The sequence below is a fragment of the Vombatus ursinus genome, unplaced genomic scaffold, assembly GCF_900497805.2.
Source record: "Vombatus ursinus unplaced genomic scaffold, bare-nosed wombat genome assembly UNPS02001287.1, whole genome shotgun sequence".
Classification (NCBI taxonomy): Eukaryota; Metazoa; Chordata; class Mammalia; order Diprotodontia; family Vombatidae; genus Vombatus; species Vombatus ursinus.
In genome coordinates, this window is record NW_020941065.1 from 11716483 (window position 1) to 11788571 (window position 72089).

Below are 72089 nucleotides of genomic sequence, written 5' to 3' on the forward strand. Positions count from 1 at the left end.
TGAAGGATGGACAGAATTTAGACTGAAATATGTGATCCATGCTAGGATTTACTGCCATTTTTAGACTTCCCATCAAGCTCTCTAAGTGACAGTGTTACATGTGAATATTACACACACACACATGTGCACACACATAGATGTGTACATGTGCACCTATACATGCGCACACAGATGCACACATATACATGCACACAGAGGCACATGCAGTCATACTCACACACTCAATACACATGTGTACATTCATGCACATGCACACATACACACATAGAGGCACACATACACATGTGCACAGGCACAACACTTATGCACACACATGCACACATGTACATGCATGCACATGCACATGCACATGCACAGAGGCACACACATAGAGGCACACATCCACATGTACACCAAGGCACAATACTTATGCACACACATATACACATGTACATGTATGCACACTCACATACACAGAGACACACATAGAGATACACATACACGTGCACACAGAGGTACATGCACATACATACACACGTGTACGTACATGTTCATTGCCCTTGCACGCACGCACACGCACACACACACACACACACACACTCAAATGGAAACAGTGAACTCTGGCGATGTTTTCCATTAACCAAATGTTGCCTTTTAAAATGACATGATGTGGAAATGACACATGAGCCTGACTGATGGATCACCCCACTCCCAGGCACTTTTCCATTGGCATCAGAAAATGCATTTGTTTTCCAAAAGCCCGTCTCCTGGGATCGCTGGCTCAGGGAGAGGAACTTCCTCCACAAACTGAAACCACTTTGACTCAATCAACAGAGAATGCAGAATTTCCTTGGAGCTTTGGTGATTTGGATCAGATGGGAAGAAGTCTGACCTGGGAGATGGGGCAGCCCAGCCTCTATCCTGAGCTCTGCCTCTGACTGGCTGCATGACAGTGGCCAAGTCATTTCCCTTTCCTAGGTCTTATTTCCCACATCTGTAAATTGTAGGGGCTGGACTAAATAATCCCTAAGGTCTCTCGTGGCTCTGCTTTTTTGTGTTCCGTTTTGTAAGAACCCTTCCAGCTGTATATGTATTCCATGTTCTAATTCCTTCCCATCCTTATGCCCCAGCTCTGACATTCTACGTGCTAAGATCATGACTAACTCTCTGCCAGGCACATAGCAGGTACTTAATAAATGCTGATTGATAGATGAATTCCACGTTCAAAGGCCCTTCCCAGCTCGGGCTATATTCACAGAATCATAGACATCGATATACACCCATAGATCATCTAGTCCAGTTCCTTCATTTTACAGATGGGGAAACTGAGACCCTCAGGGAACCTTCTATCCACTCAACTTGAGTATGCTAGGGATGGAAAGAGTTAGACGGAGGGTCAGAGACCTGGGTTCAAATTCCAGCTTTACATTTGTGGTCTGTGTGACATTCTGTGCTCTACGGTCTTGGGATTACAGAAATTGAGAGTTAGCCGTGCAGTCCAATCTATACATGAATGGAATCCCCAAGCTAACACCCCCCCCCCACAGTGGATGTAAAGAAACCCATCCCTCCTCTGAGGGAGCCCCATTTGACTTTGGGACACATCTCATCATCAGTAAGTTTTTCTTGGTGTCAAACCTGTACCTTTCTCTTCGTAACTTCCACCCACTATACCGAGTACCGTCCACCAGGGTCTAGAAGGACAAGGCCAATCTGTCTTGGACATGGTAATGTCCAAGAGAATGAGTACGACTGGGTTTTAAGCCTGCCTGGATCACATAAGTTGGAGATGCCAATGTGGGAGATGGCAGCCCTGTTCGTGGGTGGGAGCAACCTCTTTCCATCGGCCGCAAAGCCAGACGGAGTGACATCTTTAAAACTACTAGACCAGGGACATCTCACCCTATGTCCTCTGCTTCCAGGGGGCGAAGGTCCTGTTTGCCGAAAGCATGGGCGCCATGCAGTAACCTGGTGTGCAGGAATGGCTACCTCTCCCCTGTTCTTGTAGGGCTCTATGGCCCCGAGAAACAGGTTTGGGGTTTGGTGTGTTTTGTTTGTCTTTTTCAATTCTAGGCACAGGCAGTGGGGACCCTGCACCTGGAGCTCGAGCTATGGTGACCTTGGACACTAGATCACAGGTCAGATGTGACTGCCAGCCCATCAGGGAAGCCCTAAAAAGTCAGAGTGCCAAGACCATGCACAGGGGACTTTGTACTTGGAACTTGGTGAGACGAGGCTGCGGAGGAACGGGGTCAGGCTATGGGCTGCATCCTTTTCCCCTTCCAGTGGAGAGAGCTCTGGGCATGGAGTTGGTAAGACCTCTGTCCAAATCTGAGCTCAGAAACTTACTAGCTGTGTGACCCTGGGCTAGTCACTTAATCTTTCTCTGCCTCTGTTTCCTCAACTGTAAAATGGGGATAATAGTAGCACCTAACAGTTGCTGTGAGGATCAAATGAGATAATATTTATAAATATTTTTGTTGTTGCTAAGTCATTTCAGTCGTGTCTGACTCATCGTGATCCCATTTGGAGTTTTCTCAGCAAAGATGCTGGAGTGGTTTGCTATTTCCTTCTCCAGCTCATTTGACAGATGAGAAAACTGAGGCAAACAGGGTTAAGTGACTTGCCTAGGGTCACACAGCTAGTAAGTGTCTGAGGTTAGATTTGAACTCAGGAAAAAGTCTTCTTGACTCCAGGTCTGGCACTCTATCCACGGCACCATCTAGCTGCCCACATTTGTAAATGTTACAAATTCAATTATTTTAACTTATTTAAATAATATGAAATAAAAAATTTAATTTATTTAAATAAATATTATTGAATATTAGTTTGGTACATAGTAGGTATTTAATAAATGCTTGTTTCCTTCCTTCCTCAGAGACTGACAGGGTATTGAGGGGGTTATGTCCGAGCCCCAGGTTTTGAGGAGAATGTTTATAGTTTTGTGCTTGCTATATCTTTGCTTTTTAAAAATAATATTTATCCCCCCGGTTATATGTAAAAACAATTTAACATTTGGGTTCTTTAAAGTTTTTAGTTCTAAATTTTATCCCTCCCTTCCTCCTATCCACCCTCCCTAAGACAGTAATTTGCTACATCTTTTAAGTAAGTTTCCTTTTCTAAAGCTTATCTAAGTGGGTAAAGTGGAGGTAAATGGAGCTGCGGTGCTGGGAATCCCATAAATTTAGGATAACATAATTGGTTGAGGATTGAACCAGTGCCAGACACTAATCACCATTTCCCTTTAAGAAAATCCTGAGGGAAGGGTAGAATGTAACCTATCCGGCCTCCAGGCAGTGGGGGCCAGATAGCCACTGTTACATATGGGGACACAGTGCTCTGCATCATGATTATGTCTGCTGGGGTTTTTGTTTGTTTTTGTTTTTGTTTTGTTTTGTTTTGGTCGTTGTTGTTTTTGCTGTATATAGTGTTCTGAGGTGACTTTCTCAAATGCTGGTTAATAACCTTTATTCTGGCATTCAGTCACACATTGCACAAGTGTAGGTACTAGGCCTATTGCAGCTGATTTTACAAGGGACTGCAAATTTTCAAACCCCAAGGAGGAATGTAACAAACTCTGGCAAGGTGTTTGCTGGCCACAAACTCCTCTGGGAATTATAGTTTTTCCCAGTTTGGGAAGAGGGGAGACTAACTAAAGATCAGGTGTGGAGGTTTTTTACCCTTGTTGGATAGTGGGAGTTTGGGGACTCACCAGGAGGAGAATGAGAAGGAAAAAGGGACAGTTGTTCCATGGCAGCAGCACAATTAGGGTAGCAGCAGGGATATGCCCCATCTGCATTTCCACCCTTTTAGACTCCACAAAAGATGACCTGAATCTAAATGGATTAGCTGGGAGAGTCTTGTGATTGTGTTAAGGTTTTTCTTCACCTCTGTAGTGGGAACAATGAGGCTGAGAGGAAGGATTAGATCCTACCCTGCCCCTGCCTTACTTCTGTTTGGGTTTTTCTTAAATTAATTCTGTTAAAGAATATATTTGGTGGATTTAACATTATTTCTCATAAACACCTGTGGTTGACATCGTCCTTATGTTGCTAGATGTCCCTTTATCTGTAGCATGAAGGCACAGTGGGAGCACACAGGAGAGAGGGGTCTTTATTAGCACAGGGCTGGGAGTCCAGCCCCGAGACAGACTTAGAGAGTTGTGCTGTCTAACTGCGGCCATAACCAAGGACCATTTCCTAACTCCCTTTGTTAGGGTAGAATTATTGTGAACGCAGGCCCTAGTTTATGAAACTGCTGCAAAGATTCAAGACAAAGTTAGACTTAAAGACAGTTGTATCTCCAAAGAGTCTGCTTTTCTCAGTACCAAACTTACCCAATTCCTTTAAAGGACCCTTACATGTAAGGCCCACACCACCACTCCCAGCTCTGACATTCCCTGTTCTAAAGCTGTCCCAACCAGAACTGGGAATGTCAGGGCTGGGAGGAACCTTAGAACAGGGAACATCAGGACTGGGAGGGGCTTTACAACAGGGAATGTCAGAGCTGGGAGGGGGCCTTAGGACACAAAACAAAGAGTATCACAATGAGAAGGGATCTTAGACCAGGGGACATCAGATCTAGAAGGAATCTTAGAATAAATCATTAGATATTAGAGCTGGAAGGGATCTTGGAACATATTTATCAATTAACAAGCATTTACTAAGTACCTACTATGTAGTAGGTACTGTGTTAGGTGCTGAGAATGTAAAGACAACATTAAAATAATCCCTGACCTCAAAGATTTACATTTTAAGGAGGAATCAGCATACAGATATGTAGGTATAGACAAAGCACACCACCAAGCAGATATAAGGTAACCTCGGGGAGAAGGCATGTCAGAGCTAGGAAGGACCACAGAACCTGGAATGTTAGAGCTGGGAGGGACGTTAGACATGGTCTAAACCCAACTATCTGATTTAGCTGATTGGAAAACCAAAGTTAAAGAAAGGAAATTATTTGCCCTGGTCTCACCAGTTAACATGAATATGAATGTTCCTTGCTACCGGACACTCTCCTTAGCTTTTGGCCTCGGATACTTATTAGCTGGGTGACCCTGGGCAAGCCACTTAACCCCGTTTGCCTTAGTTTCCTCATCTGTAAACTGAGTTGGAGAAGGAAATGGCAAACCACTCTAGCATCTCTGCCAAGAAAACCCCAAATGGGTCCACAGAGAGTTGGACACAACTGAAAAAAAAAAAAAAAGCACCTACTATGTGCCAGGCATAAAGAGTTCCCTGTATCAGTGAAAAAGCTTTTAGGCTGATTGATACTTGAACATGAGAGATGCAGGAGAAGCTGCTAGGACTGAAAGAAAGTGTTGAAGAGAAGATGGGGTCTGTAATCAATCAATCAGCCAATCAATTACCCTACCAGTAGACTCTTTGAGGCATGTTAGGGATGCAATACAGAGAATGAAACAATCTCTACTCACAAAGGACTTATGTTCTAACAGGAGAGGTGACGATGACATATCTAAATATGTAGAGAATAACCAAGAAACAGTTAAACACAAAGGAGTTCAGAGGGAAGGGCAAGAGACAAAAGCCTCATGCACTAGATGGTGCTTGAGGGCCATCTTGAAGGGAGTGAGGAGATCATCCATGCCATAGAGTCCAGATGAGGAGGGAGCTTGTTCCAAGCCTGTGCAAGGGCTGGTACAAAAGCATGGACATGGGAGAGGGAGGGTGGTATGTGAGGAGCAGAGTGAAAGACAGTGGCATGATGTAGTTGAAAGAACCTGGATTTGGAATTGGGGGACTTGGGTTCAAATCTCACCTCTGATTTTTACTACTTGTGTGGCCTTGGGTGAATCACAACCTCTCCGAGGCTAGGTTGGACTAATGACCTCAGAGGTCCTTCCTCTCTCTCGACCTATGATCCTGTGACCTCACTTTGAATGCCTATCTCTGCCACTTAATACTTGGGTAATTTAGACTTCAGTTTCCTCCTTTGTAAAAGTGTGGGAGGGAGGGATGGACTTCTAAAGTCTCTTCCAGCTCTAAAACGACAGAACCAGGATTGGAACTCAGGCCTCTTGCTTTCATGCCCAGAACTCTTCCCCTGAACACCACCCTGCTCCCCCCACATCCCACTGCAGTGAGGTTGGTTGGCAGATGTTTGCTCCTCTGATTCTAAAGCTAATTAAGCCTGGCCCAGGGGAGGCCACTTGGCTCCAGGCCTCATTAGCACTCTCCTCGGCAGGCGCCATCCCTGCTGGCACCTTGCTGGCATCATCTCTGGAATCTGCTTCCTCAGCTTGTTCTGCAGAGGCCGGCTACCATCACGCCCAGGGTGTTCTTTGAGTAAGAGGGTGTTGGAGGGGAGCTGGGTTTGAGTGGTCAGAGGACTAGAGCTAACCAGGTCAAAGAGGTCCATCCAGAGAGCCCAGACATTGGAAGATCTCAGGCAAGGACCAGGAGAAATCAGGCAGCAGAACCAAAGGCATCGATAGCAATGACAACAAGCATTTATTAAGTACCTCCTATGTGATCAGCACTCCATTAGGTGCTGGAGGAAATACAGAATTTAAATAGCATTTTATTTTTTCTAATCACATATAAAGACATTTGTAAAAATTTCTAAATAGTTTTTTCCAATTAAATGTAAAACAGTTTTTTTAACATTTATTTTAAATAAAATTTTAAGTTCCAAATTTTCTCCCTCCCTTCCTTCCCTCTATCCTCCCAAAGATGATAAGCAATTTGATATAGATTATATATGTGCAATCATATAAAACATGTTTCCATATTAGTCATGTTGTGAAGGAAGAAACAGAAAAAAGGGAAAAAACCTACAAAAAATAAAGAAAAAGTAGTATGTTTCAATTAAAACAATTTTTAACATTCATTTTAATAGAACTTTGAGTTCCAAATTTTCTCCCTCCTCCCTATGACCATAAGCAATTTGATATAGGTTATAAATGTGCAATCATGTAAAACACATAGAGATACAGAGCTTCGCTCCACTGGCCCTACACACAGGCAGAGAAGATGTCCACCTAAGAGATGTGACTTGAAAGGCTCACCTGCTCAATCTCTGCCCTCCAGAAAGTTGCAGTCTTGTAGACCAATTATTCAGGCAGTTGACAAGTATTTTTCAAGTATATTTTAATAATGCAGTTTGTTTTTACCCCAGTTACATTTTCCAATGCATCTCTTCCCCTCCTGGAAACTCATACCTTATAACAAAGAATAAAAAAGATTTTTTTAAAAGTTCAGCAAAATAACCAACATATTGAAAGCCTCTGACATTATATGTAGTGTTTCCTACCCATAATCACCCACTGCAATCAATCAATCAACACTTAATAGAGCATACTATATGCCAGACACAGCACTAGATGTTGAGAATAAAATATAAAGAATGAAACAATCCCTAGTCCCAAGAAGCTTATATATAATGAGGGAGACAATAAGAACATATATGTGTGTGGCTATATACATATATACATACATACATATACACACACATACACACATATGTATATGTGGGTGAAAAGAGAAGTCTCTTCTCATGTCTCTTCTTTGGGGTTGTTGCACTTTCATAGAATTCAATTTCAATTGTTTTGTTATTTTTTTCCATTTGCTTCATTGCAAGCATCATGAATATCTTCCTGGTTTTGCTTGATTATTTCTCTTTGCATCAGTTCATTTGTCTTCCTAAGCTTCCCTTCATTCATCATATACATTGTTTCTTTTTTAAATTTTTTTTGTTTTTGTATTTTTTTACATACATTGTTTCTTACAGCACAGTAATATTCCAAGCATATATTAAACTACCACGTGCCAGACACTATGTCAGGTGCTTAAGATACGAAGACCAAAATTAAATGATCCCTGCCCTCAAGGAATTTAGATTCTATCAGGGGACACAATACATACAAAATATTTATGAAGAGACTTTTAAATGACAGTCACAATATGCAACGTACAGAAGTACATTAGATATAACCACAGAAAACTGATGGTAAAGGATGTCTCAGCAGAGAGATGGTGCACACTATGGGTGCAGAATGAGGCATACGTTTTCAGGCATTGCCAGTGCAATGACTTGTTTTGCTTGACTGTGCTTATTTATTATAAGAGAAGGTTCTATTAGGGCCAGGGACGAGGATGATCACTGGGACATGTTGGTAGTATAAAAAGAAAAGAGCTTCAAGAAAACACCTGAAAGGGGAGCGGAGGAGTGTGCAACCAACATGGTGCTTCTAGGTGTACTCCATGGCTCACTACTTCACCTTCAAAATTAACTACCATTTTTCTACTTTTTCAGAGGTACAAAGCCCTTTCGTTAAAACAGTTCTGGGAAGGCAATGATGTGAATGTTATTATCTCTGTTTTACAAATAGAGAGACTGAAGGTCAGAAAGGTGAAGTGACCTGCCCCATGTTTACACAGCTACTGAGAATTCTATGAGAACCAGAAAAAGCCTTAAAAATATTCTGGCTCAACCACCTCATTTTACAGATAAGAAGGAAAAAGAGAAGGACAAATAACTTGCTTGAGGTCATGAAGTTGGCTAGAACCAGAACCAAGGTCTCCTGACTCCCTAAGCTGTTCTTTCAAAAATATTTTTGTTGTTGACTGATTTTAGTTTTACATCATGTTCATTTCCAAATATGTCCTTCACCCTTCTTCACCCAGAGAGTCGTCTTTTCAAAAAAAGAATAAGAAAAAAGGAGGAAAAAAACTTAATAAAATTAACCATCATGTAACAAAATTTAAGTATATTTGATGTTCCACAGCCGTAGTCCTTCACCTCTGCAAAAAATGAAGGAGATTACTTTTTTTCCTCTCTTCTTCAGGGTCAGGCTTTATTATTCTGATTACGATGCTCATTTTAACTTGGGAGGGATCATAGTGAGTGCTGGGTTCCATTTTGGAGGCCTGATTCCAATGGGTCATTCTCTCTTCCCTTGGCTCATTGCCACCACCTGGATCAATCCAAGAAAATCTCTAAGATAAAATTTAGGTATAGCTCATATCTAGAATATCCTGAATATGGATAAAAGGGTTCCCAAACCTGCACAGGCACTTAGTATGCCATATGCTTATTAGATATCAGCCAGCCTTTATTTCACCCTGCAGAAAACGCATGACATTAAGAACTCATAAGATCCTGTGAACAAATACAGAAACATAAAGCATTGAAACCGATCCATGCCCCTCCCCCAGAAGGGAAATGAACTTAGGGTTACTGTTGGGGCAACCTTCCATAATTCTGGTGACTTCCACTTTCCCACAGCCTCCTCATTCCTGTGGTAATTCCATGTGGTTTAGACTCCCTTGGAAGAGAAATATATTTGTTTTGGAACTTATTGAACAAGAAGACTCCTTTTCTCATTAGCCTTATAATGTCTGAATTGCTCCAAGAATATCTCCCTTCTCTGCTAGAAGGCTAGATTCTGAGATCTCATTAACTAAGGAATTCAAAATATTCCCTCCTCTACAAGGCATTGCTCAGGAGCGTTGTTCAGGAACAATATCTTTGAGTTTCGTCTTAGGCGAAGGGCAAGCACACATCTCTAATGCCTTGTGCTCCGGCTCTATGCTGCCATTGTTAGTCCTGGTGACAAACTGGGGGAAGGGAGAGAAACCCTTTTCACCAATGGGGAAGAAAGTATAAAGGAAAAAGGTCACAAGCAATTCCTAAAGAACTGAATTTCCACCCAATGTCCTTTTCCTGTAGGACAGTTTGCTTTTAGGCCATGAGTAATGTCAGCCATCCAACCACTGGGTCCCAGAAGTTGCCCTCAAAAAATGGTCCATGCTCTGTAATCGTGTTAATTGAGCAGCTTCTCAGTTTGACCATGAGTCTACCCCCTTGCATTCTAAAGGCCATTTGCCTCAGGGGGTGGGGGATGGAGCATGTCAGAAGATATGAATCATATCTCTGCACTGACTTATTCTGTCTGGGTCAGTGACCTTACCTCTCTGGCCTCAGTTTCCTCATTGGTCAAATTCCTGCCTTGCTAGCTTCACAAAGTTTTTTTTTAGTCTTTTCTGACATAATGGAACACTTTGAAGATGACGAGCCGGTACAGAAATGCCAACAATCATCAATATTATTCTTGCTATTATGTGGCCAAGAAATGAGAAGCTGCTGAGTAAGCGCCTGGGTCCCTGTCCATGGTGCTGAATGAAATGCGAAGGCTAGCTGTTTCCCCTGTAGGACCCCTTGGTGATGACCTTGGTGTGGAGTTGGAAGAGAAGCATAGCTCATTACTTTCCCCAATCCCTACAGGATCCCCTGGTGGAACCATTCCCCTGAGTTGGAGGAATTGGGGATGTTTAGACTGGAGAAGAGAAGATCGGGGTGGAATGGGGGCAGAGGAAGGGAGGTTGGTCTAATTGAAGTCTTCAACTATTTACAGGACTTTCAAGGAAAAGGGATTAGGCTTGTTTGGGTTGGCTTTGGAGGGCATAGCTAGGAACAAGGGATGGAAGTTGGGGAGAGGCAGGCATTGACTTTATGAAAGGAAAAACCTCCCTACAATCCAAGCTGTGCCAATGGAGCATGATCTGCCTCAGGAGGTGGCACTTTCCCCACTCTTCTCAAGTAGAAGCAGGATGATGACAATGATTTTTTTTTGCAGGATGAGTATTTGCCAGGGATAGTGTAGAGAGAATTCTTGATCAGGTAGGCAGGGGTTAGACTATATGTTTCTTAGGATCTCTTGCAACCCTGAGATTCTGTGATTGAGCCACCTGGGTTGAGCCTCAGGTCCTCTGCTTCCATTATCTTGCTTGCCAAGGACAGGAGACATTATACAGGGCTTTACCATTACACACATTATCTCATTTAATCCTAATTAAACAACAGCCCTGTAAAGGGGAGGGCAGGTGGTTGTACAAACACTATTATCCTGGTTTTACTTATCTCATCTTTCGATGTAGACAGTCCTTCTACCAGGTGCAGAGCAGCACTCATCCAGACCTTCTCATCTTCTATGATTCTCATGCAAGAGTTCCTTCCCATAAACTCTCCATAGAGGACCTACCTAATGATCTGGGAGCCTTCACTGATGTCTTTAAAAGATATTCTTTGACTCAACAGGAAGCCCAGGGGCTATTATTTCCCATTCTTGCTATTACTCCACCATTCCCAATTAAGAGGTCAGAAAACTGAGGCTATGAGAGGTTAAGGGGATACAAGAGGTAAGTGTAGGGCCAGCACTGGTACCTGGGTGTTCTGTTGCCTAGTACAAGAACAAGAGTTCTCCTTTCCACTACACCACACTCCCTCCTAAGGACCCAAATGTCTTTGGTGACCCAAGTATCCCATTCAACTCTCCTCCAGAAAGCCAGAGGAAACTCAGCATGGACACCTCACCATCTCCTCCCCTCCTGACAAGCAAAAACATTCCCTTCTCTGGAATGGACCTCCAGGGGCCATGTCCTCCATCACCTCAATGGAGCTAGTGTATTCAACTCTGGCCTGGGCCTCTGACATCCAGATTGGTGAGTGAAACTTACCTAACTAACTAGCCCAGACCATGCTTCACACCCTATGAACCCATCTACTAGTGCACCAGGGACTGTCCAGCTCCATTGCTATCTGCCCTCCAGCTGTGCATGTACACCTACTGCTCTCTCTCTCTGGTCACCTATTGCTCCCAGAACACCAATCAAATCAACATTACCATTGCTACTGGAAAGGATATGACAGCTGACTAGCTTATAGTCCCATTGGAAAGTCATCCCTGTGATTCTCTAGCCTAAAGCTCCCTTCCTTGGCCTCTTCTCCCCTATATGTATCATATCCACAGCAGTATGTAAATAGTTTGAGGGCATGGATTATAACACTTTTGGTGGTACAGAGGTTAGAGCACTGAACCTGGAGTCAGAAAGATCTGAGTTCAAAATTTGGCCCCAGACACTTACTAGCTATGTGACTGTGGGCAAGTCACAGCCTCTATTAGCCTCAGTTTCCTCATCTGTAAAATGGGGATCATAATAGCACCTACCTTCCATGGTTGATATGAGGATCAAGTGAGATAGTATTTGTTGGCCTTTAGCACAGTGCCTGGCACGTAGGAGGTGCTATATAAATGTCAGTTATTCTGATTCTTATATCTCCAATATTTAGTACAAGATCTGACACATTGTAGGAAGTTAATAAATACTTTTTCACTGATTCATTGTATCATGGATTTAGGAGTGAAAAGGACCTTCAAGATCATCTAGTCAGGCCACCTGATTTTACAAACAAGGAAACTGAGTCCCAGAGAGGTAAAGTGACTTCCACAAAGTCACATAGCTCTCATAAGTGAAAGCACTGGGATTTGACTCCTTGTTCGTGGGGTCCAAATCCAGTACTCTATCCACTGAACCACAAAGAGATATCCACAGCCTCAGGTCTGAACCCCTAAGGGCTCACAACCTTATACCTGCTGTTGGGTCATGCAGATGTGGAACGCACGGTTTGCTATACATACAGGCTTGACACTGCTCCAAGATGGATTGAAGCATGTTAGTACCACTCTAGGCTGGCCTTATACATAAATGGTGGATATGGCCACCTATGGCGTGTCAGGAGGATGCACCTGCTCGGATGCATCTCTTACCAGCCTGCCACAGCAAATATTTCCTTATGTAGTCTCACTCATGATGTATAATGTGCTTTCTAAATTTAGACGGCCCCTTCCTGCTAAAATGGGAAGGCCAATCCCTTAGCCCATTGAAATGCAATAATCTCCTCTGTAAGACGGTAACCCATTAACAAATAGGATCATAGATCTAAACGGGGGTGGGGTCAGAAGTCATCTGGTCCATTTTATAGACCAGAAAACTGAAGTCGAAAGAATTTAAGTGGTTCACCAAAGGTTACCCAGCTAGTAACTCATTTCATCCTCACAATTACCCAACTTGTCCGGATTGGAAGGGCAAGTATCATCATCATTTCCATTTTACAGAGAAGGAAGCCAACTCTGAAAAAGTCTAGCAGTCTGATCAGAGCTGGAGGTAGAAGTCAGGCTCCTGACTCCTAAGGTCATTTCTAATGAGCAAAGCTAATTAGAGCTGGCGTTGGTAGAGAGAAGACTCAGGGGGCATAAAAGCTATCTTCAGGTACTCAAAATGCTGTCATGTGGAGGAGAGATCAGCTTTGTTCTGTTTGGCCCTAGAGGTCAGAACCGGGAACAGTGGGTGAAAGTTGTAAAGAGGTTAGTTTTGGCTTAAGGTCAGGAAAAACAAAACAAACCTTCTTAACAGAGCTGTCCCAAAGGGGAATGGGTTGCCTCTGGGATGGGGTGGGTCTTCAAGCAGTGGCTGGATCAACACTGGTCTGTATGTTCTGGTGGAAATACTTACTTGTTCAGTCACTCAGTCAAGTTGACAAGCATTAATTAGGCACTTGCTATATACCAAGCGGGAGTGGCTAACTGGTGCAATGGATAGAGTGCTGGGTCTTGAGTCAGGAAAATTATCTTTGTAAGTTCAAATCTATCTTCAGACATTTATTAATTGTGTGATCCTGGGCAAGTCACTTAACCCTATTTGCCTCAGTTTCCTCATCTGTAAAATGAGCTGGAGAAGGAAATGGCAAGCCATTCTAGTATCTTTATTTTATTTTATTTTTTGGTGAGGCAATCAGGGTTAAGTGACCTGCCCAGGGTCACTTAGTAAGTGTCAAGTGTCTGAAGTCAGATTTGAACTCAGGTCCTCCTGACTCCCAGGCCAGAGCTCTATCTACTGCACCACCTAGCTACCTTATTCTAGTATCTTTGCCAAGAAAACCCCAAATGAGCTCACAGAGAATCAGACATGACTGAAATGACTGAACAACAATAACAAAAAATAGAAAGGCAAAAACATGGTCTTTAGGGGCCCTGGAATCAGGAGGACCTGAGTTCAAATCTAGCCTTAGACCAAACACTTGACACTGACTAGCATGTGACCCTGGGCAAGTCACTTAGCCCCAATTGTCTAAAAAAATAAAAATTAAAAAAAAAACATGGTCTTTGCCGTGGGAGTGGGTAGACCCGATGGTCACTGGGGTCCCATCTGACTAGGAAATTCTGTGATTGTGTAATTGAGAGAGAACAAAACAATGGGCAGGGAAATTCTGATAGAGGTGGGCTCACAGGGGAATAACCTTAGAGCTAAAAAGAGACTTCAAGGTAACTGAGCCCAACCCCTTCATTTTACAGAAAGGCTCAGACAAGGAAGAGACTTTCTCAAGGTCACACACAACAAGCTTGTGGCCAAAGCAGGATTAGTTCATGGGATCATAGGATTATATATTTAGAGCTACACAGGAACTCAGAGGCAATAAAGCCCAATAGCGTCATCTCTCCGTAACATCTCAGAGAGAGAAGTGATTTGGTCATGTCCAAGGTCACGTAGCTAGTCAGCCAAGGGCTACTGTGGAGGTGCCTTTCCCTGTAGCCTCCCAGTGTGACTGCCTCCCAGCTCTGAGGTAAGGCAGGCAGGCCTGGGCTCCAGCTCCCCCAAGCAGCAGGCATGGGCCCCCCAGCTGTCCATCTGGGAAAGCCTCCAAACCGGCAACACTGATAGGGAACCAGGCTCCGCTGGTAAAGTCTTTATCAGGAATGTCGCCTACTGCATTCAGATCAAACAATAGCGTTTCATACATCACTCCCCCTGGAGGCCTCCCCCATGAGGACACGGATAGTCCATTATTTTGACATGTTGAGGCCATGTGCAAAACAGATAATGGGATCCCAGCTTGGCAGAATCGAGAGGGGCGGGGTGATCATGACAGGCATCAGGAGGCCTGGGGACAGGGCTCCTGACTGGCCTCTGACCCTGAGCTGCTGGGCCCTCAGGCTCCAGAAGGGGCTAAGCTCACCCTGGAGGCATCTATTTATCTTGGAGAGGGAAGGGAAGGGGGGACCCAGTGCTTTCCAGCTTTTTCCAGTCTATGACACAGCAGGAAACAATCACGGTAATCTGGGAGGCTGGGAAGAGGAAAAGCATTCCTGCCATCTAGACCTGGTCATCTGTGAGACCCTGGGCAAGTCACTTCAGCTTTTCTGGGATTCAGTTTCCTCATTATCAAATAAGGGTGTCAGATTCAGTGATCTCCAAGGTCCCTTCCAGCTCTGAATTTAGGATTCTGCAATCCTCAAATGCACTTCTTCCTTCCAAATCCCATTTATAGCTGGGCACAAGCTGGTTGGGTGGTTATTGTCCTTTCTTCTTGAAGAGGACCAAAATGACATCACTATGTTAGAGTCAAGTTTCGGTGTGTCTGACTGTGGCTGATCAGACCAGTACGAACTCAGAATGCTCTACCACAGGTCGGGCACAAATAGTCCGTGTGAACATTTGGGGTGGATTCTCTAAATTTGTGCATCTCACGTTTCTTTTGAGCTTCTTCAATTCTGCTTTGCTCAGAACACAGCACCTTCTTTGACATGGGCATGCCCTGCTGGGCAGTCCTGGGCCAGTGTCTCCCATGTCACACAATTAATTCCAAAGTTGTTAAGAGGGACCTTGACAACGTCGTTGTATCACTTCTTCTGACCTCCATGTGAGTGCTTGCCCTTGCTTGTGTGAGTTTTCCATAAAATAGTCTTTTAGGCAAGCATACGTTTGGCATCCAAACAACACAGCCAACCCGTTGGAGTCGCGCTCTCTGCAGTAGAGTCTGAATGCTTGGCAGTTTAGCTCGAGAAAGGACCTCAGTGCCTGGTACCTTATCCTGCTAGATGATCTTCAGAATTTTCCTAAGACGATTCAAAAGGAAGTGATTCAGTTTCCTGGCATGGCGCTGGTAGACTGTCCAGGCTTCACAGGCTTAAAATAATGAAGTCGGCACAATGGCTCTGTAGACCTTCAGCTTGGTAGTCAATCTGATACCTCTTCTCTCCCACACTTTCCTTTGGAGCCTCCCAAACACTGAGCTATTCATTGATAGGGCATCTCAGAAGGTAGTGGCTTCCTTCTCTAGCCTTCAGGCAAAGGCTGGATGACTACTTCTCAGGGATGTGACAGGGGATTCTTGCACAGGGTAGGATTGAACTAGATTGCCTCTGATGTCTCCTCCGACTCTGAGATCCATTCATCCTTCCTTCCTTCCTTTCTTTGTTTCTCTATTTCTTTCTTTCTTTTCTTCCTACATAGCAAATAGAAAGCCCACCTTGAAGGCATGAAGACCTTGATTCCAATCTTACCTCTGATCTACACACGCTGTGTGACTCTAAGCAAGTCACTTAACCCTTTGTGTCCCAAGTAACAAACTCTCTAAGATGCTATGTTACAGAGAAGCTGCTGATGTATATTGGCAGGAGTTTCTTCATTGTCAATCAATTCCCCATGCCAGTGAAATCACAAGTCTGGCCCTGCCCCACTGAAGTATTTCGTGTATTTCTTTATTGGTCAGACCTGTGATTTCACTGATGTGGGATACTCCCAGTGGGTAACTCAGCAACCCCTCATAATTTATCACCTTAGAGAGTTTTCTGGCTGACTGAGAGGTTAAGGGACTTTCCCAGGGTCACACAGCCAGTATGTGTCAGAAGCAGGATTTAAACCCAGGTCTTACTGACTGCAAGGCCAGCTCTCTAGTCACTGTACCAGGCTGCCTTTCCAAGCATTTTATTTGAAATAGAGAACGTCACAGGTGGAAAGGATCCTAGAGAAGTTCAAGTCAGATGCTTTGTTCTCTACAAGAAGCTGAGATCTATAGAGGGGAAATAATTTACCCCAGGTTAAGTTAGCGGTGCCCTGGCAAACTCAAGATCAGGCTTCCTGCACTCCCTACACAGTGTAATTTTTACTAGAGCACAGCTGCTCAGCCCATGCGCATCAGGTGTGGAGTACAGTGCTGGAGGGCAACAGCATTTACTAAGTGCTCACTATGTGCCAGGCACTGGGCTATGTTCTGGAGATACAAAGAGAAGCAAAAATCAACACAGTTCCTGCTCTCAAAGGGGCTCCATTCTAAAAAGGAAAGACAATGCACAAAAGGGAGATGAAAAGTGAGAAGTTGGGGAGTGGGATGAAGGTACCCCCTTGGGAAATGGCATTGAAGTCCAGAAAGTCAGAAGAACAGTCAGGAGGGGATTGAAGCTTGACTGACTTGGGCCCCTCTCCAAAATGGGCCCTGGGAGGAACTCACCAATGGGAGAAAGAGACTGGCATGGAGGATGGATATTCTAGGAGAGAGATAAAAGAAAAATAAGCCATGGTCCCTGCCCTCAAGGAACTTATAGTATGGAAAAAGGAATAAAAAAACTGCACATAAATATAAAATATATTAGCTAGTCAGTCAACAAACATTTATTAAATGTCTATAATGTGGCAGCTACTGTGCTAAGCTCTGGGGCTACAAATACACACAAAAAAGGGAAGACAGTCCCTGCCCTCCAGGAGCTTACAATCCAACAGGGGGAAACACCATACAAAAGAAAGCTGAGAAGGGGTGGGCATGACGGAGAAATTCAAACGAGTGAAGCCAAGTGAGAAATGAAGAGATGATTGACCTGGGTGCCCTCAAAAAAAGGAAAATTTTGGGAGGAGCTTTTCACTCCACCTTCTAATAATCAGAAGACAGAGGGGGCTGATGAGATGTGAGTGCCAAGGCCAGTTCGACCTTGTAGGATGATGAGGTTCCTGGGGGTGTGATGGAGAAATCCAAAGGAGGACAGCAACCAGCTGGGAAATAAGAGAAGGCTGGCCTGAGTGCCCTCCTATAAATTCAAATATGATGAATACCTAAGGAGAATAGAAAGCTAGTTCACTTTTCTGAGTCTCAGTTTCTTCATGTGTAAAATGAAGACATTGGAATCTTTGAAGATACTCCCCCCAAATCCCTTCTAACTCTAAAGTCCTATGATTCTAAAGTTCTCTTAGGTCAGATAAAGCTATTACAGCATCTAGTTCAATGATGTTTCATCTGGACTACTGTATAATGACCTGATCAGTGGTAATTCTTCTACCCACCCATTCACCCATCCACCCATCCTCCCATCCATTCAACAAATATTATTAAGCACTTTCTTCATGCAAAACACCTTTGCCAAGAACTGAGGATACAGGGATGAAAAATAAGCAGTGTCTGACTGACCTCGAGGAGCTTACATTGTCCTGGGAGTGATGCAATCTGTACACAGGTGAGTAAAGTACAAGGTGCAGAATGATTAGGCTAGAGGCAATGGGGCAAAATGAATAGGGTGCTGGATGTAGAATAAGGAAAATGTGGGTCTAAACTCCACCTCTGACTCTTATTAGCTGTGTGACTGTGGGCACATAACAACCTCTGAGCCTCAATTTCCTCATCCGCAAAGTGGATACGATAAATATCTGGTGAAACTACCTTGAGAAACATTCTGGCTTAATGGATATAGGGTCAAGCTTGAAGTCAGGAAGATCCAGGTTCAAATCCACCCTCTAACACTTATGTGACCAGGAGTCCATCACTTAACTGTCAGAGATTCAAGAATGGGACAATTATACATGTCACATACTTTGGTGATAGTCTGGCTTAGGGGCTAGAGGGTCAACTATGAAGCCAGAAAGACACAGGTTTAAGTCCTGCCACTGACATATACTAACTCTGTGTCCCTGGGCAAGTTATTTAGCCCTAGGCACTTCTCTAAGACTATAAATAACACACAAGTACCCAAAATGCATCAATGGAGGGAATGTCCACACCAGTGAAATCACAGGTCTGGACAAATGTACCTACCCCACTGCCATTATGCTCATAACTCCCTTCCATTGATTATCTCCAATTTATCCTTTCTATAGCTTGTTTATGCATATTTTTTGAACGTTGTCTCCACCATTAGATTGTAAGCTCCTTGATGGCAGGGACATCAGAAACCCTGGTTCCAGTCCTGGTTTGCTACTTACTAACCTTGGGGAATCACTGCCCTGCTCTGAACCTCAGTTTCCCCTTCTATAAAATGGGAGCCTTAATAATCCAGGATAATTGAGAGGTTCCAATGAGTCCATGTGTATAAAATGACAGTGTGGTAGATTGGGAGTCAGGAAGGCCTGGGTCCAAATCCCACCTCTGACTGATATTTATTAGCTGTGTGACCCTGTGGGAGTCACTTAACCTTATTATGGGCTTCAGTTTCCTTATCTATAAAATGATGGAGTTGGATTCACTGATCTCTAGGGTCCCTTTCAGCTCTAATTCTAAGATCTTAAGTGTTTTGTAACCTCAAAATGTCAGTTTTCATTAGAAAAGACTCACTGATTTGGAACTAGTCCAATCCCCTAATTTTATAGATGAGGAAAGTGAAGCCTAAAGAAAGGAAATGACTTGGTCAGGGTCACACAATCACCTCCAGGATTCAAACTCAAGTCTTCCAGCTCTGGATCCTCTGCTATATCTATCACCCCACAGAGGACCTTGATGGGCTGGGGAAGGGGTCAGGAGGGACACTGAGGAAGGCATCATAATATAGTGGGAAGAGCACTGCTTTGGAGATAAGAGGACCTAGGTTCGAATTCCGGCTCTGACACATCACCTGAGTAGTCCTGGACAAATTGTTCAACGTCTCTATGACGAAAGGAGGGGGTTGGAGTGAATGTGTGAGGCCCCTTCCAGCTCTATGATCCTAGGAAAAGCATGAATTTCATTCTCCTCCCTACCCCACCACCAAAGCAGTGTCTCAGTCCCACCACTGCCAAGCAGTCAGGATGAGAGGGCTTCCCCAACCTCATTAAATCCCATTAGTGTCAGCAGAGTTCATATGAAACAGTATTGTTAACTCTGGCCTCATTAGCTGTCATTTGAAGTCTCAGGTGGAGGACTGTATGGTGGTGGTGAGATGAATGGGGGACCTATCTCAAGATGTTGGGGAAACAGGGAGTTGGGGGTGAAGGCCCATCCCCTAGTGGATGCCTTCTTGGACAGACCCTGGATGATCTTCTCAAGAAAGAGGAGGGCCAGAGAGAGAAGAGGGTGAAGCAAAAAGAGGTGGTGAATGGGGAGAGAGAAAGAAGAAAAAGAATTGGTGAAAGAGAGAGAGAGAGAGATAAAGAATGAGAAGGAATAGAAACAGAGAAAATGAGAAGAGAGAATGGGGAAAAAGGAGACAGTGAGAGAGAAGGGTAGAGGGAGAGTATGGAAGGTGGGAAGAAAGAGAATAGAGGAGAGGAGAGGAAGAGACTGAGAAAGGAGACAAGAAAAGAGACAGAAGGGGAGAAAGTGAGATTGAAGGGAATAAGAGCAGGTGGGGAGGAGTGGAGAATAGAGAGAAATGGAAGAAAGGTTGGAGAGACAGAGACAAAGAGGAGGGGCAAAAAAAGCATGAAAGAAAGGAGAGGAAGAGAGAGGGGAGATGGAGAGATAGAGAAAGAAGAATCAGAGAGAAGGAAGACAGAGAGAGGGAGAAGAGAAGAGGAGACAAGAGGAGAGGAAAGGAGAGAGAGGGAGAGGAAGAGGGGGAGGGAGAGAGAGGGGGAGAGAGAGAGAGAGAGAGAGAGAGAGAGAGAGAGAGAGAGAGAGAGAAAACACTAGTTCTCAGAGATGGTGTCATACATCACCCCGACACTGCCTTTCTGTGGGACTGGGGCTGATTGACAGCGGCGATTTATCTGAATGTCATTGGCAGTAAACTAGTCAGGAAAGAATGGACATCCACGAGAACAGGAGGGAGGGAGGAGGCAGGCTGAGCCTGGCCCTTAGGGAGGAGAGAGGGGGGAGCAGGGCAGTTCCATTTGGAAGCTCCTGAAGACAGTTCCTTGGAGCTCTAAAAAAAGGCGAAGTGGCTGATATGAGAGGACCTGAAGGAAACAGGAAGGAAGTTGGTGGTGGGAAAAGAGGGAGCCTGTGCTGGGCATAGTCAGAGAGCAGCTAAGACTCAGTGATGCTGGAGATGGATAGGGATACTGTCCATGGTGCTGAATCATCTGGGATCAGACACCAGATCATAGTATCATTTAGGCCTTTGGAGGTAGCCCACAAAGACTAAGTGACTTACCTAATGTCATTCAAGTAGTAAATTGGAGAGGTAGGATTCAAATCCAGATTCTCTGGCTCCAAGTCCACCATCCTTTCCACTACACCATGTGATGGGTCAGCTCTCAGCAGCCGATCACTCATTCCCCATAGAGGGAGCAGACCCCATAGGACTGGACTGTGCCATGATGACCAGAACTCTAAGCAATGTACTCCTGCCCGCATCCCTGGCTCCAGGGGTACTACCCAATGTCCTTTTGGGGACAAAAGTAAGATTTCTAGTTGTAACATTTAATAATTCTGTGTCTTATCTCGTGATTTATCACTGCAAGAGTCTTCAGAGATCATCTAGTCCAATTCTATCATTTTACAGATGAGGAAACCATGTCCCAGAGAGGGAGAAATGATTTGCCCAAAGTCATAATGGTCATGAGTAGCATTGATGGGATCTCAAAGCACCCTTTCTCTTCCTTACCTAACTCCACCCTCCCAACCTAAGGTTCTGTAACCAAAAATGGATCATGACTAGTTCATTGATTGACTGGTAGTGTGGCAATCAACCGATGATGACTGATTCCTGATGGCCTGATTGATTGATCCCAGATCTGGAGCCATAACCTCCATCAGCCAGCAAGCAAAAATTCCAGCTGGAATGGGGCACAGGGAATCCACAATTCATTAGGCAGGGTTGGTTGAAACATCAAGGAAAGAGGCTAGGAAGGGGACTATTCTAGGAAGAAGCAGGTTCTGGGGCTAGAAGATATGTCCAAGGTTCATTTTCCCCCTTGGGGAAAGGAGGTTTTCTCTGATCCAGGGACTCTCTCTGGTGGGTGGTTCAGGCTTTAAGCACACTCTGAATTCATTTGGGAAGAATCCTCTGTGCTGTGAAAACAAAGCAGTACAGAAATGGGAGCTTTCTTTGTTATTACCACTCCTTACCCCAAGTTTCTTTCTTTTTTCCTTTCTCTCCTCTGTCTCCTGTCTCTCTCTCTCTGTCTCTGTCTCTCCACTTCCTCCTCTCTCTTCTTTCTCTCCACCCCACCACATTCTTGACCTTTGGTTAATCTTCAAGATTTCAAGGGCCCCCACAAAAAATGCTCTGGCCCCAGGTGTACATGTGTGTGTTTGTGAGAGGCAGTTGGAGCTCAGGCCTGAAGTGTCTGTGTTTTACCCTTGTTCACTTTGACTCTGGGTGGAAACCCCCTTGATGTCCATCCCTATCCCAGAGCTGTCCTCAGCCTCTTTGTCCCTCTTCCCCATGACCTGTGAGCTGTGCTGTGATCTAGAATCTTGACACATGCAGGTGGCTGGGAGGGGTGGTGGGGAAAGGTGGAGGTGATATCTGCTTCATCAAAGAATATTATCTGTAAACACAGCCTGGCTGCCTGCTACCAATGTTGTCAGGCCCCCGTGCCTGTCTCCGGTGTCATGAGCCTGCAGGAAGCCAGGTGACAGGCTCTCCAGGCTCCACACCTGTTTGATGGAGCGGCTGTGACTTAAAGAGATGGAAACCAGATGCTGGTTTCTGGGCAGTGGAAGATTAGAGCAATCATAGAATAAATTCTAGAATGTTAGAGCTGAATAGAGCCTTAGAACATAGAATGTCAAAGGTAGAAGGGATCCTGGAACAAAGAGGGAGGCAGATTGAGACTGAAACTGTGATTTCAAGAGCATGGGGAATACCCAGGTCAGGAAACTCCTGCTGCTAATTCTGATCTGCACCTTCTCTGAAAAATGTAGTCAATCAACAGATATTTATTAAGCACCTATTATGTGCCATGTACTGTGCTGAGCACTGTCTTAGAGAGTTGCCTGGAGTATTCAGGGTTAAATGATTTGCTCAGGATTACACAGCCAGTAGGTGTCAAAGGCTGATTTTGAACTCAGATCTGTACTGTTTTGAGGCCACTTCTGTAACCACCATGCCTCTCCTGGAGGGTACTTTAGGATAATAGAACGTCAGTAAATAGAACATAGCTTTCAGAACTTTGGAGGAACTTAGAACACGAAACAGAATACCTTGGCGGGGGGTGGAGGGGAAGGAGACCTTAGAATATAGAAGAACAGACCTGGGTGGGGTCTCAAAACATACAGTGTCAGAGCCAGGAGAGCCTTTCCAACATAGACAATGTCAGAGCCCAGAAGGACCTTTGGACCAGGGCTCTAACTAGTAATTATTCCATCTGGGACAAGCCAAGTTGGGGGTGAGGGTGGAGAAGGGCAGGAAGCACACAGAACACTCCAATGACATATGTGGTCAGATAGGGAGAGGGGTGGCTCTCACCCCAGAGAGTTGAGGTACAGGGAGGAAGAAGTCCTGGGAAAATATCACCAAAACAACAGAACCTGGAGACACTTGCTCTGCTTAACAACATGGCTGGTGGAAGGCTGTCAGGTGAAGCTGTCAGGTAGTTGCGTTGGTGCTTTAGAACAAAGAATGTTAAAGCTGAGAGAAGTTTTAGAATCATAGACTTGTCTTACAGTCTAACTCTCTTATTTTAGAGAAGGAAACTAAAGACCAATGCCAAGGTCCCCAGAGGAGCTTTGACTGTCACATGGGTTTCAATATGGCTCCCATGCCATGGGGCTTTTTCTAAGACTGGATCTCTGGGAATCCTGACCCTGTGTCATGGGGCTTCATTGCTTAGTCCTCCATCCTACCTCCTTCCTCTGTTCCTGCATCAGTTACCACTTCATACCACTCAGGCTATTAAACCTTACTCATTCTTCAAAGACCTCAGTCTGTCCTGTCCTCAGCCCAATCCAGGCCCCATGGAGATGGGGAAGGATATCCAGCAACTACTGAGTGTCACCCAACTTTGCTGGCACCTTGGATCTAGAAGGGGTCTTATGGATCACTAGTCCAACTCCCTCACTTACAAATGGGGAAAATGAGGCACAAGAAGTGGTGGGGGGGAATGAGGCACAAGAAGTGAGGGAAATGTTTCCAGGAGCAGGAAGGCTAAAAAATTGATCTGTGTGGGTAGGCAGGCAGCAGCTGGTGCCAATGACCCAGACAAGGGCACCAGTCTCTCTCCCCATCTATGGCTGCCTATAGCCATCCTATACAAAGTGAGCTAGGGCTAATGCTTCTCCACTGGCCCAACATAATTGTGGTGCTGGGAGAGACAGACAGAGAGCCATCTGTGACCTCTGTGTGGCAGAGCCCTGCAGCTCTCAGCCTCAATGGCTTTCCCTGGAAGGCTGTGTTTATGTGTCCCTGGGTGTGGGGATATCCCTCAGAGGTCAGGAAGCTCAGCAGATACCAAAAGGTGGCTGTCACAACTCAGCAAGAGCTGTGCCCTTGACAAATGCCTTCAGAGCACTTTCCTACTCTTAGGCTCTAGATTGTATCAGAAGTCATGGAACCCTAGCAATCAGAGGTCACAGGACCCTGACATGGAATGCCTTCTGGTCCAGTGCTTTCTTCACCATGTTAGGCTGCACCAAGGCAATTTTTCTTCCACAATCTACAGATTCTACTAAAACAAAACTAAAATTGGGTGTGTGTTTTTAATCAATTCATTGTTGTTATTTTTTTCCTGCTGGAGCCAAAAAAGCCCAGGTTAATGGAAGGCAAATAAATCCCCCCATGAATTTCAAATCCTTCCTGAAAGGACTGGGACATTTGCTGTTCTACCATTGGGAAGATGCTGACTTTACTTCCAGAGGAGGAGAAATTGAATAATTGATGTAATTTGAATAACACTAGGATTTGTAATGATATTGAAATGTAAAGATAAAAAGGGCCATAATCAGAGCTGATAACAGGGGAAAAAAAGTTGTTAATAGGCACTTTGGGGCCAAGCATGTTGGGGGTAAATGCACCATTGGAAGTACGTGCTGAAAATGCATTTAATGGGGTGGGGGAGGGGTTTGGGAAAATGTGCACCCAACGAGAGAAGAAAAACCATATTCATAAATAAGATGCAAAATTTTCTCCCGACTCAGCAGAGCTAACAGTTCAAGAGTGGATAATTATTTAAATGCCAAATCATTCTGTTCATTAGAATCCCAAATCATATCTAAAGAAATTGATTGCTTTGCTTGGGGCTGGAGTGGGGGGAGGGAAACAAGCAGGCAGCTTGGGGGTAGCAGGGGGTCATGGAGGGCTCTAAAAGGCTATGTTCTTCTTTGGAACTCTTGGCCTGGGTTCTTGGCATCTGAGTTTGGGGGTTGGGGAAAGGGAGGGGTAGGTCTGCTAAGAGAGCCAAGGAGAGATGGTGGAAGCAGGGATCTGCTGGGTTGTGGAAAATGAAGAAAAGATGGAGCCATCATCTTGAGCAGGACTCTCCCTCTCTGCGTCCAGGGGAGGACATCCAGTGAAGGGCCTCCCGTTCATGCTATGTAAAGATCAGTTGAAAGAAATGGGCATTTTATCCTAGAGAACAGAAGACTCAGGTGAGGTGACATAGCTGTCTTCAAGCATCTGAAAGGCTGTCATGTGGAAGAGTGATTGGCCTTCATCCACTTGGCCCCAGAGGTTAGAGCTAGGTGTGGTGAGCCCGACACAAACTTGATGTAAGAGGAGACTTCTCAGTAATTAGAGCTGTCCAAAAGTGAAATCAGCTGCCTCAGGAGGTGCTGGTTTACTCCTCACTGTGAGTCTTCAAGAGGAGGCTGGCTGACTGATTGTCAAGGATGCTTTGGAGGGGATTCTAGGTCAGGTATGGATTGGATTCCATGGGCCCTGAGATTCCTCCCAACTCAGATTCTGATCCTGGAACTGAGATGACTCCAGAAGGTCACTCTCCCCTGCACACACATTCATCCAGGCATCAAATGTAGACTGTCAGAGTTGAGAGGGACCCACTTTACAGAGGGAGAAACTGAGACCCAAAGAAAAGAGATACGAATAAAGCCACACCAGAAGTTAGTGACAGAACCAGCTTAAGCACCTAAGTCTCCTAACTCCAGCCAAGTGCTTGATTTTAGCACAATGTTCCCATCTTCAGGGGCCACTCCTGGCACTTTGATGTCAACCATCTGGCCCTTATTCCTCTTGGTAAGTCCCTCACTTTTCCTTTCTGATAAATCCTTTATCCCCCTTCAGTTCTCTGTGTAAGACTCCCCGTTTCCAGGGGCTGGGCTCTGTTTTGGGATATCTTTTCTTATCTCTCATTGGTTGACCTTATCAGCTCCCATTGGATTATAAGCTCTTTGAAGGCAGGGATGGACTTATGCCTCTTTTCAAATCCTCGCTGCTTAGCACAGTGCCTGACACATAGGAGGCACTTACTAATATGTTTACTGATTTATTGTTTCCATTATCAGGTATATGCCAGTGATTCTTAGATGTACAGGTTCACTCCTACTTTCTCTCCTGAGTTTCAGCCCAGCATCATCAGCTACTTATTGGATACTTGAAACTAGCATCTCAAACTCAACCTGCCCAAAACTGAGCTCATTCCATCCAAGTGCTAGGGTGGATGGAGTACTTGGCCTGGAGTCAGGAAGACCTGAGTTCAAATCCTGCCTCAGATACTTGAGAGCTTTGAGACCCTGAGCAAGACATTTAACTTCTGTTCCCTTAATCTATTCAACAATAAAATGGGGATATAATAACAGCACCTCCCTCCCAGGGTTGTTGTATGGTTCAAATGAAATAATATTTGTAAAACATTTAGCACAGTGCCTGGCACTGGTTGTTTTTCATGTCTGACTCTGTGATCCCATTTGGGGTTTTCTTGGCAAAAATACTGAAGTGGTTTGTCATTTCTTTCTCCAGCTCATTTTTACAGATGAGGAAACTGAGGCAAACAGGGTCAAGTGAGTTGTCCAGGATCACACAGCTAGTAAGTGTCTGAGGCTGGATTTGGTAAGCACTTAATAAATGCTTATTTCCTTCCTTCTTTTTCCCCATCTCAAACACTCTTCTCTTCTAAATCTTTTGGTTTCTTTTGAGGATCCCTCCATTCTTCCAGGTTCATAGTTTCAGAGTCGATCAGAGTCTTCCCTATCTCATCCCAACATATTTCATCGGTTGCCAAGTATTGCCATTTCTACTTCTCTAAAATGGTTCATGTCTGTCCCATCCTTTCCATTCAAATAGTCCCCACCCTAGTTCAATCCCTCATCCCTTCTGGCCTTATAATTGGTTTCCTTGTATACAGTCTCTTTTCTCTCTAATTCATCCTCCACCTCCATCAGCTGCCAATGTGATATCGCTGTAGCGCAGATCTGACCACATTACTCCACACTCAGGAAATTCTAGTGGTTCTCAATTGCCTCTAGTGTCAAATACAAATCCCCATTTGGAATGTAAAGCCCTTCAAAATCTGGCCCCAAACTGCCTTTCTAGCTTTATACTTTCTTCCTTTTTATTGACTCTATGGTCCATAGAGCAAAAGAATTCATCAGTCCACTTTCTTGCCTGAGTAAGTAGAATCTGGGGAACATTAATGAATCTTTCTTTGTTGACTTAAAGTTGTAGGACGTTAAGAGGAAAAAAGCAAAAGGTAGCCAGGCGATGGAGATGAGGAGGGAGAGTGTTTCTGCCATGGGGGCCAGCCAGAGAAAATGCCCAGAACTGAGAGATGGATGGTCTTGTTCTTGGAACACTTAGGAGGCTGGTGTCACTGGATCAAGAGAACACGTTAGGGAGTAAGGTGTGAGAAGACCAGAAAGGTAGGAGGTGATAATGCACTTTAAAAGCCAAACCAAGGATTTTGTATTTGATCCTGGAGGCCATAGGGAGCTACCGAAGTTTATTGAACAGGGGGGGTGACCTAATGGGGTCTGAGTTTCAGGAAAATCACTTTAGTGGCTGAATGAAGGGTAGATTGGAGTGGGGAGAGCCCTGAGGCAGGCAGACCTGCTAGTAGCTATTGTAATAGTCCAGGTGTGAGGTGATAAGGACCTGCACGAGGGTGGGGGTAGTGTCGGAGGTGAGAAGGAGGCATATTCGAGAGATGTTGGATGGGTGAAATCTACGAGAGATGCTGCAGACGTCAAATAGACACTCCGTGGCACCATATTGGATCTGGTAGTTGAGAGACAGTAAAGAGTCTGGGATGACATCTAGGTTTTGAGCCTGCATGCTGGGGAGAATCATGATACTGATCAGTAATGGGGAAATTTGGAGGGGAACAAGGAGGGCTTAGGGGGAAAGATAATGAATTTTCTTTTGGATATGTTGGGTATAAGCTCCTTAAGGGGAAAATAGGGTTTCATTTTTGTTCTCAATGCCCAACACAATGCCTAGCACACAGTAGGTATTTAATAAATGCTTGTTGACTTGAATTGGGCTGGATTTTATATTCCTTGCATCACCTCACCCTGTCAAACACAGAGCAAAAGGGCGGGACACTAACATCCATCACTGTAATGCACAGTATTGAGTGGTAAGTGTGTAGGTAAAGTGTAAACAATGTTGACCCTTTGGTCTGAGGGGAAAAGTTGTTACTAGCCTCAGTGGGTTGGAAGAGGTAGGGATTAGGTACAGCATCCTGAAGGACAGGGCATTTAATATAGGGGTAGGGATTCAATAGTAAGGGGGGAGAGAGAGAGATGGAGAGAGGCAGAGAGAAAGCAATAAAGAGATAGAGAGTTGTGGAGGTGGAAAAAGAGGTGGAGAGAGAAATATAGAGACAGAGAGGGAGAAAGAGATGGAGAGAGAGAGAGAGAGAGAGAGAGAGACTGGTTATTCCAAACCTTGTTTGAACAAAGGTTCTGATGTTGGAAGGCTCTGTAGGTCACATGATAGGTCAGTAGGTCAGTCTGTCTCAACCTTCAGATTTTGCACCCTGGACACAAAATGGTGGACAAGAGTGACTAAAGGGAGTCATAGGGTGATATCCCTTTAAGAACTGCAAAGTGTTTTACATATACTATCAATCAACCAACAGGCATTTATTAAGCCCCTTTGTTGTTGTTGTTCAGTCATATCTGACTCTTCCTGACCCCATTTGAGATTTTCTTGGCAAATATACTACAGTGGTTGGCCATTTCCTTCTCGAGCTCATTTTACAGATAAGTAAACAAAGGCAAAGAGAGTGAAGTGACTTGCCTAAGGTCCCACAGCTAGCAAGTGTCTGGGGCTGGATTTGAACTCAGGTCTTCCTGACTCCAGGCCCAGCGCTCTATCCACTATGCCACCTAACTGCCCATTATTAAGCCCTTACTATATACCAAGAACTGTTTTAGTTTCTAGTGAGACCAAGACAAAGAATGAAAGGCCCTGCCCCTTAGGGACCTATCATTTGATGTTTATGACAACCTTAAAAAGTAGGCATTTTGGACATTATTACTCTGTTTTGCAGCTGAAGCTAAAAAGGTGCCCGGGGTCATCCTACTAGGAAGTTTTAGAGAGAGGATTGGAACTCAGGTCTTCCAAATCCATCTTTCAGTCCCTAATACTGCACTTTCTCTTAGCAGCTTATGCCCAGGGGGCACAGGAGAGCTGTCTCTCTGCCAGGCCCATCCATCTCCTTTTCACCAAGAGGCTCTTGTCAGCTAGAACTTGCTAGGGAGGCCTGGGCCAACGGCTGCCAGTCAGGATGAATCAGGGGCTGCGGAAAACATCTCGAGTTGGGAGGCAACTCTGCCTCTGATAGCATTAAAGTAACTATTGACTGGAGTGCAAAGTGCCAGTCGGTAGCAATTTAATTAGAAGGAGCGATTCCCGGCTGGCTGACGATGTCAGAGCAGGTGAAAGATGGCAGGGCCCCAGCCCTGATGAGGGTGAAAGGGGAGGGGTCTAGGCAAGATCCCAGAAACCGGAAGGGGCTGCACTGTGAGAGCCCAGGTCTGACTCACGGGTCACAGGATTTAGAGCCTTGAAGGCATCTGGACCAGGGGGTTTCAGCTGGCTCATGATGAGGTCTCCTGGGGTAGGATGGACTCTGCCTCAAAATTGTGTTTTTCACTGCATACAACAAAATAATCATACTCAAATATTGTTGTCAAAATATATATATATTTAAAACCAAGTTTATAGACCCCAGATTAAGAACCCCTGACCTAGGCAAACCCCCTTCATTTTACCAAGGAGACAGCTGAGGTGGAGAGAAATGGGATGATTTGCTCAAGGTCATGAGCAAACAAATCTTTCTTTCTTTCCTTCTTCCTTCCTTCCCTCTCTCCTTCCTTCCTCTCTCCCTCCTTTATTCCTTTCTTTTTTCTTTCTTTCTTCCTCTATTCTTTCCTTCATCCTTCCTTTCTTTCTTCCTTCTTTACTTTCCTCCTTCTTTCCTTTCCTCCTTCTTTCCTTTCCTTCTTCCTTCCTTTTTCTTTACTTCCTTCCTCTCCTCTTTCCTCCCTCTTTCTCTTCTTTATTTCTTTCTTCCCCGTCCTTTGTTTTTTTCCCTTTCTTTCTTTCTTCCTCTCCTCTTTTCTTCCTCTCTTCCTTCATTTCTTCCTTCTTTCCTTCCTCTCTCCTTTCCTTCCTCCTTCCCTTCTTTCTCTCTTCCTCCCTCTTTCCCTTCTTTCTTTTCTCCCTTCCTTCCTTTCCTTCTTTCTGTCACAGAATGTAGCCAAAAGATATCCACATCTAACTTCCCACAAAAAGGATGCTCAGCTGACTCATGAGATCCCAAATAGTCCAAACAACTCTCCTTCCTTCTGTGGCAAGTCCCACCTTCCTGTAGGACCATAGCACCATCCTGTGACTATGCCTAAAACAAAGGGAAGGGAAATGCATTTGGGGCAGAGATCCCCAACCTCTCACCCTGTGGTGAGCCCCACTCTCTCCTAGGGACCAATAGGGTTCTTCAGACTTATCATAGTGCTACCCCAAAGGAGAAATTTGTACTTGGATTGCTAGAAAGTCAACCCCCTTCTCCAGGGACCTGCAGAATTTGCCTAATATTTTGTTCCTCCAGTTCTGACACCTCCTGTTTGGTCCTCTTCTCTCCAGAAGACTTGGCTCAGGGATTCTGGATAAAGTATATTTCCACTAGACTGGGAGCTCCTTGAAGGCAGCGATCATGTTTTTGCCTTTGTGCAGTGGATAGAGTAACATTCCTAGAGTCAGGAAGACCTGAGTTCAAATCTGGCCTCAGATACTTACTAGCTGTGCGGCCCTGGGCAACTCTCTTAACCTTGTTTGCCTCAGTTTCCTCATCTGTAAAATGAACTGCAGAAGGAAATAGCAAACCACTCCAGTATCTTTGCCAAGAAAACCTCAAATGTGATCATGAAGAGTTGGACATGACTAAAATATGACTGAACAACATATCTCCAGTGATTAGCACAGTGCCTTTTGCCTTATAAATGTTTGTCGACTATTGGTTGACTCCCCTCTCAAAGGCTCAGTTCAGTGAACAGAACCAATCCCTTTTCTCTCTCCAGAAAGCTAGATCCAGGAGAAAGTCTTTTCTACAAAGGAGGCAGGGGCTGGGGAAGTTTGTAAATGTAGCTTCCAGGAATAAAGAGCTTAAGGTCACCTCTGCTCTGGTTCAGCCACAGCTGGAGTGTTATCAGTCAATAAACATTTATTAAGTAGGGAAAGGACAAAGCATTTATTAAGTGCCTCCTATATGCCAGACACTGCTAAATGTTTTACATGTATTATCTCATTTGACCCTCACAACAGTCCTGAGAGGTAGGTGCTAATTATTCATATCATTTTTATTGTTGAGGAAACTGAGGCAGACAGAGGTTAAGTAGCACACAGCTGGTAAGTATCTAAGGCCAGATTTGAATTCAAGTCTTCCTATCCAATGCTCTATCCATTGTGCCACCAGATGTCTCAAGCACATAACTATGTGTCAGGCACTGTAAGCACTGAGAATACAAAAATAATAGTAAGAGAGTTCCTAATCAGGGAGCTCACATTCTAATGGAAGGGGCACCGTGTAAACAATTATGTCCAAATGTGAAATAGACAAGGGAGGATGGGCTCTAGAATTAAGATTGACTCTTGGTGTGACATTTTAGGAAAGGCATTGATAAGCTAAGGGCATCCAGAAGAGGCCCCCAAAATGGTGAAGGTCTTTGAGTCCATATCATGTGAGGGGAAGTGGGTATGTTTATCTTGGAGAAGAGAAGAGTCAGGGAGGAAATGAGAGCTGACAATTTGGGTGCTTTCATGCGAAGGATGGACAAGAGGACATCCCCAGGAGAAAAAGGAGGGAAGTTACCTGGAGGCAAAACTAAGCTTGATGTCAAGAAAAGCTTCCTCCTTAGGAGAGCTGTCCAAGAGTGGAATGAGCTCCCCTTTCCTGGAGGTCTTCAAGCAGAGGATGGAGGACCATTTGGCAGGGAGGTTGGAAAGTGGGTCCTTGGTTGGATATGGGTTGAACTTGATTCTGCTGAGATCCCTTATGGCTCTGAGATTCTGTGATTCTACATAGCAGAGCCTGGATGCGAACCCAGGTCTTCTGATGCAGCCAGATCCAGGGTTTGGCTCACTCCTCTTTGTTAGTGCCTCTGGTCATAGTGGCACTACCCAGGGAGAATCATTGCCATATCCTAGAGAGAATTTCATCTAATGGAAAGATCTCTAGGGTAACCAGGGGGTGCCACAGAGCACAGAGCACTGGACCTAGAGTCAGGAATACCTGAGTTCAAATTCGACTTTAGAAATTTACTAGTTGTGTGATCCTGGGCAAATCACTTAACCCTGTTTGCCTTAGTTTCCTCATCTATAATCTGTTCCTCATCCCTGAAAACAAGAAATGACAAAACAAAACCAAAAGAATGAAAAAATAGAAGACAATGTAAAGTATCTCATCAGAAAAGCAACTGACCCGGAAAATAGATCCAGCAGAGATAATTTAAGAATTACTGGACTACCTGGAGCCATGATCAAAAAAAGAACCTAGGGGCAGCTAGGTGGCACAGCGGATAGAGCACCAGGCCTGGAGTCAGGAGGACCTATGTTCAAATCCAGCCTCAGACACTTGACACTTACTAGGTGTGTGACCTTGAGCAAGTCACTTAACCCCATTGCCTATCCACCCCCCCCAAAAAAGAACCTAGACACAATCTTTCAAGAAATTATTAAAGAAAACTGCCCTAATATTCTAGAATCAGAGAGTAGAATAGAAATTGAAAGAATCCACTGATCACTTCCTGAAAGAGATCCCAAAATGAAAACTCTGAGGAATATTATAGCCAGATTCCAGAGGTCCCAGGTCAAGGAGAAAATATTGCAAGCAGCCAAAAAGAAACAATTCAAATATCGTTGAGCCACAGTCAGGATAACACAAGATTTAGAAGCTCTACATTAAAGGAGCAGAAGGCTTGGAATATGATATTCTGGAGGGGAAAAGAGCTAGGATTACAACCAAGAATCACCTACCCAGAAAAACTGAGTATAATCCATGAGGGGGGAAATTAATATTTAATGAAATAGAGGACTTTCAAGCATTCCTGGTGAAAAGGCCAGAGCTGAAGAGAAAATTTGACATTCAAACAGAAGAGTCAAGAGAAGCATAATAAAGTAAACAGGAAAGAGAAATCATAAGGGATTCAAAAAGGTTGAACTGTTGACACTCCTACATGGGAGGATGATACTTGTAACTCCTAAAAACTTTATCATCATTAGGGCAGTTAGGAGGTGTATATGTAGACAGAGGGCATGGATCTGAGTTGACTATGAGGGAATGATATCCAAAAAAATAAAATTAAGGGGTGAGAAAGAGGAATGAGCTGGGATAAGGGGAAAGAGAGAGGTAGAAAGGGGAAAATTATCTCCCATAAAAAAGGTTCCAAAGAGCTTTTACAATGCAAGGAAAGATAGGTGGTGGGGGGAATGCTTTTTGAACCGTACTCTCATCAGAATTGGCTCAAAGAGGGAATAACATACATATTTAGTTGGGTATAGAAATATATCTTACCCTACAGGAAAGTAGGAGGGGAAAGGGGTTAAAGAAGGGTAGGCTGATAGAAGGAAGGTGGATTAGAGAAAGCAGTGATCAGAAACAAAACACTATTTTTTTGGTTATACACGTGCAATTATGTAAAACATTTCCATACTAGTCATTTTGTCCAACATAGTCAAGAAGACTTGAGTAAAAGAAAAAAAATGAAAGAAAGTGAAAAATATCCTTCTTCAGTCTGTATTCAAACAATATCAGTTCTTTCTCTACTTCATTGTTAGCCCCTTGGAATTGTCTTGGATTGTTGCAATGTTAAGAATAGCCAAGTCAGTCCCAGTTCTTCATCAAACAACATTGTGGTTATTGTGCGCAACGTTCTCCTGGTTCTGTTCACTTCACTTTGCATCAGATCATGTAAGTCTTTCCAGGCTTTTTTCTGAAATCATCTTGCTTGTCATTTTTTATAGCACAGTAATATCCTATTATAATCATATACCACAGCTTGTTTAGCCATTCCCCAATTGATAGACATCCCTTTGATTTCCAATTCTTAGTCACCACAAAAAGAGCTGCTATAAGTATTTTTGTACATGTGGACCCTTTTCCTTTTTCTTTGATCTCTTCAGGATACAGTAGTGGTGTATCCTAGTAGTGGTATTGCTGGATCAAAGGGTATGCACAGTTTTTTAGCCCTTTGGGCATAGTTTAAAGGGGCTCTCCAGAATGGTTGGATAAGTTCACAACTCCACCAACAGTGCATTAGGGTCCTGCATCCCCTCCAATATTTGTCATTTCCTTTCTTCTCATACAGGCCAATCTGATAGGTGTGAGGTGGTACCTAAGAATTGTTTTAATTTGCGTTTCTCTAATCAACAGTGATAGCTATAGATAGCTTTGATTTCTTTGTCTGAAAACTGCCTGATCATATCCTTGGACCATTTATCAATTGGGCAATGACTTGTATTTTCTTCATCTATAAAATGGGGGCACTGGAGCTGACCTCAAAAAGCCCCTATATGGCTGGATCCTGTGAGTCTGTTGTGAGAAGAACTAGAGAGCCATGGCCTCTGTTGCTGACTACCTGTGCAACCTTGGGCACATCCCATAACCTTCCCAGGCCTCAGTTTCCACTTCTCTAAAATGAAGGGGTTGGACTAGATGACCTCTGTGGTCTCTTGCAGTTCTACATCTAATGCTCCTGTGTGCCCTGGAATGAATCCTATAACCTCTCTGAGCCTCAGCTTCTTCTGTAAGAAATCAACTAGTAGTTCAGTGGATAGAGCACTGGGCCTGGATTCAAGAAAACCTGAGTTTTTTCAGATGAAGAAATTAAAGCTATTCACAGTCATATGAAAAAATGTTCCAAGTCACTATTGGTTAGAGAAATGCAAATCAAAACAACTCTGAGGTACCACCTCATACCTATCAGATTGGCTAACATAACAAAACAGGAAAATGATAAATGTTGGAGAAGACATGGGAAAGTTGGAACACTAATGCATTGTTGGTGGAGTTGTGAACTGATCCAACCATTCTGGAGAGCAATTGGGAACTATGCCCAAAGGGCTATGAAATTGTGCATACCCTTTGACCCAGCAATAGCATTTCTAGATCTGTATCCCAAAGAGATCATAAAAATGGGAAGAGGACCCACACGTTCAAAAATATTCATAGCAGTTCTTTTTGGGGTGGCCAAGAATTTGAAATTGAGGGGATTCTCATCAATTGGGGAATAGCTGAACAAGTGGTGGTAGACGAATGTAATGGAATACTCTTGTGCTGTAAGAAATGATGAGCAGGTGTACTTTAGAAGAAAACCTGAGTTCAAGTCCAGCCTCAGACACTTACTAGCTATGTAACTTTGGGCATGTCACTTAACATCTGTTTGCCTCAGTTTCCTCACCTGTAAAATGGTTATAATAATAGCCCTTCCCCCAGGACTGTTGTGAGGATCAAAGATAATAATTGTGAAAGGGCTTAGTACACTGCCTGGCACATAGTAGGCACCTTACTATTAGTTATCCTTATTTTTATTCTGTAAAACGAAGGAGTCACACTGATGGTTCCTAGACATGTAGTTCTGTGGTCCCAATGACTGAGGATACGGCCGAGGCACGGGCAGGGAAGAAGGTAGGAACAGAAGGGGGAGGGGGAGGTCATTCTGGGACAGAGGCAAAGGCCTCTCCTATTCCCTGGTGTTCTTTCTCCCTCTGGCTAACTTCAATGTAATAAGAAGAAGAAGGAGGAGGAAAAAAATCAACTCAAATCCAATTCCATGCTGCGAGGGGAGCGCTGCGGAACAATGGGGACGAGCTTGAATCCAATAAAAGGTCGGGGAACAGTGGACCCGCGCGTCCCGCAACTCCGATTCTCCCCATCGATTTTCTGTCCGGTCTTTCAATATTTCTGATGCTTCAACTCCAACAGATTATGACAAAGCTGCAGCGCGGGAGGCTGGAGCGGAGCGTTAGAGGCGGGGGAGGTCGAGGGGGCTCTAAAGGGCTGCAATTGTTATGACTCCGCGTATTTCCCCGGCAGCCGCTCAATGGAGAGGGACGACCCTTCCCTGAAGAACAGAGAGGGGGATGGGGACTGGGGCCCGAAAGGAGGGAGGGGCTGGCTGCTGCCTCTCCTCTGGCCTCCAGCCTCTACTGAGGGGCTCGGATTGGGGCTGGAAGGGACCTTCAGAGGCCAGCTTCTCCAACCCCCTCATTTTACAGAAGAAGAAAGTGAGCTCAGGGAGGAGAAATGATTTATCCAAGGTCACAGAGGCAAGAGGACTTGAATCCAGGTCCTCAGACTCCGTCAAGGGCCAGAGATCGAGAACAGGGGGTAAGGGACTAGGAGAACTTTGGTTTGATTCAGAATCCTGCATTTTATAGATAAGGAAACAGAGGCAAGAAAAGAGAGCTAGCATTCAAGCCAGTACTCCAGATCTGGACCAAGGCACGGTTTGGTTCCTCTAGAATGTCAGCTCCTCAAGGGCAGTGGCTTGCTTTCTTTTTACTCGTATTTGTGTTGCTAGAGCTTAGCGTAGTGTCTGACACATCGTAAGTGCTTAATAAATGCTTGTTTCCTCCCTCCCTTCTTTCCTTCCTTTCTTCCTTCCTTCCTTGTTTACTTCCTCTTTCCTTCCTTCTTTCCTCCCTTCTTTCCTTCTTTTCTTCCATTCTTCCTCTTTCCTTCCTACCTTCCCTCTTTCCCTCCCTCCCTCCTTCCTTTCTACTATAAGAAACAATATAATGACTTCGGAAAAGCATGGGAAAATGCACATGAACTGATGCAAAGTGTAGCACAAAGAGGAAGGAAATAATATGCACAGGGACTTAGGACAATGGAAACAGAAAGAACGATTACCACAAAACAATTGAAACGGAATGGTAGAAGTTATAGTGATCAAGGTTGGCCCCAAAGAATCAGTCACCCCCCAAAACACCACTTATTAAGCACCTACTGTATGCCAAGTGTGGCGTTAAGTGTTGGAGATACAAAAAGGCAAAAGACAGACTGCCCTCCCAATCTAATGGGGAAGACATCGTGCAAACAAATCTGTACAAGCAAACTATATACAGGATAAGCAGGAACTCATTGAGAGATTTAAGAAGACACTTCCCTTTGCTTCTTTTCATAGGTGGGACACCATGGGTGTGGAATGCTTCATAAAATGTCAGACTTTTAAAATATTTTGGTTAGGTTTGCAGAACTATTCCTCTCCCACCCTTTTTAATAAGGCATTTCAATCTTAGTCCTTGAACTCTTTCTACTGTACTTCAGGTAGCCATTTCCAGTCACCCTGATCTATATCTGGCCACTGGACCCAGATGGTTCCAGAGGAGAAAGTGAGGCTGGTGACTTTGCACAGCCCTCCCTCACTTAAATCCAATTCACTTGCAAATCATGGTATCGCCTACTGATATCATGGTCCTTTTCCAGGACAAAGGACAAACAACAACTGTACTTCAGCTCTACCCAAAGGCCATGTGGTATAATGGGTACAAAGTCAACCTTGAAGCCAAGAAGACGGGGGTCAAGTCCAGTTTCCAGCACCTACTGATTGTAACTTGGGTAAGTCCCAACCTGTCAGTGTTGTAGTGTAGGAAGTAAGAGACAGAGAAGGCATGGCCTGCATTGGTAAAGGGAGCTTCCTATGCCAGTGAAATGACAAGTCCAATGCCTTTCCCTATTTGGAGGAATGAGAGGAGGGAGGGATACAATGAGAAACAAAAGTGATATAAAATCAAAAGATAAAGACAAAAATTGGTTTAAATTTTAAAGAAACTCTGCAGGGTTCAAGTGCTTAATGCAATCAGTATAATGTGGCCATGAGCAGCTGGAGGACCTCACCAGCTCTAGGGAATCCCTCTGTGACCTGGTCTCTGGGTGAATCTCTTCCATGATCATGGAGGATACTTTTGGTGAACATACGTTGTGGTGAGCATACAAGGCTCTCTTGTTGCAGGTATTGCAAACAAAATGAGTCGACAATTTGAGGCAGCTTGTAGTACAGCGGATAGTGTGGTCCTTGGAGTCAGGATAGACCTGACTTCAAATCCTGCCTCACTAGCTGTGTTACCCTGGGTAAGTTCCTTAACCTTTCTTAGCGCAGTGTCCTTATCTGTAAAATGGGTATAATAATAGCACCTACCTCTCTCATGAGATCCAATGAGGTAATCTATGTAAAATGCTTTGCAAACATAAATGCTACACTATTCTCTCTCCCTTTCTCCCTCTCTCCCACTCTCTCTCTTCCTGTCTCTCTCCTCTTTCTCTCTCTCTCTGTCTCTGTCTTTGTCTCTGTCTCTCTCTCTGTCTCTCTCTCGTTCTTTCTCGTGGTTTTTTCCTTTGGTTCTAAATCTTCTTTACAACATAACTAATGTGGGAATATGTTTAATATGATTGTACATGTATAGTCAATATCAGATTACACGTGTCTTGGGGAGAGGGGGACGGAGGGAGGGGGAGAAAATTTAGAACTCAAAATCTTATACGAATGTTGAAAACTAAAAGCAAACAAATAAATAAAATTTTAAAAAAAACATAAATGCTAGCTATCCATATTTCTGCTGTTACAGCTTTCAAAAAATCCTACAGGATTTTTGACTGGTGCATAAGAGACGCCTCACTGGAAATGAGTCTTCCAGCTGACATTTTTCTCTACTTTCTCAAATACTTTTTTATAGTCAATAAAACAACAGGTACAAGGGGATCTGATGTTCTCCACGACTTCCAGTCAACCATATGACAATATGGACGTGTGGAATGTATCCAGTGAAAGCCTGCCTGTTCCTTACTGACACCCTCATCAAGGGTATCTTTGATGTGTGCGTAGATTATCCTCATAAAATTTTTATATAATTGGAAAAGTAGGCAGATGGGTTGGTAGTTATCACTTTGGCAGCTGTGTGGAGGATGGATTAGAGATTAGAAGAAGGGAGACGAACTGAGAGCTTATTGTAATAGTGCAGGGAAGAGGGGATAGGTTCTGACTAGGGTGATGTCTGCATGGGGAGAGAGAGTGTGAATACAAGCAGTCAGTCAAAACGCATGAAGCACCTAAGCCAGGCACTGTGTTAAGTGCTGGGGATAAAAAAAGTGGCAAAACGCAATCCTTGCCCTCGAGGGGTTTATAATCTAATGGATTACAAGAGATGTGGAGATAGAAATAGGAAGACTTAGAAAATCATTGGGTATAGGCAGGAAATATGAGAGAGAAGTTGAGGCTGACATTGAGCTTGTAAGTTGGGTTGACTGGGAGGATGGTGGTGCCCTCCAGAGTAATAGGGATATTGGGAGGAAGGGAGGGCACGGGGGACAAAGTAATGGGTTTTGTTGTTGCTGTTATTGTCTGAGGCTCTAGTAGTTGAAGTCTTGAGGTTATATCAGTGAGTGGATGTGGAGTTGAAGGTATGTCTTGGGTAGGTCCGCCATGTGGGTTACTGCTTCAACGATGATTGAAGACCCCATACCCTCTGTGTCAGCTTTCATCATCTATAGAATGTCTCAACACTTTTGAAGTTGAAGGGTGCCCTAGAGTTCATTTGATCGAAATCCATCTAAGGTCATAAGATTTAAAGATGGCAGAGATTTTAGAAGTGAGCTCATCACAGAGCACAGTGGTGCACACCTCCCAGATCCCTAGTGAAGTTAAGGCTTGAGGAGTTCTGAGGTGCAGTGGACCATACCAATCAGGTGTCCCCACTAAGTTCGGCATCAGTATGGTGAGTTACTTAAACCATCAGGTTATCCAAGGAGGGGCAAAGCGGCTCAGATTAAGAAACAAAGAAGGTCAAAGTCCCTGTGCCAATCAGTAATGAGTAGTCCCTGGACTTCCTGTCTGGGGGAGATGGAGAGACCTAGTCTTTTAAAAAAAAAGTCAACCAGTCATAGAATCATTACAACCAATTGGCTGGGCAAGTCATGTAATGTTTCTCAGCTTGTTTTCTCTTCTGTAAAATGGGAAGAATAATAATCCCTGCCTCACAGAGTAGTTGTGAGGCTCACATAAGGTCATTGGTGAAACACTTTCAAAATGGGATATATATATATATATATATATATATATATATATAAGAGCATTTATTAGCTACCATATGTGTTATATATAACATATTATTATATCATATATTGTAACATATATTATACTATATTATAGTACAATATATAACTATACTATATTATTGTAATATCTATTGTGTATATATATATAATATATATGTGGCAGTGTTTATCATTACCTGCCACACATAATATAGTATATATGATTATATTATATATTACAATGATATAGTATAATATATAACTATATTGTATATCATTGTATCTATCTATTGTATGTATAATATATAATATATGTATGTGGGAGCTCTTGTTATTAACTACCACTGTAGGACTTGAGAGGCTACATCAGAATCAGGAAGAATCTGGGTTCAAGTCTTACCTCTGATACATCCAGGCTGAGTGACTCTGGGCAAGTCACAGAAACTCTGAGTACAGTCTCTCTAAAAATATAAAATGCATTGCAAGCCCACATTAAGGGCTCCCTTGCTAATGAATGCAGCCCCAGACACAGGGGGAAAAAAACCATAGAACTCAAAACTGGAAGGGTCATTAGAGATGATCTAATCCAATTCCCCCCGCCCTTTTTTTTTACAGATTAAGAAATTGAGGCATAGAGGAGCTGAACAAGTCAAATCCAGCCAAGTCAACAAATATATCTTAATCACGTTCCCTGTGCCAGGTGCTGTTAAAAGCTGGGGTCTTTAAGAAAGGCAAAAACATGGTCCTGCCCTCAGGGAGTTTATATTGTAATGGAGGAAACAACATATAAACCACTAGGTACATACAACTTACATAGAGAGAAAGAAGGCACTCTGGGAAGGGAAACCACTTGCCTAAGGTCACATAGTCAATCATGCTGTTCAGGCGTTTCAGTCTCTGTCATCCCATTTGGAGTTTTCTTGGCAAAAATACTGGAGTCGTTTGCCATTTCCTTCTCCAGCTCCTTTTACAGATAAGGAAACTGAGGCAAACAGGGTGAAATGACTTGCCTAGGATTACACAGCTAGTAAGTGTCTTAGGCTGGATTTGAACTCAGGTCTTCCTGACTTTGAACCCAGCTCTCTATGCACTATGGCACCACCTAGCTGCCTTGAGTCACAGACAGGAATCCTTATAGTTCACCATGCAGTTCACCACTTGTACCCAGTCCCCTCTCTCTTGACCTCCGACAAGGGAAAACGACATCACTCTTAATTCTGCTGTCCAACCTCATGTCAGGTGCCTTTCAGATTACAGCCTACCCCCTTCAGGAATTTAAGCTAACAAACATTTATTAAGCCCTTGCTCTTCACAAGACATTGTAGTAGGATCTGGGGATACTCAAGGGTATACTGGAGGCAACTCTTATGTCTAGGGAGAACCAATTATTAAATTTCCAGTGTGAGCATTTACACCTTGGAAATCAGCAAACATTACAAATCAAGGATCAATTGTTGTTTTGTTGATTGTCTAGACTTAAGAAAATGATGAAGAAAATGGATAGATTTCTCTTAAAAGTGTTTCATGTGTCTATTTTTTTCTTGGAGAGCCAGATGTTAAATATTTACTTCCCTGCTCTAGGACCTTTATGGTTTCATCGAAGTCAGTATTCCCTCCATTCGTTCAGATTGTGTTCGATCCAGGTCTGCCCATCCAGAGTCACTCATGTTCATGTCTTGCCCTCAATTGTAAAGTTTTTCATGGAATCCTAGACCTGGAGCTGGAAGAGATCTAGTCTGATTTTACGGAAGAGGAAACTGAGGCCCAAGAAGGTTATAGGACTTACCCAATGTCACCCATAGGGTCATAGATCTCTAGCTGGTTACTAGATCTCTAGAGGTTATATGGTCCAACCCTCTCATTTTTTACAGATGAGGAAACTGAGGCTCAGGAAGGATAAGTGATTTGCCCAAAGCTAGGTAGGTATAAGCATTGGAGGCTGGATTCGCATCCAGGTCCTCTGGCCCAGAGCCAGTCGTCTTTCCATGAGGTCATGTCATCTCCTTTAAGGCAGACGTGGGGAGTCCATCCAATGATGTGGGCATCTTCCTTGTCTTCCCTTGACATTAGGAGGACAAGTAGAATGTTAGAGCTGTTCTGAAGTTATCCCTTCCTCTGGCTGAGGCTGCAGAGATTTAAAAAAATGAGGAGGGGGTGTACTCTAGGCACAGAAGTGGGAAAGGGCTGCAATAGAGCCAGTGGTCCAAACTGGCCACAAGAACCATCAGTGGCTCCCTATTGCCTTATGAATCAAACACAGCGTTTCACTGTCTGGCTCCAGCCTATGTTTCTGGGCTTACTGCCCACTGATCCCCTTCATGAGCTCTGTGTTCCAGTCCAGCTGGCCCCTGGCTGGCATCCAAACTCCACATGCCATCCTACACCTCTGGAGCTCTTCTAGGCTGTCTCTTCCAGACCTGCAATGCCCTTCCTCCTCTCCTTTGCCTCTTAGCACCCTGAATCCCTTCGAGCTCCTCCTCCTGAATGAAGAGGTCACGAGCAAACACATTTTGTGTCGCCTGTGCCAGCTGGCTCCCCAACTAGAACTGATTCCCCTTGTGGACAGAGACTGTTTTACTTCTGTCTTTGTATATCCAGGAATCGGGAAGAACCAAGTTCAAATCCAGCTTCAGACACTGACTAGCTGTGTAATCCTAGGCAAGTCATTTCACCCTGTTTGCCTCAGTTTCCTCACCAACAATAGCATCTCCTCATTCTCGCAATGAGGATCAAATGAGACATTTGTAAAGTGCCTGGCACATAGTAGGTGCTATATAAATGTTAGCTATTATTATTATCTAGTACATCATCTGGCAGGGCAGCTAGGTGGTGCAGTGGATAGAGTGCCCAGCCTGGAATCAGGAAGATTCATCTTTCTGAGTTCAAATCTGGCCTCAGACACTTCCTAGCTGTGTGACCCTGGGCAAGTCACTTCACGCGTTTGCCTCAGTTTCCTCACCTATAAAATGAGCAGAAGAAGGAAATGGCAAACCATTCCAGGATCCTTGCCAAGAAAACCCGAATTGGGGTCACAAAGAGGTGGACACAACTGAAAAATGACTGAACAACAGTGTCTGGCATGTATGTATGCATGCATGAATGAATGAATGAATTGAGTCCATAGAAGGGAGCATCATAAAATTACATATTTGGAAGGAACCTCAGAGCCCAACCTATACCTGAACAAGAATCCCCTCTACAACCCCTAACAACTATTCATCCAGTCTTTTCTTGGATACCTTCAGTGATGGGAAACCCCCTACTTCCCGAGACAGCCCACTGCACATGGACAGCTCTAACTGTAACAAACAAGATCTCCAGGTCCTCACCTCCCTGGCCACCCTCCTCTGGACGCCCTCTAGCTACTCATTATCCTGCCTAAAATCTTCTACCCAGAACTGAATTCAATTTTCCAGATCATCGGATCCTACACCTAGGATTAGAAGGGACCTTGGAATTCAAACCTCCCCATTTCACAGATGATGAAACTGAGGCCCATAAAGGGTCAATACCTTGTTCAGGGTTACACAGCTAATAAGTGTCTCCAAGTTCAAGTGCTCTCTCCATGCTGTGCAGAGCAGACTTTTCCTAATCCTGGAGGCTTTCCAGCTCTTCCAAATGTAGTCTCTTAAATTAGCCTTTTAAATGACCGCCTAAAGTTATTTTTGCTTCCTGACCTCAGAGAGTGACTCCTCCAAGGTCACACACACACAGTGAGATAGTAATAGATGGGGTGGGGGGCTTCCCCCTAAGACTAGCCCTGCCTTGGCTGGTTTTCTCCACACTTCACCCAACAAAGACACCGAGAAGCAGAAAGGGTCAGGCCAGGGCCTCCTTTCCAGCTCTGTCCTTCCCCACTAGGAGTGGGGGTGGGGCTGGGTAGAGGGAGGCCTGCCTGCATAGAGGCTGAGTCAGCAAAACCAGCCCCAAACATATCACCCCCCTACTTTTTCCAAGAGGCATCAGCAGTTCCCGGGGGCCCCCTTCTCGGGGAGCTCGGAAAAGATGCCAAGGTGAGCATTTTCCATCCCCAGCCAAGCCCCTGCAATGCTCTTTATTAATTAGTTAACAACTGTTATTTTTGTGATGCATCTTTTATCAGAGGATGGCTTGTCACGAAGACCTTCTTATGTCAGGAAGAAGCCTGAAGACGTCCCCAGCCCAGGGCCCCTCGGGGCTGGTCAGGCCTCCTCTCCTGGTCTTTCCCTGGCCTCTGCCCCTGGATCCTCATGGCCGGGGTGCTCCTCTCTTCAGCTGCCATCATCGTAACAACACCGAGAGGCGGAACTACTTAATGGGCAACTCACTGGGCTGGGTGTCAACAGAGGCCTGGATTCAAATCCTGGCTCTGCTACTGACTAGCTGCATGACCTCAGGTAACCACTGGACCCCTCGGTTTCCTCCTCTGTAAATTATGGAGCTTAGAGTCAGTCGTCTCTGCAAGAATCTATTATTCTGCGTGTCTCATGCAGAGTTGATTTGCCCAGGCCGGCCTCCTCATGCTTAGACCATTCCAATTCCCTCCCCCCACTTCCCCAACAAAATTTTCCATCCTGTGTCCCCTTCCCTTAGGCCCTACTCCTAGCTGTCAATTATTCTGTACTAACCTGCTCTGTAAGCGTTGGTCAGTTAATGGGTTACTCTTTATGGGTAACTTATTTGTGTTGTTAAGACTCCAGCATCTTAACCCTCAAAGAATAATTGATAGTAAGAATTTAAAGCATCATAATAGGAGGAGAAACAGCTAGACGGTGCAGTGGATAGATCGCCAGGCCCGGGGTCAGGAACACTCATCTTCATGAGTTCTAATCCGGTGTGTGATCCTGGGCAAGTCACTTCCCTCTCTCTGTTTGCCTCCGTTTCCCTATCTGTAAAATGGGGATAATAATAGCACCTAGCTCTCAGGATTGTTTCCGGGATCCTATGTGATAATAGTCTTAAAGTGTTTAGCACAGTGCCTATTCTATATGTATATTAGCTATTATTATTAAAATGGGGCAGCTAGGTGGTGCAGTGGATAGATTGCTAGGCTTGGAACCAGGAAGACTCCTCTTCATGAGTTCTAATCCAGTCTCAGACACTTACTAGCTGTGTGACCCTGGGCAAGTCACTTAATCTTGTTTGCCTCAATTTCCTCATCTGTAAAATGATCTGGAGAAGGAAACGGCAAACCGGTCCAGTATCTCTGCAAAGAAAACCCCAAAGGGGGTCACAGAGAGTTGGAGACCACTGAAAACGACTGAGCAACAAGAATTTGAGACAAAGGAGAATGTTAGTAGGTATTATCCCTCACCATACCTCCACCGCTTGCCCGGAAAGTCGGCCCTACTGGTAAGGGTGCCACCTAGCCTGCCCGCACGTAGGGCCCGTCCTGCCCACGGTGGTCCCCAGACACACCAGAGGAGCTCAGGCTCCCATCTCCCCAGGAGAGGTCCCTGAAGAAGGCCTTGAAAGTCCTTCCCTTCACACATTAGACAAAAATGAACTGGTCTTTGCCCTCAAGCAGATTATTAATATTAATTATTTTAGGGGAAACAATATGTGCACGTGTTATTTTATACAGAGTATAAATATGCTTCACAAATATGTGAATTTAAATTGAAGCAGCACGTGAAACCCCATTGTATCCAGCTGAACATTCAGTGAGATTGAAAGCAGCCTGTTAGACTCAAACTGCTGGTGAATTCTGGAAGCATGCGGCTGACATCGGGCCAACAGCCACTTTCTAACATAATTAGGCACCAGTTTTTTTTCCGAAACACAGACTGTTTCCCTGAGTTGCAACTAGGGTGGGCTGATGGGGCTTTGCCCTTGGGTGCCGACATCTGGAGGTGCACTTCCTCTCTAAGGTGTTTCAGAGACCGCTCTGACACCCACTTCAGGCCTACTCCATCCTTCTTCTGGCTTCCATTCTCTGGCTGATGTTACCATGGCATCCTTTTCCCTTCTCTCCCTCCCCAACCCCCACCACCACATTGTTATTGCCCCAGGTGAAAAGAATTCCTAGCCATCGCTCGGATGTTTTCCAAACACCTTGAAAAGGGCATCATTCACCCTGGCCGTTTCAAACCTCCTTGTTTGTGGCGCACTGGCCTGAGAAGCCATCCCTGCAGGTGTGGTCATGATGGGGACAGACGGGCACTGCAGGAGAACCTAGCCGAGCTGGGTGAGGAAGGGTGCTTTATTGGAGGGGTGGGAGTCATTTCCTACCTGCTCCTTAATCCTCCCCCACCCTTCCCCAACAGCAAAGAATAACAGCAAGTCTCTATTAGCAGGCAGCTCATACATGGAGCCCTGAGCACGCGTCCCCGGCCTGCCGTTTCCTGGAAAGCTGTAAATCCGAGCTGATGTCCATATAATCTCCCTCGAAATATATGTAAAGCTATTACCCAGGGTTATTATTTTCAGCCTGATCATATATGCCATCTGATAAACAGTTGATTACTTCTCCTCCCAGTTTGGCTTCTGATTTGCATACAATAAATATCACCATAGGAAGCATAGTTGCGTGCACGCGTGTATCAGGAACCCAAGCATGCCTCTCGGGTTATTTATGACGGGTAAATACTGGATCAAACTCGCATAATCAACACATATTTAATTGTGTCTTTAGTCTGGTCTTTGATTTTAATCAGTCAGTGGATGGCAGCAGGGGGCATGGGGGGTGGGGTTTGATGTCTGGGGAAGGCGTGCACAGCTGTTGGCACCCATGAGTCAAGGCAGGGGTATATGAGTACATTCATAAACACATGTGTGTATGCCGGGGCACACGTAGGACAATCACGTAAAAATGTTTCCTTGGGCCGTTTGTCCTAGCTCCTTCCTAGCCGCAGCGACTCAATCAATCAGCAATCATAGCAAGCATTTAGATGATGCCATAAGGTTGGCAAAGCATATCACAAATACTGTCACTTTGATCCTCACAACAGCCCTGGGAGGGAGATGCTATTATTGTTCCCATTTTACGGAGGAGGAAGTGAGGCTGAAACAGAGGTGAAGTAACTTGCCACAGATAGGACGTGTTTCAGGCAGGATCTAAATTCAGGTCTTCCTGACTCAGGTGGAAATTCTATCATTACTGTCGCCTGGCTGTCTATAACAATAAGCATCTATTAGATACCTACTGTATGCTAGGTACTATATTAAACACTGGGAATACAAAGACAAGAATGAAACAATCTTTACTCTCAATGAGCTTCCATTCTTTTGGGAAAGACAGACAAGTACATATATAGATACAAAGTAAATATAAGAGAAAGCACAAATAAATACAAGTTAGAGATGGAGGGCACTAGCATCTGGGGTGGGGTGTAAGTCCTTACATTTAGCCCTATTAAATTTCATCTTATTAGAGCCAGTTCAACATCCTTAAGACCCATCAGGATCCTTTGGGGTGCTGATGATGTCACCCAGTGCGTTGGTGTTTGTTCCAGCTCCAGATTTGAAAAAAAGATGCCTTTGCCAGGTAGTCGATCAAACTGTGAAATGGTACAGGTCCAAGCATGGACCTCTGGGTCACTCAACTGAAGACTTTCCCAATGAGACTGGACCACAGAATCCGAGGTTCACAGATTTAAAGCAGGAAGGGACTTCCTGAGGTCCTCTCATTCTACCTCTCATGTTTTATCTTTTTTATTTTATTTTATTTTTTAGGCAATTGGGGTTAAGTGGCTTGCCCAGGGTCACACAGCTAGTAAGTGTCAAGTGTTTGGTCTGAGGCCAGATTTGAACTTCAGGGCTGGTGCTCTATTCACTGCACCACCTAGCTGCCCCCTTTTATTTTATTTTTTATTTTATTTTATCTTGTTTTATTAATGAGGAAACTGAGGTTAAGAGATGTGAAGAGACTTTCAAATATTAAATGGCAGAGATGGGATTTGAATTCATGTCCTTTGACCCCAGATATAGTGTTCTTTCCACTGTGTCATCATGCCTCTTTAGTAATGAATGCTCTTTGGTCCCTGTCGTTTGAATCCACCTAATTGGACAATTGCCTTGTCTACATCCACCATCTTTTCCAAAAGAATATCATGAGAGACTTTATATCCATTAGACCGTGTGCTCCTTGAGGGCAGGGATTGTCTTTTACTTTTCTTTGTAGCATATAGTAGGTACTTAATAAATGACTGGCTTAAATGTTTTGCCAAAATCGAGGTAAACTACGTCTACAGTGTCCTCTGATCCGTGAATCTAATAACCATGTCAGAAATAGAAATAAAGTTAATATGGCATTGTCTGTCCTTGCTGAAGCCATGCTGCCCCTCTGTGATCGCTGCTTCCTTTTCTAGATATTTACAAATTATCCCTTTAGTATTATAGTCTATAATTGTACCAGGTATTGAAGTTGATCTCCTTGACCTATTGTTTTCTTCACTTTCTTGAAAATTAGGGCAACATTCCCGACCTACGTCTTTCATTCTCCATGACCTTTCAAAGCTCCTGGACAGGGGCTTAGCAGGCAATGACATCCACCGGCACTTCCAATGCCTGAGAGGCGATCGGTTTGTCTGAGTCAGGTGACTAGAATTCATCAAGGGCAGGTAGGTGCTCACTTGCTGCCTCCTGCTCATCTAGGGTATTGATTCATATGCCAGCCAATTTTGTTCATCCCCTTACAGTCTAGTTCATTCAGGGCTCCTTGTTAATATGTCAAATAATAATAACAATAACAATAACACATTTGCATAGAGCTTTAAGGCTTGCAAAATGCACCCATTTCATCTGAACTTCATGACAACCCTTTGTGGCAGGAAATAGGGGATTGGTATCCCCATATTATAGATGAGAAAACAGAGGCTCAGAGAAGTTAAGAGTGGCTTACCCATGGTCACATAGCTAGCAATTATCAGAGGTGGAATTCAAATTCAGTTCTTTCTGACTTTAAGTACAGCACTCTATCCAGTCTACCACACTCCCTGTGGTGATGTGTCACTATCTCTTTCTATAGTTGCCAGCACCAGAGGCCATGGACCATAGCTGCCAGATTTTTTCCCTAATGCATTTGGCATAACTCCCAACGTGGTATGTGCTTAAAAAATAATGTCTTGATGATGGAGATTTTGGTGTTAGTAATGGGAAGGATAATGGGCATAATGAAAACAGGGATGATAGAAATGGAGATGGGGATAATGGGAATTTTGAAGAGAGATATGGGGATAATAACAAGAATGATGATGATGCAGATTATGAAAATGGGGCTACTAGAGATAATAATGAAGAGAATGGAGATAGAAGAGAGAGAGAGAGAGAGAGAGAGAGAGATGGGGGGAGAGGGAGAGAGAAAGAAGAGGAGAGGAGAGGAGAGAGAGAGAACATGAGAATGATCACAGGCAGGAATGATGGTATGATGATGGATATGTGAATGACATGACGGAAATGTAGTAAAGAGGGCTGAGGGGATCAGGGGATAATGGAAATAGAAATTGGGGTGATGATGGAGACAGGGTGGGGATGAGGATGAGAATTACAGATGTAGTCATTGGAATGTTGGCAATGACAGATATGGAAATGGAGATGATGATGGAGATTATGGAGATGGTAATAAGGGACGATGAAGATGTGTTGAAGAGGATGGAGGTGATAATGGGGATAATATGAGAATGCTGGAGATCAGGATTGGGAAGAATAATAGAGGTTATGGTCATGGTGATGGGCATATTGAAGATGATTGGAATAATGATGAAGGATATGAAGGTGGTAGTGGGGTAATAAAGACGGCAACCAAAATTAAGACGGTGATGATGAAAATGGTAAAGGGCGTGCTAAAGATGATGATAAAGAGGATGGAGAGAAGATAGTGGGAATGATGGAGATAGTGGTGGGAAGGAGGATAAACTTTCTCTTTCTCTTGCCTCAACATTTAGATGTCCCCTTTCAGTCATAAGGTGATATTTACTTTTTTGGGGGGGGGGGCGAAGTTGCCTGTTGTAAGCAAAGCCTTAGGAATAATGGGGGTGAAAATGAACAGATCTTCTGCTTTGTGATTCAGCCATAAGGTTTTTCAGAGCTTTGGATGCAGCCCAAGGCTTCCCTCCCCCACCCCTTCAGCCCTGGAGGGAACGAAATCCATTCATTCTTCCCAGAGCACCTGAGGAGGAGCAATTGGAAAATAACAGTGACAATAAATGATTTCAGCTGCATTTTTCATGCTGGGGTCCAGGCCAATTCCCATCACGGCAGGAAGCTGTTTCGAGCCATCACGGAGAACTCTTCTAGACCCTCTGCCTGGTTCCTCTGTTTATTTTGACCGTCTCCTTAGCTTTACAATGCATACCCATGGACACATGCATGCATGCAGGTACACACACATGCAGACCTCGAATGCGTGGCCACACACAGACACACTCGGACCATGCTCACCTTACACACATATACACAAACACAGAGTCAACATATACATTTACATCTATTACCTATATATACATACATGTGAATGCATTCATGTGGCCCACATATGCATGATTCCCAAGGGACCAGACACTTCTGACCTTCTTTATTCATTCTTTCATTCTTCCCAGCCCTAATGTTCTATGTTCTATGATTATATGGTCCATTTCAGCTCTAACATTCTCCCAGCTCTGACATTCCCTGTTCTAAGGTCCCTCTTAGTTCTGACATTCCCTGTTCTAAGCACCCTCCCACCTCTGATACCTCCTGTTCTAAGGCCCCTCCCAGCTCTGACATTCCCTGTTCTAAGGCCCCTCCCAGCCCTGACATCCCCTGTTCTGTGTTCTAAGTGTCTTTCCTGCATCAAATCCAACAAATCAGATCCAACATCAAATGTACTTATGATTCCAGGTTTCCTTCCTACTCTAGCCTTCCTTGGTTCTCAGACCAGAGAGCAGCACTCAGGATATCCTTTGGCTAAAACTGGAAATGGAAATATGGATCAGGATTGAAGGCAGGGGCATCTTCCAAGCTTAGTCGTCAACCTCAGCTGAGTACACAGGATACAGAACCCTGACCTAGGCACCAAGGAGGGCACTAAATATACTTGGAGGGGAGCAGAAATGATCCTGCTCAGAACAGGCACTTGATAAATGCTTATTCACTGACTACCTCTACTTTACCCCCAGCCCCTACTGGCTCATCCAGTACCTAGATCATAGAGTTACAGCTGGAGCAGCCCTCAGAGACCATCTAAGGCAACTCTTCCATTTTACTGATGAGGAAACTGAGGTTCAGAGAGACTAAATATGTGATCCAGTTAGAGGCAGCTACATAGTTCAGTGGATAGAGTGCTGTTCCTGGAGTCTGGAAGACCTGAGTTCAGATTCAGCCTTGGATACTTACTACAGTTGTATGACCCTCGGCAAGGCTGTTTGCCTCAGTTTCCTCATCTGTAAAATGGGGATAATAACACCTATCTCCCAAGGTGGTTGTGAGGATCAAATGAGATAATAATGATAATGTGCTTAGCACAGTGCCTGGCATATAGTAAGTATTAGTGTTATATTAGTGTTACCTATCATTATTATTATTATTGCTCAAGGTGCTGGGTGTTAAAGGCAGAAGTTAAACCAGGTATTTTGACTCAGGAGCCGGCACTCTTTTGGCTAAGCATGTTGGGTTGAATTACTTGGGGCAGCTTGGGACAAGTGAGAGTTGATCTGGGAGAACATCGTGGCAGAAGAAGAGCTGCTGGAACTGTATTTTGAAGAGGACAGCCCGTGGCGCAGTGGAAGGTGGGAGGCTGGAGCCGGGGTTGGGGTCACCCAGGCCAAAGACTGTTCATATTTTCTGGCACTTGGAAGGTCTTGGTTTCAGGGTCTGGAGCCCTGCACAGGCTGGGCTTAAACATCCCCTGGGACCATGATTGCAAGCTCCTTCCCTACCGCAATCACCGGTCATTCCTGTAATCATTGCCACTCATCAGGAAGGAAGAGCAGCCCGCAAGATACAGATTCTCCCTGACAGCGAGAGTGCTGTCAGGAAAGGTGAACAGTTCAGTTTTATGAATCTTCGTTAACAGCCAGGGGAGAGATATTTCACTTTAAATGTCCTCTTTTTGCTGAAAAAGACAAATCGGCTGGAATGTAGATGGGTGCGTGAATCCTGCTAGGGAAGGGCAGGCAGAAGGGAGGCCTTAGCAGGGCCTCACAGAAAGATGACCAGGATGGGGTTCAGCAGGGCAAGCGATGGCTCCCCAGAGTCCGTCCCTTTGGCTCTGGTATGGCGCAGGCCAGCCCTGCGTCCATCTGGGGGGATTGCTCCATAACAGACTGGAATCTAGAGCTGGCAAAAACCTGGGCATGATGAAACCCAACCCTCTGACTTTGCAGAGGAGGAAGCTAGAAGCCCAGAGAGGGAAAGGATTTGACCAAGGTCACACAGCTTCAGCGATTAAAGCCTGGGAAGGGCGTTAGAAATCATGAAATCCAGTTCTCTCCTCCTGAGAGCCTCCATTTAAGGAAATGCTCCTGCTGGCCAGCCAGGACTGCCTTTCACCCTGATCCTCTCCTATTTTCAGATTTTTCCTGATTCTCTACCCTGCTACTCTGCCTGGTTTCAACACCAGGGAAGACGCCCCTCCCAGGACAAGCTCATCACCTCTAATCTCATCACCCTGCCTCGGCTGACATCACCTCATCTCCCCTCTGATTGGAGGACTGGATGGAGGAATACCAAACTCCTCCCACTGCCTTCCTTCATAGAGGTCAGAAACTGGGCTCCCAGCCCCCTCCACTCTGCTTGACTCCAACACCAACAAGATTCCCCTGCCCAAGTAACCCCAGGTGTCCTCCTCCCCTTTCCTGCCTCCTTTTGTATCTTAGATTGCATTAGATTGCAAGCTCCCTGAGGGCAGGGACTGTTTTTTATATATTAATTGTATTCCCCAGCATTTAGCATGGTGCCTGGCACACAGTAGGTGCTTAGTAAGTGTTTATTGCATAGATTCTGTGTCCAGCGCTCTAACCTAGAATACTCAACATTCTTTCTCTTTTCTTGGTGAATAGACCAAGGGTAACACTTTGTATTTGTATTTGTATGATAGTTGGCATGAATTTGTTTGCATTCGATGATACTTAGAGCTGGCAGTGAGGTTCAGTGCAAGACGCACTGAGTTGGAAGTTAGGTGACCCAGGTTCAAGTGCCCCTCTCTGCCACCCATCAAAAGAGTGATCTCTGATAAAATGAGTGCATTGTATTGGATGACCTCTAAGGTGGAAAGGACCTTAGAGGTATGGTCCAATGCCATCAATAAGCAATTATGTAGCACCTACTATGTGCTAGGCACTTTGCTAAATGCTTTTGTAAATATTTTCTCATTTGATCCTCGCGACAACCCTGTGAGGTAGGTGCTATTATTTCTACAGATGAGGATATTGAGGCCCAAAGAAAGGAAGAGACTTGCTCCAACTTATATACATAATAAGTCACAGAGCCAGGATCAAAAAACCAGGTCTTCTGACTCCAAGTTCATTTTTCTTTCCATCACACACCATTTCCTCCCAGTCTATAGTCTCTGTAGTTGATGATCTGGGAATGGACCACCATCATCAGTCAGAGTTAAAGGTCCAGTCTCTACATTAGGTGAAGGCAGTATGGTATATAGTAGGAATAGTGTTGGACTTGGGACCAAAATACCTGGGTTTGGGTCTTGGCTTTGCTATTTACCAGTTCTGTGGCAAGGAGCAAATCATTTCCACATTCTGGATCCCAAATGTGACATGAGAAAGGAGGACTAGATGGAGAAAACATGATTAGGTCCAAAGAAAAAAATCTGGGAATTTTAATGAGCTGCAGTTTCAATGAGTCAATGGTGTGATATGGTAGCCAAGAAAACTAATGAGGATTAGGGCTATATTAAGAGAGTCATCACGTCCAGGAATAAAGGAGCGACCATCCCACTGTCCTCTGCCCTGACTGGATCTCATCTTGTCGCTTCTGGGGACCACCATTTGGAAAGAACGGAGCTAGAGAGGAAACAAGATGGTGAAGGGTCTTAGCTGAAGGAACTGGAGATTGCTGGAGGAAGTTGACATGATGGTTGTCTTCAAGCATTTGAGGGAATGTCATGTGGAAGAATGACTATTTGGCCTCAGATCCTGGAACCAGAATTGGGGGTAAAAGTAAAAAAGAAGCCGATTTCTGCTCGATATAAGTAAAAGTGTCCTCACAAACAGAACCATCCAAAAGGAAAACGGGTTGCCTCAGGAGACAGTGGATTTCCTCTCATTGGAGGTCTTCATGCAAAGGCTGAAGCATATTTTGTTGTGGGAATTCTCTATGGGTTATGGTTGGGAATAGACCACTCCCAGGTCCCTTCCAACTCTGAAATTCAGATCTCTGTGGTTTCTTTGAACTTTGACTTTTAGTTTGGGATTTTGGGAAGGCAGTTTTGTGGGCGAGAAGGAGATAACACCTGAGGGGAGCCATTAAGGAAGGAATCCTTGGAGGTGTGGATGAGGCAGGAGTGGGATCCAGGCATGGCAGACAGACTGCTTACAGGAATGGCTTCAAGAAATGAACGCCCAAGTGAAGAAACAGCTAGTAGGCTAGTCTGACTATATCTTTCAGTTTATTAATTCAATATTTATTAAAGGCCAACAATATTTGTTGGCAGAGGCACAGAAACAGTGGATAGAAAACTGGCCTAAAAACCAGAAAGACCTGGGTTCCAGTCCTGACTCTGACACATACTAGCTGTATAACCCTGGGCAAGTCATTTGACCTCCTAGTGCCTAGGAAACTATCTAATACTTTAGGTGGTGCAGTGGATAGAGCACCAGCCCTGGAGAGAGGAGGACCTAAGTTCAAATCCGGCCTCAGACACTTGACAAGTGTCTGTGTCACTAGCTATGTGACCCTGGGCAAGTCACTTACCTACCCCCATTGTCTAACCAAAAAAAAAAAAAAAGGATTGGACATCTGTTACTTTAGGTAGCAGAAAAGGTTCCAAGCTATGTTGAAAAAGGAAATTTCCTCACCCAGGAGTGCCCTATATTAGTGAAATCATAAATCCAGTCTCTCTTTGTATGTGCCAGGCACTGTGGTAGGCAATGAGGATACTGAGGCAAAAATAACAATCGTATTACTCAAGGAGTCAGTCAGCTAGCATTTTAAAGCACCTACTATGTGCCGGGCATCGTAGTAGGCGCTGGCAAGACAACAGCAATCACTTCACTCAAGGAGTCGGTCATTTGCCATTTTTTAAGCACCCGCTATGTGTCAGACACTTGGTTAAGCACTGAGGATACAAAAAACCAGTCTCTACTCTCAAGGGGCTCACAGTCTAATGGGAAAGACGACATGTTAACAGCTATGTCCAAACAAGAACCAGGCAGGCTAAATTGGGAGTAAGAGCAGAGGGAAGGAGCTTATGTTCCATTGGAGGAAATAACAAATGCACTTAAAGAATTAGGGGGATAGGAGAAGACCTTCGCACCTGTGGGAATAGAGAAAGGCCTCCTGGAAGAGTCAGCTTCTAGCTGAGAATTTTTTTTTTAATTTTCACATTAGTCATGTTGTAAGGAAGAATTAGAAACAATAGGAGGAACCACCAGAAAAAGGAAACACAACACAACGGGAGAAAAAAATAGCAAACAGTGTGCTTCAATCTGCATTCAAACTCCATAGTTCTTTCTCTGGATGTAGATAGCATTTTCCATCATGAGACTTTTGGAGATGTCTTAGATCTTTGTATTGATGAGAAGGGCTAAGTTAGTCATCACACAACGTGGCTGTTACTGTGTACAATGTTCTCCTGGTTCTGCTCACTTCACTCAGCATCAGTCCATACAAGTTTTTCCAGGTTTTTCTGAAGTCCGCCTGCACATCGTTTCTTATAGCACAATAGTATTCCATCACATTCATATACCACAATTTGTTCAACCATTCCCCAACTGATGGGCATCCCCTAAATTTCAAATTCTTTGCCACCACAAAAAGAGCTGCTATAAATATTTTTTGTACATGTGGGTCCTTGTGGGTCCTTTTCCCATTTTTTTGATCTCTTTGGGCATTTAGCTGAGAGTTTTGAAGAAGCCTAGGGATTCCATGAGACGGAGGAGGGAGACTGATTCTCACATGTGGGAACCAAGTGGAATAGTTTGGTATTCCCAGAGAGTGAATGAGGGCGTGTACATAGAGGGTTCGAGGAAGGTAGCCTGAGGCCAAATAGCCAATGGCTTTGAATGCCAAGTAGAGGCAAGAGTGGGCCATTAAAGAGTTCTGATCAGGAGATCATGTTCTGATTTATAGTTTGGGAAGACTTCCTGAGCAGTTGTGTGGGGAGTGGATCAGAGAGGGAATTGGATTCCTCTCATATCTCACTCCCCTTGCTTTATCTCTCTCATCTTTTTCTTTCCTCTCAGTTTCTCTCTTCTCTTCCTCTGTCTCCTCTCTCATCTCATTCTCTTTCCTCCTTTACCTTCTCTCCTATTACAATGGTCATGGCTAGAGATGACAAGGCATTGACCTAGGGTCGTGGTCATGTGAATGGAGAAAAGGAGAGAGAGAAAAGTTGAATCCAGACTTGAAATCCAGACCAGACTCCCCTCTACAGCTTTCTGGACAGGACGCTCCACTGTGATAACACTGGAATAGCTGGGGCAGTTCAGCCTGAATAAGAGGAGACTTGGGGTAGAGCCCTAACCCAACAAACTCTCAAAAGGCTTTCGTGTAGAAGAGAGAGCCAGCTTCTTCTGGGTCACCTCATAGGAGCAGGGGGTGCAAGTTACAGGGAGACAGATACCGGCTTTAAGAAGGATGGACGTCCTAGCAGTTAGAAATGTCCAACAATAGAATTGACTGCCCTGTGAGGGAGTAAGCTCCCAGTCACTGGGCATGTTCACGTAGAGATGGCATGACCATTTATCAGATTCATATACATCCATACTCATACACACTCACCCACATTCATACTCATACACACTCAAACTCAGACACATTCACACACACACACACACACACACACACACACACACACCATTTTGAGCTTGTGTCCCCTCGATGTGATTCATTGAGAAAACAAACAGAGGCAGATTGGTGAGCAGACAGCAGGAACAGTGCAGGGGATGGGAGATGGCAGATAAATCAAGCCCAGGTCTCCAGGGGTGTCTCCAGTTGAAGGAGCTGAGGACTTGCTCTCCATCAGCAGAAAATCCATGGCAGTAGAATTCCCGCTCAGCTCAAGGCCCGTGGGCCTCTGAGGGAAAAAAAGGAAGAAATGGGAGATCCTGCCCAGACTCGGGAAGTTGGAGGCCTCTCCGGGGACTGGGGCAGGCATGGAGCAGTGCAGCTTGACATTGGAGGTGGTATGGTCCCTTAATCAACAGACATTTACTAAGTGCCTACTATGTGCCTGGCACTGGTGATAGACGAATATGAAACAATCCCTTCCCTCAAGGGTCTCATCTTCTGGAGCCCCCCCCCCCCCCCCCCGCCGCCTCAGGACACACAGTATGTATGTATGCAAATATGTGCAAAATAAATACAAGGTAAAAATGAATACCCTCTATTAGGGGAGGGACCTGGCACCCCCCCAAAGGGGCCTTTTTGCTACTTCTACCCACTGCCCCTACTTCTGTCCTTGGGAACTCTTCTCTTCTACCAAACAGGCAGGCTATCCAGGGGTGGCAAACCTGCAGCCTCAAGGCCATACGTAGCCCTCTAAGTCCTCAAGTGCAGCCCTTTGACTGAATCCAAATTTCGCAGAACAAATCCTTTCATTAAGGGGTATATTAAGATACTACCCTATCTCCACCCCCTAGCCTCCGCTTCTCCAGGCCAGACGTTCCCATTTCCTCCAATTGACGCTCGTGCGTGTGAAGTGAACCTGAGATCTCTCATTACCCCGATTAACCCTGTCTGTCTTAACCATGTCAATGCTTCAGGTGCGGGCTAAGGGAGACTACAGCGGGGACATCATTTCCCCATCCTGAGCATGGAGGATGGCAGTTTTCCCCCTGAATCTTAGTGACCTTTCAATCTGCCCAAACATCCAGATCTTCTTTTAGACAGATTTCTGTTTAGCTCAACCTTCCCTCTGTCATACTTGGGAAGCTGGGGGAATGGAGGTGGAGTCCACATGTAAGACTTTGCATTGGTCTCCTATTTCATTTCTTTGGATCACAAGCTTGTCTCCTGGCTCGGGCATCATCTGCAAATTTTATCAGCGTGCCGTCTATTGGGGGTGGGGGAGGGAAATGGTGAAGTGGTTAGAGTGCTGTGCCTGGAATTCAGGAAGACCTGAATTTAAATTTGGCTTCAGACACTTACTAGCTGTGTGACCCTGGGCAAATCATTTAGTCTCTGTCTGCTTCTGTTTCCTCGATTGTAAAATGGGGATGATAATAGCATGTATCTCCCAGGGTTGTTATGAAAATCAAATGAGATAATGTCTGTAAAGCTCTTAACACAGTGATTAGTACATAGTAGGTACTTAATATATGCTTATTTCCTTCCTCCTTCATTCCTTCCCTCCCTTTCTTTCATTTCTTCCTTCTTTCCTTCCTTCTTTTCTTCCTTTCTTTCCTTCTTTCCTTCCTTCCCTCCTTTTTTATCCAAGTCGCTGACAAAAATGTGAAAGAGTACAAAGCCAAGCCCAGACCCCTGAGGAACATCCCAGAGGTCTCCTTTCAAGCCATCACTGAGCTCTTAGTGACTTCTTGTTAGGTCTGGTCATTCAAACAATTTCAGATTCTAACTGTACTATATTTTGAACCACATCTCACTCTCTTGTCTGCAAGAATAGCATGAAAGACTTTATCGAATACTTGCTAAAACCCTGGTAAGCTCCATCTTCATCTCCAGAATTCCCCTGAGCTATAGTCTAATAATTGTGTCCAAAAAGACACTAAGGTTGGTGTGACACAGCCTGGCTCTTTGTGATCACTGCTTCTGTTTCTCGATATTCGCTAGCCATCCCTTTAATAACATGCACTAGAATTTCACCATGAAATCAAAGTCAAGTCACTGGTCAATAATGCACAGATTCTGTTTTCTTCATTTGCTTAAAAATTAGACATTTACCCTTCTCCAAAACTGTAGCACCTCCCCATTCTCCATGTTCTTTCATTGATCATGGCTCAGCAATCATGTCTGCTGATTCTTTCATTACCTAGGAGGTAGTCCATCTGGGTCCAGTGCTGGCCTCAGCCTCTTACTAGTTGTGTGACCCCTGGGCAAGTCACTTCACTCTATTTGCCTCAGTTTCCTCAACTGTAAAATGAGCTGGAGAAGGAAATGGTGCACCACTCCAGTGTCTCTGCCAAGAAAACGCTCTCTCTGACAGAGAGTCAGACATGACTGAAATGACTCAGCAACAACAAAATGGGGATACTAACAGCACCTACTTCCTAGGGTTGTTGTAAGAATAAAATGAGATAATATTTGTAAACACTTAGCAAACCTTAAAGTGCTGTAGAAATTTTGTTATTATTGCTGCTGCTGCTGCTGTTATTACTTGAATTCAAGGGCTGCTGAGTGCTCTCCTACTATCCCTTGGCTATCAATTCTCTATTAGCTACTTTTGTTCTCTCCTTTCCAGTTCAAAAACCTTTCTCCTTGCCACAGAAAACAGAAGAAAAATACCAGTTGGATGGTTTTGCTTTCTCTTTGGACCTCATTCACCCTGACCTAAACCATATCTCTTCTCTGAGCCTTCTCTTTTTCCCTTCCCAATATAACTGGAGGAAACACCTGACTTTTCATTGTCTTCTATATTCCTAGCCTCAGCTCCTTCTTACAGGACCATGCCTTGCTTTTGTCTTCATCTTATCTTATTGACTCTTGCTTTCTGCACCCATGTGCCCATGTGCCCACACATGTCTCTCAAATCTAAGCTGGTTGACAAGTTCCCTATGCATTCTCAGCCATCTCTTTAGACAATTCTTCTATTCCTCCTCTTCACAATTGTTTATCTTTGTGACTTTAGAATTTCATTCTTGAGCATCTCCCATGTCTCCTAGGCTGATTTCCCCTGTATGATTTTAGTCCGTGGAATCCTTTTTCTGAACCCATTGAAATCCACTCTTCTAATTTCTAGGGATCACCTTAACCTACCGAATTTCCTCTTTTTCTCTATCTCAAAATATAAGATACACTGATCGCTTTCTCCCTACCCCCCAATCCCCACCAAGGTGCCCGTATATTCTATTTAATCAACCATTTCTTGTTTGCTCATCTGAAAAATGAGGGAATTAAATTAACTGTCCTCTGAGGTCTCCTCCAGCTCTAGAGTGGTGATGCCCTGATGCTCCTTATGACATCATCAGAAGTTTCTTTCCCTGATTTCTTCATCTTTCAAATAGAATTATAGATAGAATAGAATAGAAGAATAGAATTATCATGACAGTAAGCCAGGAAATCATTCTCTGTTATGCTTCTGACAGGGAGAAAAAGAGAGACGGAAAGAGAGACAGAGGGAGAAAGAGACAGAGAGAAAAAAAAGAGAGAGATGAGAAAGGAGCCTGAGAGAGGAAGGGAAAGAGTGAGAGAGACAGAGACAGAAAGAGGGAGATGGAGAGAATGAGACAGAAGTGGAGAGAAAGGAAGAGAGACGTAAAGAGAATGAGGGACAGAGAGAGAGAGACAGAAAGAGAGAGGGACAGAGACAGAGAATATGCCATGTCTTTTTGGATCAATGAACTCACTTCTATAGTTTCTCCTTCGTGGCAGCCCTTGTAATCTATTTTCTGAACTTTTCATCTATTTCCTCCTTCTGACTAAGCGGTCTACAGCTTCTGCCTCCATTATTTTTGCCCAAATGCTTCCTTCTGTCACATTCCTGGATTTCCTCACATGAGTCTATCTTCTTTGAACACACTTTGCTCTGCTCCTCTTTTCACCTGTCTTGTTTCTTGTGAATAAGGCATAACATTTCAGAATCATACTGAGGTCATAGCTCCCACCCCACCAGGCTTGGGGGATACCTAGAAGGTCACGTTTATCTCCTTGCATTAGGACTTCTAGTTAATCTTATTTGTTAACCATAATCTAAGTCTTTGTATAGAGGCATCTGAGGTCTTTTCCTCCTCACTCTCACCCCCAATCTTCACCCAGCTATTAGCCTTAGTTCTCAATTGCATGCCTCTATTGTGAAACATCATTAATTTTCCCCAATCACCCAAAGAGGAAGGAGAGAGAGGGCAGGGGAAAAGATTCCAGCATGCCCATTTTCTTTTTTTTGGGTGGGGGGTTAGGCAGTGGGGTTAAGTGACTTGGCCAGGGTCACACAGCTAGTAAGTGTTATGTGTCTGAGGCCAGATTTGAACTCAGGTCCTCCTGAATCCAGGGCCGATGCTCTATCTACTGAGCCACTTAGCTGCCCCTAGCATGCCCATTTTCCAGATGGGGATGCTGAACCCTAAGACCCCTTCGGACCTCAAACTAGCAGAGACCACAGGGGTGGAAGATGAAATGGATAATCATGAGGAAGAGAAAGGGAAGACTATATGGGCATGGGAGAGAGAGAGAGAGAGAGAGAGAGAGAGAGAGAGAGAGAGAAGAGGACCTCCCCAGCCCACAAGGATCAATCCTTCTCTCCTCTGATTTCTGGTAGAACATTCAGTAGAACATGCTGCTCATTTGAGAGTTGCCTGGTATGGGTTAGTTCTCTTCCCCTGTCTCCTTGTTGATTGATTCATTGATTTTTTTGTCTTTCCCCATCACTCTGACCTTGACCAAGCAGCAAAAGAATGCCCCCTTTACTGGATTTCATCAGGCCCTAGGGAGTAAATATTGGTCTGCTCCCATTAGCCCAGCGTATTCCTGAGAATAATTTATTCCCCTGGGGTGCTACTGTTGTATCAAAAACATTTTTATATTCCTTGTTCTTAATTTTCAAAGCAGGGGAGTGGAAAGCTTTGTATTTCTTTATAGGAAAAAAACCTAAATTAAGCTGCTTTTTATTTGTATGTGGCTTTTGGTTTATTTTTTCCCCATGGATCAGTGATGCTGGGTAGGAAAGAAGCTTCCCTAGGCCTGTGTTAAATCATTTACCTGCCCCAGTCAGGGCTCAGTTTACCCTTCTGCCTTTGGATGCATTCAAACATTCATTGAGGCACTCTGGACAGTTCCTTCCTGAGAGACCCATGGACTAAAAGGTACCAAAGTCTGAGGCTAGTGGCCCCCCCTGCACAGCAGATTTAGGGAACTTGGCCCCTCCCCGGATCCACAGAGTTCTATAGTTATTGGGAAAATGGATTGGCTGCTGCTATTTGGTAAAAAGGAGATTAACTTGCATTCTCTACATTGGAAATCTACAAAGATTGTATTTGAGAGAGGGTGGTAGTGCCAACTGCTGTCAGAGCAAGCAGGTGTGGCATCATCAAATATAAACTAATAAACAGCTTTAATTCAATGCATCCTCTCTGAAAAACACTTCCTCTCCTCTCCTATTGCTCTTCTCCCTGTTAATACTTTACTCCCTTCTCTTTACATCCTTCTTTCCTATTACTCTTTATTTTCCTCTTCTCTCTCTCCTCTCTCACCTCCCCTCTTTTATTTCTTTCCTCTCTCTCTTCCTCTCTTATTTCTCTCTAATTTCCTATTTCTCTCCTCTCCTTTTTCTTTCTCTCTCTTCTCTCATTTCTCCTCTCTTATTTCCCTCCTCTCTTCCTCATCTATGTCCCTCCTCTCCTTTGTCCTCTCCTATTCCTCCCGCGTCTCTCTATTTCTCTGTCCTCTCTTACTTCTCTTCTCTCCAATTTCATTCTCCTCTCTCACTCCCTTCTCCTATTGCCTTCTTCTCTCACCTCCCTCCTCTCTCCTGTTTCTCTCTCTTCTCTCTCAGTTAGACTAAATGGTTTCTGAGGTCCTCTCTGGCATCCAAATTCTGTGGGTCTATTTCTCTTCCCTTACATCATTCTCCTCTCTCTTTGCTTGTCTTTCTCTCTCCTATTTCTTTTTCCTTTCTCACTTGCATCTCCTTTCTTTCCTCTCCTTTCTTCTCCTGCTTCTGCCTCTCTCCTCTCCCTCTCCTCCTTCTGATTTCTCTCCCCCTCCCCACCCCAAGAACCCTGCTGACAGACTGTAGTGAGAGGCAATTTATAAAGCAGATGTTTATTGCAAGGTTTCACTGGAGCTTGGTGGCTCGCCAAACATTATTGTAATTGTAGGCTGCGTTTAATTACTGATCAATGTAAAGTTAGGGAGAGATGGGACAGAAAATTGCCTTTGGTAGCTTGCCTTCCTCTTCTGTCTCAGGAGGAGCTAGGGCCCTCCTTTCTCTGACATCTCAGGATAGTTGCCCTTCTTCTGGGGTTGGTAGGAGCCTGACACTGGACAGCTGAAACGATGGTAGGCTTATGTTTGCAAATAGTCACGTGTCTACTGGCCCCCAATGGAGGGACATCAGCCAGGGGAAAATAGGCCAAATCCTAGCAAACCATCTCTTTCACCATGTGAGGTAGTGAGGAAAGAACTCGGGCTCTGGGGTCAGAGGACCTGGGCTCAAGTTCCACCTTATTCCCTTGGGAACTTAACCTTTCTGGCCTCAGTTTCCTGAAAATGAGAAAAAAGGATTAGATTGCCTCTGACATTCCTTCCAGCTACAAGATTCTATGAATACTTCTAGGAACCCACAGGAATTCCAAGCCCTAGACAAGAACTCAGTAGTTGAAGCAGCATGGGCTACAGTCAAATTATATTATTCACTTGGTGCCTAGTAGTATATTTAGCTGCAGTAGTCAACCAACAGGTCTTGTGTTCAGCCAAGGCACTATGGAAGAATGGGGAAAAAAACTCAAGACATAATCCCCGTTCACAGGGAGTTTACAATCTTGTTGAAGGAGAGGGTTTTGAGATTTACATTTGTAAGGAGGGGTTCAATCAAATTACCCCCAACACACCTTAAATAAGTGATAAAACTGCTATGCCCCTGGTACTTTAACCAGTTGGGAAAGAGTCTTGATCGAATCAAATCAATCAAAGGCATTTAACTAAGCGTGAAAAGGTCTTAATCAATTTAGATGGATCTGATGAGCCTCTGGATAAACTGGAAGTGACCATTTGTACAGGTAGAATGGTTGGACTGGCTGAGGAAACTTGGTCATCCCCTGGTCATCTGTGAAAAAAAAAATCAAGTCAACTCAGCCTTCAAGAGGTTAGGATTTGAGCAGGTATCTAGCAGCAGACAAGAGAACCATTTCTGAGAAAGAATCACTGGAAGTGGGGAGAGGAAAAATTACCTATGTTTACCATACTGTTTTGGATGGAGGAGGACCTTGCAAATATCTGTGGTCTAGAGGATTTCCCATGGTCTCATCAGAGTCCTAGCTACGTCCCTGGAATGACCGAAGGCAGTGTTTGCATGGAGGAGTCAAAAAGGGGAAAGCAGATTCACAGGTCCTCCCAGAAGAGAAGCTAAGAGGAACCTCTTAAGCACCCCAGCAAAGGGAAAAGAGGACTTCCAGCGACCAGGAGCTACGAGTTACCTGTTTGCCGTATACGCTTTCTGAGTTTGAGCCCATGGTTTCCCCTGCACTCTGTACATACTGATGAAAGAAGAGTCACAGAGTTTAGAGGGATGTTTTTTGCCAACTTATTATACCACCTTTGTAAATACCCCTTTCTAAAAGCTACTTAAGTCTGGTGGACTAAATGATTCTCAACTGATTGATTGTTGTCTATTCTCGAAGAGAACCAAAATGATTTCACTATGTTGGGACTAAGGTAGTGCATCTCACTGTGTCTGATCAGCCCAATACAAGCTCAGAAAGTTCTACCACAGGTCGGGCACAAGTAGTCCATGTGAACATTTGGAGTGTAGATGTCTTCAAATTTGCACATCTCATGATCATCATTGCAGGAGGCACGCTGGTGGGGACTCGGGGGCTATAGCATTAGCACAGCAACCCCCCTTAACCCTACAGGGTTTCCCCTAGAACCCTGAGGAGACTCATACACTCTGGGGCTCAACCATATATTAAGAATAGCCATACACTCTGGGGCTCAACTGATCAATGGGAGTTGGGATAGCTGCCACAGAGCCTGTGCTACACATTCATAAAATAATTCAGTATGTTCAATTCAACAAGCCTTTGTTGAGTACCTGCTAAGTACCAGGTACTGTGTTAGCCTCTAAGGATACAAAGAAAAAAAACCATTTCTTTCTGTCAAAGAGCTCACATTCACTGGAAGTTTTCAGAATGCATTAACAAACAAAACAAGAAAGTGTATGATTAGCTACTAAGAAGAGCAGTTGGAACCATAAATGTTTTAGGATTTCATGGGGATCGAGGGAGCTACAGTGGTGAAGGAAGGTGTCATGAAAGAAGTAGACTTGAGCTGAGCTCTGAAGGACAGGTCGGGGAGAGAAAGGGACAGCATGAGCAAAGGGGAGGGAAAAAATGAGCATGGCGGAATGGACCAAGTAAGTATTTGATTTGTGACAACAAAGAGTTAGCACCATTAGGGAGGTAGAACAGCTGATCTACAGGGCAGAAAGGCAGTATCCATCACCAATAGCCCTGACAAGGACACTAACCTTTTTTTTTTTTATTCCAAGACTGGACACAGGAAACATATAGAAGTAAATGGAGCTTGAATCTCTGGGCTGGTGCTAGGCTGGCCTATGGTACCCGGGTGATGTATCCTGAAAAGAGGAAGAATAAGAAAGTCAAGAAAGATCTCTTGGTGGCAAAACAGGCTAGCTCTAGGGAACCTAAGTGGCTTTCTCTGGTTGTCTGTATTTGTAAAAAACCCACGGGGAAACGTCTTCCACAGCTGAATTTTCAGGGAACAGGAAAGTTCCTGAGAATGGAAAATCAGAATTGTCCAAGAAAGAACAGCCTTAATGAGGGGGTCAATCTATGGCAGAGACTTTCTGGGGAGCTCTGCCCTCTTCAACCCAATCTCTTCTCAGCATTTTACAGAACTACAGAAGGTCAGAGTTGGAAAGGGCGTCGGCAGCAGCTGAGTTCATCTCAGATCAGAACAGGACTCTCTTCATAGCACACACACGTGGTCATCCATCATCTGCTTGAAAACCTCAGCTGAGGAGGCACCGGGCCCCACTTCTTGAGGCAGCTCAGGCCATTTTTAGATAGCCCTAATTATTTAGAACTTTTTCTGGCATCAAGTCTAAATTAGCTTCCTTGACACATCTGCCCATCATTCCCAGTTCTACCCTCCGGGACCAAGCACAACAAATTTAATTGTGTTTCTACAGGGCGTCCATTGAGGCCTGAGCCTTCACACCTTTGTTCCTTGGTCTAATCCTCAAAGGACACACTGTATTTGTCCTTCTCTGGATGCTTTGCTAACGCCCTTCTTAAACTGTGGTGCCCGGCACTGACACTCAACTCCACACGTGGCCTGACCAGCTCAGAGGACCAAGGGTCTGTTACCTTATTCCTCAAAGTGATGCCTGTCTTAATGCAACCACAGACGGCATCATTAACTTCCTAAAAATCAGACACGTCCAAAGTGGAATGGGATGCCTCGGGATGCTGTTGTTGACTCCCTTTGCTTGGAGGTTGGAAGGCCATCTGTCTGGTATGTTAGGATGGGGTTTCTTTTTGTCTACTGATTGGATCAGACGGCTGCCAATATCGTATGGGGCCTCACTAGGTCCTCCAATCCCATCTATTGAAGCTTCTCACACTGGGGCTTCTCACAGCATCCTGGGGCTCTGCTTGACCTTCCAGGCAGAGGTTACCCACTCCTTCCTAAGACCATGGCAGCCCTTCATTTCTACTGTAAAGGCCCAAAGATCCAGCTGGATTCTTGGCCTCCCTGAAAAGTGTAGGCTCTCTCAGGCGCCCGCCCTGTGCTCTAGACACTCACCCTCTTCTATCATATTTTTTCGGATCCTTCCATGCCCCAGGCCCAAACAACCCAGACCCTCCGGACAATCTCTGCTTCAAAGAATCATAGACTGAGAAATGAAAAGAACCTTGGAAATCATCAATTCAACCCCTTCATTTTACAGATGAGGAAAGTGAAGGAGAGAGAGAATCAGAGGGAGAAGGAAACTCAGAAACCATCGAATCCAAAGTCTGATTTTACAGATGAGGAAATTGGGGCCCAGAGAAATCATGTGACTTGCCCAGGATCTCATATCTAGTCAGTGTCAGGACCAAGATCTGAACCCAGGTCTTCCTGACTCCATCATGCCCAGGACCCTAGCCAATGTACTCTGCTGTCTCCCTACTTGTAACATCAGAAATGGGAAACCTGGAGCAGCTGGGTGACGCAGTGGATAGAGGACTGGCCTTGGAGTCAGGAGGACCTGAGTTCAAATCCGGCCTCAGACACATAATATAACACTAGCTGTGTGACCCTGGCCAAGTCACTTAACTCCAATTGCCTCACCAAAAAAAAAAAAAAAAGAAAGAAAAGAAATGGGAAACCTAAGACAGAGCCTGCCATATCTCTAAAAAGCTCACAGATCTTCGCTGGTGTGGTTGAATTGTCCTGGTGCGGCAACAAGGAAAGCCAAGCATCCCACCCACCTATTGGGAGCAGTGACAGCAGCGGAGGAACCTGAGCACACCATGTGCAGGGGAAACAACCCCGAGATTGCTTTCTATCACCACGTCCTCCTTCTGCTGAGGCCTGAGGTCCATCACTCACAGAGTCCTTGCTCCTCCTGAGCCGGAGCCTCAGGGTCTCGAGTCAAGCCTCAAGCCCACCCTTGGGCACTAAAATACATTGTAATAGAGAGGATTTAGCATCACCGACCCTTATTAAAAACCTTACAAAGCCCCCACGCCAAGGGGATGGAAGAGCGAGGCTCCCGTCCAACCTCATTCAAGCACACCTTCTCAACGTGTCCTTGTATCTGCTCCGGACATAAAGTCTCCCCCGTGCTCTCTTTACATACATATTGTATATCACAGAGTCGGCGAAAATGTACTGGATTAGACGTCAGGAGACCGGGGCCCCTCCCAGCTCTGTGCCAGCTGACCACACAAGACTTGGCTAGGGCTAGGCTTCCTCATCCATAAATAAGGGGAGTGAAGAAATGATCTCTCAAATCCCTTCTGGTTCTGATGGTCTTTAGTCTGACTTTCTCTGTGCTCTTTGATCCCTCCCAGCTCTGACATCCCTGTTCTAAGGCCCCTCCCAGCTCTGACCTCCTATTCTAAGGCCCCTCCCACCTCTGACATTCCTTGTTCTAAGGCCCCTCCCAGCTCTGACATCCCCTGTTCTAAGGCCCCTCCCACCTCTGACCTCCTATTCTAAGGCCCCTTCCAGCTCTGACATCCCTTGTTCTAAGGCCCCTCCCAGCTCTGACATCCCCTGTTCTAAGGCCCCTCCCAGCTCTGACATTCCCTGTCCTGAGGCCCCTCCCAGCTCTGACATTCCTTGTTCTAAGGCCCCTCCCACCTCTGACCTCCTATTCTAAGGCCCCTCCCAGCTCTGACATCCCCTGTTCTAAGGTTCCTCCTGCCTCTGAGTTCTATGAGTCTATATTTCTACACCAGCTCCTTTGTGCCGCTCTAGACTTTTCCACAAGAACTTTCACTGCAACAAAAGCTCAATCTAGTCACCAGACTGATAATCGAGGTGACTACCTGTCAGTGGTGCACACCTGGAAAGATAGCTAAAGGTCAGAGATGCTGGACTGAGAGACTTACCTCACACTCACACACACACACACACACACACACACACACTGACACAGAGACACATGTGTGCACACACATGTACACACGCACACATACATATATGTATGCACACACTAATGCACGCTCACATATGCATGCATGCACATATACTCACGTACGCACACACGTACACACACAAATGTGCACATACTCATGCATACACATACAAGCACACACATACCCACTCACACTCGTGTGTGTGCACACGTTCACATGCGCACATATTCATACACACATGTGCGCATGCATACACATACTCCTTTAACACCTGCTTCAAGGGGTTGATTCCCAGGACCAGAGGTGGAAAAAGGAAGAGACCCTCAAGGTCATCTAGTCCTGTCCCTTCATCTGACAGAGGAACAATCTGAGACTTGGAGAGTCACATGTGTGATCAGTGAACAGGACCCAGCTGCTGTGACCCCCAAGCTCCCTCCCGTTTGCCATCCTGCCTACCACCCGAAGGTCTTGGTCCATGCTTCTCCATGTGACTTTGAGCAAGTCACTTCCTCTCCCTGGGCCTCAGTTTTCTTTTCTGTTAAAGAAAGGGTTTGGACCAGATGGCCCATGGTCCCATTCAGTTCTAGTGTCCTGTGACCTGTGTGGTCTGCAGGGATTTTCCAGAAGAGCCCAGTCCTGTCTCCCAACCCAGAGCAAAGCTCCAGGAGAGCCTGACAGGAGAGAACTGGGGGTAGGGGATGATCCACGGTGCCTGGCCCAGCAGAGGACAAAAGGGACAGGCGCAGGACGAGGGCAGGGGGCTTGATGCATTGTGCTAAACTATGTTAATTACAACAGGACCTAGCAGCATAATTTGTATCCCGGTGATGAATGTCTGCGTTTTCAGGGTCTGATTGCCCTATTTACATTTGGAATTTGCTGATCTTTTATTAATGTCTAGGGGCTCTGAAGTTCTTGACTGGGGCAGTGGAGACGGAGGGAGGCGAAGCTGGAGCTGAGGAGGGCTCAGTCTGGCCACCTGCTGGACTCCAGGAGGCTCCTGAGGGCGCTGCCCAGTGCCCGTGGTCCTCTAGGCAAGGGGCAGAAACATCTCCGTTGAGAGTCAGAACAATTTCCTCATGTTCCAAAGGGAGCCCCACTGCCCTGCTCAGTCCCAAGGTCATTACCGCTCACCCCAGCTTACTGCAGAAGCTTTTCATCACACAGGATAGTGGTACCAGCCCACAGAATCTCTTCCTACCAGCCGGGGAGGCAATGGCTAATGTTAAGCAGTGAGCAGGGAGTTAGGAAGACCTGGGATTGAATTGGACTCAGACGAGTCCTGGCTTTGTGACCCTGGGCAAATCCCATCTGTACAATGAAGGGCTTGGACTCAGTGACCTTTAAGGTCCTTTCCAGCTCTTAGTCTCTGATTCTATGAATAAAGGAGGGGGAAATGATTGTCTTTGTTTCTGGTCGAATTTGTCGGAGTGCTATGACTGCTCGCGTCCAGGGTCTCACAACCTAACACGTAAGAGAGAGAGTCAATCAATTGACGAGTCTTTAATAAGCACCTACTATGTGCCGTGCATTGGGCTGGCACTAGAGGCACAAAGACAAAAATGAAAAATCCTGCCCTTGACACATTTATCTTCTCTTAAAGGAAAGAGAATGGGGCAGGGCTCAGAAGCTATTGTTATGGTGTAGATATTGGTGGCCATGGACAGAGGGTCCTCACTGCCTAAAGCCTCAAGATACGAGACTCCCCCTCACCCCCTCCAGGGTGACTAACCTTTGGGTAGCCCTAGGTGCTAGGATTAAGCTTCCAGGGCTGGGTATGCCTTTGAGGCGCGTGCACACACACACCCACACTCACACACACACACACACACACCGTACACACATTCACACTTCTGCTTACTCTCCTGCCAGTATAATCCTACCCAGCCCTCAAAGCCTGGTTTAGGCAACACCTTCTCCAGAAAGTTTTCCCTGATCTTCCCAGCTTAGAAAAGACCGCTCAGATAACACCTTCACCAGGAGGCCATCTTCCCTAATCCTCTCAGTAATTAGACCTCTCTCCCTCTTGAAGTTCCTTTCTATGAAGGCAGGTACATGGTACATTCCTAGAGCAGATGGTAAGCTCCTTGAGGGTAGGAGCTTCATTTTGTGTCTTTGTGCAAGAGCCTTTTTCTATCATTTAGATAGTACTTACTATGAGCCAGGCACTATGCAAAACGCTTTACAATTATTATTGCATTTGGGGCTCAATACAGCCCTGGGAGGCAAGTGCTATTATATTATTGCTCCCCATTTTACAGCTGAGGAAACTGAAGCAAACAGAGATTAAGTGACTGTCCCAGGGTTATAGAGCTAAGCCAGATTGGAATTCAAGTCTTCCTGACTCCAGGCTCAACACGCTATCCATTTCAACGTCAGCTGCCTCTAATAAGGAATATCGTGTCCTGTCATGTCATCAGGGGCCCAGGACAGAGACATGGGAGTCACCTATGGTAGTATCTCACTTCCTCACCCCATCAGTTCCCGTGGATTAAGTTATCACCTCTTTGGCACCTATAGATTCAGCCAGAACTCCAGTCCCACATCACTAAATGCCTTTTGAATATATGGCAGACTGGATGTCCTGGAACCATCTCAACCTCACCATGTCCAAAACAGGAATCAGTATCTACTCCTGCCCCTTTCCATCCACCCCCCCCATCTTCTGACCTTCCCTGTCCCCGTCGAGAGAACCATCATTCTCCCAATCTCTCAGGCTCACAACCTCAGCCTCGTTCTCACTCACCTCACATATCCACTGGCAAAATTGTCATTTCTATCTTCATGATATCTCTGGTATATGTCCTCTTGTCTCTACTCACAGCTACCAGCCTGAGGCAGGCTCTCATCACGTCTCATCAGGACTCCTGCGAGAGCCTCCTAACGGCCTCCTTGCCTCCAGCCTCTTCTCCCTCCAGTCCATCCTTCACCCAACTGTCAAAACAATCTTCCTAAAGTCCAGGTCTGGCCACATCAGCTCCCTACTCAGTAAACTCCAATGGCTCCCTATGACCACCAGGATTTAAAAGAAATCCTTCTGTTTGTCATTGAAAACTCTCCATAACTTGGCCCCTTCTTGTTCTTCACATCTTCCCACACTCAACTCCCCTCCAAGACTGGGCCATCTCCAGTCATCCTTATCTATATCTGGCCACTGGACCCAGATGGCTCCAGAGGAGAAGGTGAGGCTGGTGACCTTGCACTGCCCTGACTCACTTAAATCCAATTTACTTGCAAGTCATGGCATCACCTTCCTCATGTCATGGTCCTCTTTGAGAATGAAGGACAAACAACAACAACCCCTCCAAGAACTTTACAACTTTCTGGATCTCCCATACAACACTCCATCCGCCATCTTTGCCCACCA